Genomic DNA, 72,089 nt, shown 5'->3' on the forward strand with positions numbered 1-72,089 from the left:
TGAGATTGTGTCATGCATATTGTATAATCATACCCACGGATACATGACGTGACATTGGAGTATCTAGGTGACATTAGGGTTTTGGTTGATTTGTGTCTTAAGGTGTTATTCTAGAACGAACACTATGATAGATTGAATGGAAAGAATAGCTTCGTGTTATTTTACTATGGACTCTTGAATAGATCGATCAGAAAGGATAACTTTGAAGTGGTTTCGTACCCTACCACAATCTCTTCGTTTGTTCTCCGCTATTAGTGACTTTGGAGTGATTCTTTGTTACATGTTGAGGGATAGTTATATGATCCAATTATGTTATTATTGTTGAGAGAACTTGCACTAGTGAAAGTATGAACCCTAGGCCTTGTTTCCTAGCATTGCAATACCGTTTACGCTCACTTTTACCACTTGCTACCTTGCTGTTTTTATATTTTCAGATTACAAAAACCTATATCTACCATCCATATTGCACTTGTATCACCATCTCTTTGCCAAACTAGTACACCTATACAATTTACCATTGTATTGGGTGTGTTGGGGACACAAGAGACTCTTTGTTATTTGGTTCTAGGGTTGTTTGAGAGAGACCATCTTCATCCTATGCCTCCCACGGATTGATAAACCTTAGGTCATCCACTTGAGGGAAATTTCCTACTGTCCTACAAACCTCTGCACTTGGAGGCCCAACAACGTCTACAAGAAGAAGGTTGTGTAGTAGACATCAAGCTTTTTTCTGGCGCCGTTGCCGGGGAGGTGAGTGCTTGAAGGTATATCTTTAGATCTTGCAACCGAATCTTTTAATTTCTTGTTTTATCATTAGTTTAGTCTATAAAATAAAACTACAAAAAATGGAATTGAGTTTGTCCCATACTCTTCATCTTTTAAATATCTTTCATGAAAATAAGGATTCCGATAATTGTGCCAAAGTGTTAGAAGAAGAATGCATTAGAATGTTTGGCACTAAATCTTTGTATGATGATCATGATTGCAATGTTGTTAGTATGAATTCTTTGAATATCCATGATGCTAATGATATGCAAAGCCACAAGCTTGGGGAAGCTATGTTTGATGAAGTTGATATTTTTTGTTCCCCAAGTTTGATGAGCAAATTTATTATGATGATAGCATGCCTCCTATTTATGATGATTATTGTGATGACTTGTATTCTATAAATAATAATGATATACATGAAACTTGTCATCATGAATTTAATTTTCAATTGGATTATGCCTCATATGGTAATTATTTTGTTGAGTTTTCTCCCACTATTATCCATGAGAAGAAATTTGCTTATATGGAGAGTAGTAAATTTTCTATGCTTGTAGATCATGAAAATAATGCTTTATGTGATAGTTATATTGTTGAATTCATTCATGATGCTACTGAAAATTATTATGATGGAGGAATATATTCTTGTAGGAGTTGCAATAATATCAAGTTTCCTCTCTATGTGCTTAAAGTTTTAAAGTTATCCTTGTTTTACCTTCCTATGCAAGTTGATTCTTGTTCCCACAAGTTGTTTGCTCACAAAATCCCTATGCATAGGAAGTGGGTTAGACTTAAATGTTCTAGTCATATTATTCATGATGCTCTCTTTATGTTTCAATTCTTATCCTTCATGTGAGCATCATTGAAATCATCATGCCTAGCTAGGGGCGTTAAACGATAGCACTTGTTGGGAGGAAACCCAATTTTTATTTTTGTTCATTGCTTTTTGATCCTGTTTAGTAATAAATAATTCATCTAGCTTCCGTTATGATTTTGTGTTTTTATGTTAGTGTTTGTGCCAAGTAAAGCCTTTAGGACCTTCTTGGGTGATTGTTATTTGATCTTGCTATAAAAAACAGAAATTATGCGCTCACGAGAATAATTTTCAATTTTTACCATAGAGCGATAAAATACCATTTCGAACTGAAGTAGATCAATATACAAATTTCCTAGGACTTCCTAATTTATCAGGAGTTTTGGAGTTATAGAAGTATTCGAAACCTACAGATTAGTACAGACTGTTCTGTTTTTGACAGATTCTGTTTTCTATGTGTTGTTTGCTTATTTTGATGAATCTATGAGTAGTATCGGAGGGTATGAACCATAGATGAGTTGTAATACAGTAGATGTTACACCAATATGAATTTGGAATGAGTTCACAACAGTACCTAAGTGGTGATTTATTTTCTTATACTAACAGAGCTTACGAGTTTTCTGTTAAGTTTTGTGTTGTGAAGTTTTCAAGTTTTGGGTAAAGATTCGATGGACTATGGAATAAGGAGTGACAAAAGCCTAAGCTTGGGGATGCCCAAGGCACCCCAAGATAAATCCAAGGACACCAAAAAGCCTAAGCTTGGGGATGCCCCGTGTCGGTGTACTAGAGTAGGGGTACCCTAGTATCCCGAACTTGTGCACGGGCAATCGCAGCATCCCGCGGCAAGGCTTGCCGAGTGACCGCCAAGATCCTCCGTGGTTCCTTTGGAGCCATTCAAGAACAAAGTTTCCAAGTCAAGAAGACAAGACCCTGGCAAGAGGAGCTTGCCGGGAAGGCTAACAAAAGCATCCCAAGACCCCGACAAGAGGAGCTTGCCGGGAAGGCCACTCAAGGCATTTCAAGGAACTTGCCGCGGTGCACCACGCGTTCCGGCAAGACCCGGTGAGCGACAAGCTCCCGGACGCGACAAGACAACGACCGCGGCAAGGCGCTTGCCGCGGCAAGCCACCTCTCCGCGCCGCGCTCCAGCACATCCACCAACGTGTCGCTCTGGGGCCCTTCCAGGCGTACGTGGCGGAAGGCTGTGCAGCTAGGGACGTGCGGTGGCAAGCGGCGCTGACAAGATCGCCATCGTGGCGAATGGTGGCGTCCCTGGCGGTCCCTTTTCGCACTGTTTAGGCGACACAGACGGGCATTTAAGACCCTTGTCCCCTGCCATCAGGGTTAGGTATGATACTCTGTAGCAGGTAGCTGTGCCTACCACAGCACCTTTCCATTTTTGCCCTTTACCTCCGTTGCCACCTATCGGTAGCCCCTTGAGCATATAAAAGGAGGCCCGTGTGCAACGTAGAGGGGGGTCAGCCAGTTCGAACACTCACACTCGGTCTTGCTAGCTGCTGGTGGGTACTGTAGCACTCCGCGCTCCCGAGCTAGAAATCAATACAAAACCACAAAGCAGGAGTAGGGTTTTACGCATCCGTGCGGCCCAAACCTAGGTAAATCGCTCGCGTGCTTCGCCTCGATTTTCTCTTTGCACGATCTCCGCCCCCGCCGAACCGAAAGGGACCCAGCCCGCTGGTCCCATAGGTGCCCGTGGATCAGTACCCCGGCACCCCGGAAGGCATCCCCTCTTTCGTCTTTGTTCATCGATAACTTTACTTGGAGCTATATTTTTATTCGCCACATGATATGCGTTTTTCTTGGAGCGTCACTTTATTTTATTTTGTTTTCCTTGCTGTTTGAATAAAATACCAACATCGGAATTTATTAAATGTTAGAGAGTCTTCACATGGTTGCATAATTATTCGACTACTCATTGATCTTCACTTATATCTTTTGGAGTAGTTTGTCATTTGCTCTAGTGCTTCGCCTATATCTTTTAGAGCATGGTGGTGGTTTTATTTTATAGAAATAATTGATCTCTCATGCTTCACTTATAATATTTTGAGAGTCCTTTAGAAAAACATGGCATTATAAAAACTTTCATATAAGTGCGTTGAATACTAAGAGAAGTTTGATACTTGATTATTGTTTTGAGATATGAAGATGGTGATATTAGAGTCATGCTAGTTGAGTAGTTGTGAATTTGAGAAATACTTGTGTTGAAGTTTGTGATTCCCGTAGCATGCACGTATGGTGAACCGTTATGTGACGAAGTCGGAGCATGATTTATTTATTGATTGTCTTCCTTATGAGTGGCGGTCGGGGACGAGCGATGGTCTTTTCCTACCAATCTATCCCCCTAGGAGCATGTGCGTAGTACTTTGTTTAGATGACTAATACATTTTTGCAATAAGTATGTGAGTTCTTTATGACTAATGTTGAGTCCATGGATTATGCGCACTCTCACCCTTCCACCATTGCTAGCCTCTCTTGTGCCGCGCAACTTTTGCCGGTAGCATAAACCCACCATATACCTTCCTCAAAACAGCCACCATACCTACCTATCATGGCATTTCCATAGCCATTCCGAGATATATTGCCATGCAACTTTCCACCGTTCCGTTTGTTATGACACGCTTAACCATTTTCATATTGCTTTGCATGATCATGTAGTTGACATCGCATTTGTGGCAAAGCCACCGTTCATAATTCTTTCATACATGTCACTCATGAGTCATTGCACATCCCGGTACACTGCCGGAGGCATTCATATAGAGTCATATTTTGTTCTAAGTATCGAGTTGTAATTCTTGAGTTGTAAGTAAAAAGAAGTGTGATGATCAAGATTATTAGAGCATTGTCCCAGTGAGGAAAGGATGATGGAGACTATGATTCCCCCATAAGTCGGGATGAGACTCCGGACGAAAAAGAAATAAAAAGAAAAGAAAAAAAAAGAGGCCATAAAAAAGAGAAAAGGCCCAAATAAAAAAAAGAGAGAAAAAGAGAGAAGGGACAATGCTAGTATCCTTTTACCACACTTGTGCTTCAAAGTAGCACCTTGATCTTCATGATAGGGAGTCTCCTATGTTGTCACTTTCATATACTAGTGGAAATTTTTCATTATAGAACTTGACTTGTATATTCCAATGATGGGCTTCCCCAAATTTCCCTAGGTCTTCGTGAGCAAGCAAGTTGGATGCACACCCACTTAGTTTCTTTTTGAGCTTTCATACACTTATAGCTCTAGTGCATCCATTGCATGGCAATCCCTACTCACTCACATTGATATCTATTGATGGGCATCTCCATAGCCCATTGATACGCCTAGTTGATGTGAGACTATCTTCCTCCTTTTTGTCTTCTCCACAACCACCATTCTATTCCACATATAGTGATATATCCATGGCTCACGCTCATGTATTGCGTGAAGATTGAAAAGGTTTGAGAACATCAAAAGTATGAAACAATTGCTTGGCTTGTCATCGGGGTTGTGCATGATTTAAATATTTTGTGTGATGAAGATAGAGCATAGCCAGACTATATGATTTTGTAAGGATAGCTTTCTTTGGCCATGTTATTTTGAGAAGACATGATTACTTTGTTAGTATCCTTGAAGTATTACTATTTTTATGTCAATACTAAACTTTTGTCTTGAATCTTATGGATCTGAATATTCTTGCCACAATAAACATTGAGAAATATGTCAGGAAGCATTCCACATCAAAAATTCTTTTTTATCATTTACCTACTTAAGGACGAGCAGGAATTAAGCTTCGGGATGCTGATACGTCTTGAACGTATCTATAATTTTTTTTATTGTTCCATGCTATTATATTATCTGTTTTGGATGTTTATGGGCTTTATGATACACTTTCATGTTATTTTTGGGACTAACCTATTAACCGGAGACCCAGCCCAAATTGTTGTTTTCTTGCCTATTTCAGTGTTTCAAAGAAAAGGAATATCAAACAGAGTCCAAAAGGAATGAGACCTTCGGGAGAGTAATTTTTGGAACGGAAGCAATCCAGGAGACTTGGAGTATACGTCAGAGAAGCTTCGAGGTGGCCATGACGCAGGGAGGCGCGCCTGCCCCCCTGGCGCGCCCCCACCCTCGTGGGCCCCTCGTGGCTCCCCTGACCAACTTCTTTCGCCTATATATGTCCATATACCCTAGAAACATTGGGGAACATCATAGATCGGGAGTTCCGCCGCTAGAAGCCTCTGTAGCCACCGAAAACCAATCTAGACCCATTCTGGCACCCTGCCGGAGAGGGGAATCCCTCTCCAGTAGAAACTTTGGGGCACTCTTTGAAGTTCTTTGTGTTGGTTGAATAGATGAATCTGAGATTGTGTGATGCATATCGTATAATCATATATACCCACGGATACTTGAGGTGACATTAGAGTATCTAGGTGACATGAGGGTTTTGGTTGATTTGTGTCTTAAGGTGTTATTCTAGTACGAACACTATGATAGATTGAACGGAAAGAATAGCTTCGTGTTATTTTACTACAGACTCTTGAATAGATCGATCAGAAAGGATAACTTTGAGGTGGTTTCATACCCTACCATAATCTCTTCATTTGTTCTCCGCTATTAGTGACATTGGAGTGATTCTTTGTTACATGTTGAGGGATAGTTATATGATCCAATTATGTTATTATTTTTGAGAGAACTTGCACTAGTGAAAGTATGAACCCTAGGCCTTGTTTCCTAGCATTGCAATACCGTTTACGCTCACTTTTACCACTTTCTACCTTGCTGTTTTTATATTTTCAGATTACAAAAACCTATATCTACCATCCATATTGCACCTGTATCACCATCTCTTCGCCGAACTAGTGCACCTATACAATTTACCATTGTATTGGGTGTGTTGGGGACAAAAGAGACTCTTTGTTATTTGGTTGCAGGGTTGTTTCAGAGAGACCTTCTTCATCCTATGCCTCCCATGGATTGATAAACCTTAGGTCATCAACTTGAGGGAAATTTGCTACTGTCCTACAAACCTCTGCACTTGGAGGCCCAACAATGTCGACAAGAAGAAGGTTGTGTAGTAGACATCAAATTACAAGATATAGGGGGAGATCTCCCTGATTCTACTCTTCAAATGTGCACTGCTTCAAAAGAAAATTCCTCACTATGCACATCTTTAGGGGGAGTTCTTCTATATCTTGCAATCAACTTCCTCAATATCAGTATTTACACTTCATATGTTTATCCCCATTGAAAACTTAACCTATATTGTCATCAATCACCAAAAAGGGGGAGATTGTAAGTGCATCTAGTGCCCCTTAGTGATTTTTGTGTCTTTAAGACTTATAGGTTAAGGGACTAATGCGTTTGTGAGTGTACACAGGTCTATAAGTCTATGAGGAGTTTGATATTTACAGAGAAACTCGACCCCTAAAAATGAATGTCTACGACTGAAGACTTTGGATTTCTCAAGACATTGAAAGTGAAGAAATTGGTGTGACCGTGAAGACTTGATATTCATACGAGGAATATGAAGCGTGAAGACTTTTGTTTTCATAGTTTCATTTTCTCTTACTTGATTCACAGGAAACACCGTATTGTTAAAGGGGGTCGAGGTAAAACTAAGGAAAAGTTTCCATGTGATGCTCATCTCAAAATTCTACACCTACCAATCCCTTCGAGTGAAGCCATTGGAAATCTCATACATTTTAGTCAATTTCTTCAGTGACAGAGATGAAGTTCTTCTGGTCTCTGAGGAATTTGTTCTGACTGAGGAGTTAGGAATTCGCCAGTGCGGATTGCCTACAAGTGACGAACATGATAGCCCTGAGGAATTTGATAGTCAAATTTCCGACCATTGCTATGCTATGCGCCAGCTGTCCCAAAAATATCTACCCACCTAACGGTCATAATATTGAAGGGCATTTATGTCTTATCATGTCGGGCTGCTCCCTAGGCTATAAATAGCCGCCCCCTACAACCACTAGCTGGTTGGCTGCTCCGCGAGAAACTGACACTTGTCATTAAGAGCATCCCATCCTCTGAGGACTTTGAGCGAAAATCATCAAGTGAGGAAAAACCCAAAACCCCAAACCAAACACCTACAAACCCAAAGTGATTGAGCATCACTAAAGAGATTGTTCCTGTGTGGAACCGACGCTTGTTGCCTTTGAGGACTGTGCATCCTCCAGGAGGTTAGGCGTCATGGTCTAGAGAATCCAAGAGGAAATTGTGGATCGCTGGGTGACCAAGTTTGTGAAGGTTTGGAAGTCACCTGAAGACTTACCACGAGTGATTGGACGAGGTCTGTGTGACCTTAGTTCAAGGAGAATACAGTGAGGACTGTGTGTCCTTAGGTTTAAATACCTAGCCACTCTAACCAGACGTACAACTGTCACAACAGTTGGAACTGGTCTACCAAATCATTGTCTTCACCAAGCTTATTGGTTTTATTTCCTCAAACCTTTCGTTTATTCATTATTGTGTTGTGTACTTGTTCATATCTGTTTGAAGACTTTGACTGAAGACTTTCTCAATTTCCTCAGTTCAATTTCTTCAGTCTGTTTGTCTTCATCCTGTTTTATCCTGTGCTTACGCTTTCTATAGTCTGTGTCTGATTTCATTTCATCATGATATCCATGTTTATGTTATGTCATATATGCATCTGAGTACTTATTCCACTGCAAGTAGTTCTTCGCTCAGGAATTTCCTCACCCTGAAATTCCTCAGTGAAGAATTCATAAAAATCGCCTATTCACCCCCCCCCTCTAGTCGACTTAACGCACTTTCAACATGATGTAGACAAGATCTATTTATGTAGAAATAGACCCCATCTTGTTATCCTTAATGGCAATGATACATACGTGTCGGTTCCCCTTCTATCATTGGGATCAGGCACCGTAAGATCAAACCCATCACAAAGTACATCTTCCCATTGCAAGATAAATAGATCAAGTTGGCCAAACAAAACCCAAATATCGGAGAAGAAATACGAGGCTATAAAAAATCATGCATATAAGAGATCAAACAAGACTCAAATAGCTTTCATGGATAAAAAGATAGATCTAATCATAAACTCAAAGTTCATCTGATCCCAACAAACACACCACAAAAAGGGTTACATCATATGGATCTCCAAGATACCATTGTATTCAGAATCAAACGAGAGAGAGGAAGCCAAGTAGGTACTAACTACGGACCCGAAGGTCTACAAAGAACTACTCACACATCATCGGAGAGGCACCAATGGACATGATGCACCCCTCTGAGATGGTGTCTAGATTGGATATGCTGGTTCTAGACTCTGCGGTGGCTAGAATTGATTTTGGTCGACTCCCCTAGGGTTTCTGGAATATTGGAGTATTTATAGAGCAAAGAGTCGGTTCGAGAGGCACCCGAGGTGGGCAAAACCCACCAGGGCATGCCCTGGTGGGTTGTGCTCCCCTCGGAGCACCCCCCAGGTGCTTCTCCGACCCACTGGATGTCTTCTGGTCCAAAAAAATCGACAAAAAGTTTTGCTGCGTTTGGACTCCGTTTGGTATTGATGTCCTGCGATGTAAAAAACATGCAGAAAACAGTAACTGGCACTTGGCACTATGACAACGGGTTAGTACCAAAAAATGATATAAAATGATTATAAAACATCCAAGAATGATAATACAACAACATGGAACAATAAAAAATTATAGATACGTTGGAGATGTATCAGCATCCCCAAGCTTAATTCCTGCTCGTCTTCGAGTAGGTACATGATAAAAATAGAATTTTTGATGTGGAATGCTACCTAACATGTCATCTCGTATTCTTTTCTTTGTAGCATGGACATTTGGACTTTTATATTATTCAAAGGAATATTCTAGTTTTGACACGAGAGTTAAATACTCAAGCATATCAACAAGCAACCATGTCTTTTAAAATATCAACGGTAAAATAAGCTATCCCTAGCCCATCATGCTCAATCATTGATCCATTCATGGAACACACTCTCATATTAGCTACACCCAATGCTCAAGTACGATCATAGTGCCCCCTAGTTGGTGCTTTGTAAGAGAAGATGGAGACTCAACTTTAAAATAAAAATTTCATAATGTAAAAGAAAGGCCCTTTGCAGAGTGAAGTAGGGATTTGTAGAGGTGCTAGAGCTCAAAGCGAAAATTGAGAGATAAAAACATTTTGAGACACTAGTACGCGTCAGTGTTATACAAACGGTTTTTAACCCCTTTCCGCGACGGCATTTGGAACCATCGCCTAGTGAGTGATGGTGATAGCGGGTCCTTCCCACACGACCTAGAAACTGTCGGGGATATGCCCTCGTGGCACACACGCTCGGCAAAATGAGTTCGTGTGCGACCGGCGAGCGCTCAAATACGAAAATACGTATAGTAGAGCTAAAAATACAATTATACTGGTGAAATTGTTTCCGGACGCAAGTACATCCCACACAGGCAGTCCCCGCTAAACGTTTATGTTCGTATGTACATCCCACACAGTCGCTCCAAGGAAAACGTTTCCATTCATAGGTACATCACACACAATTTTTCCCGTTAAATCGTTCGTGATAGCGTTGCCTTTGCACACGATATTAAAAAATTTATCGTCTGCGTTATTGAATGCATCACACACGGTCCGTAGAAGAAACTGTGTGGCAAAGGCTGTCCATCACACACAGTTTCTATGTGGTAAACGTTTGCGCAAGGTGGCCTAACACAAACAGTTTTCAAGAGAAAGTCGTGTGTGATTGTTCATTGATCCAACACGGTTTATTCCTAGAAACTGTGTGTGTTGCCTGAGGTCATCGCCCATGGTATTTTTTTCAATAATCGTTTGCAATAGCAAAACCCAATTCGCAGGCTAATTGCCCTATTATTAATAATCCATTTATTAATCTAATTGACATTCATATTAAGCACATAATATATTTCATTTCCATATTAAGGAAGCAGAATTTCATAATTGAAATACATCAGAGTACAACATGATATAGCTTCAGCACTCAGCTACCCCATTACACAACTGCACCAGCACCAAGTTTCACATGCAACATGTAGAACCTTTCGAAATTAGCATCATAGACGGTATATAGACAGATGCATCTCATCTGGAAAACTGCTGAAGCGGAAGGCGAATATTGATCCTTCATTCATGTTGAAGGTCTTTGCAACTTTAGGCCAGTGCATGTGGATGATTGACCGTCCATCCTTTGTCCTCTTCAGAAACACTTCAATATTGAACAGTGGGTGTTGTATGAAAACCTTCCTCGCCTCCTGGCCATAGAGGTGGTTTGAGAGGTAATCATCAGTGAAATGCTTTGGAAAGGCCTGAAAACAAGGATGTGCATAAATATCTTCTCTATATTGGAAATGGGGCAAAGGAATAAAAAAGGCAAGGTATAATAGTTAGTACCATCTTGTAGTGAACTGATGTCTTCTTCATTGTGCAGACAAAGATCCTGTTGTTTTTTGTCGCTAACTTCATTATCCTAACAATCTTTCTAAGTTTCTTGACTTGATTGATATTCATGGACAACTCATTTCCCATATGCAAAAAGGGTCGAACAGTGGGTCAAAACCTCTGACAGCAGGACCTACATGTGCAAGACCAAATTGTTAAAAAACATAAATATTAGAATGGTTCCTGCAATTGCACAATAATGTGCTATTAGACAACGGACCATGCACGTGCAGTTAACTAAACACCACAACAAATGAACCAAACGTTAACTGAGCACCACATCGCACAATATAACATACTCCTAATAGAAGATCAGACAGTTAACCAAACCTAGCATGCTTAACAACTTGGAAATATAGCAATTGTATTTGTTTCTCATGTATTTAGTACAACCAAATTCGATTTATTTCTCACATGGTATACGATAACAGAATGCACCCACAACAATTGAACATCGCATTACAGAATTGAATCAAACAGTTAACTAAACACCACAACAAATGAACCAAACGTTAACTGAGCACCGCATTGCATAATATAACATACTCCTAACAGAAGATCGGACAGTTAACCAAACCAAGCATGCTAGAAAACTTCGAAAATTGCACCTTGAAGAATTGAACATCACATTTGCAATTGAACCAAATAGTTAACTGAACACCACATTGCACGACATATAGAACATATACTCTAGAGCAAAAGATTGCATGGTAAAAGTAGATAGCACAATTCACTAGAATTTGTTAAGGAAAGGCAGTAGCTAGCAAACTGAACATGGGTCCTTATAGTGAGCTAATAAGACAAGCTACTCATTGTCGGAGATATCGATGACGATTGGCTCCTTGGACATGGAAGAGGGCGAGGCCTCTACTTCGTGGGTGCCCTCGTCGTATATAGTGGTGAGTTGCCTGAGCCACTCCAGGCACCAACCTGCTGGCTCTCGAGATGAGGTAAGCACGTGCACGCTGAGAAAACACCTCGTACTCTCCGTCAAAGGCACCGATAGTGGCCTCGAGAAAACGCCATGAACTGTCGTTTAAAGCAGCCAACTGCGTCGCGGCATCGGTGTGTGAGGTATCGACGGTGGCCTCGACAGCGAGGTGCTCCTCCAAGATCTGGGGGTCAGCACGAATGGCAGCCATCGCAACCTCATCCGCGCATGCGGCCGTGATTTGCTTCTCCGCTGCCAAATGCTCCTTGAGATCCTGGCTATACTGCGTGCACCATGTCTTAGGGCGGAGCTTATTTTATGGAGGGGTCAGTGATTTGGGTGGAAGGTGTCGTGCTCGCGCCAGTGGTCGAGGCATGTGGGATGTGGAAGGAGGAGGAGGATGGGGGTCGGGTGTGGATTACCTTCCTGGATAGGCGAGGCCGAGCAGCGTGAAGTAGGGTCACCGGTGAGGAGGTGGCGCTGCAAGCAAGGAGTGAAGGTTTCAACTTGGAAAGGAAGGCGGAAATAGGGGAAATGTGGCTTTTGGTAAGGGGGAGGGGGCGGGGAGGTAGATATTTCTGCGGAAGCCAAAAATTTGGAATCGCTTCAGCGAAAAAACTGGCGCGCAAAGTGTCATCAGACACAGTCTCTTATTGAGAACCGTGTACGATATGCGAACATCCAAAATGATTCAGATAGCTTAACCCGTGTGTGATGAGTTTGAACGTCAAAATTTTTGGTTCGAATTTCCATGGTTACAGTGGCCATCCACGTCATTGCATAATTTGGGTACACAAAGGAGACTATTGCACACCCACACTTCTTAATCGAGCAAGTTCAGCAATTAAACAGAGCTAGCTGACCTAAACATTACTCGAACAAATTAAAGACCGGTGCTCTTAATTAAACAAAATAAAGAGTACTACTACGGCTAGTGCTTGTCGATCTCCGCCGCCGCCTCCATGTCCAGCTCACGCCTGACGGTCTCCTGGGGAAGGAGCTCCATGGCATCCATCGCACCATACTCGGCAAGCATCTCGCCATCGCGTCCGCCATATCTTTGGAAAAGGCTGCAACAAGCTAGGTGTGGGCGGCCGTGATCTGGGCTTGGACGGGCTCCGTCGTCGCAAGGTATGCGGCAGAGGAACGGATGGCTGCTTGAATGCTCTCAGCGATTAATAGCTCTTCGGTCATGGTTTGCCGACCGTTTGTCGGAGAAGCTTCATTCGATTTGTGAGGTGACTGCCATGAGCTGGGCGTGGGCAGCCTCGACCTGGTCGTGGGCGGCCTCCATCAGGGCTAAGGCCGCCGCTGCGGAACGGACAGCTGTTGTGTCGCTCCGGCCAGTTGCTATCCCCGAGGCAGATGTTGCTACCGCCACCTGAGAAGCAACGGCGGCCGTTTGGGCTGCCTTTGCCGCCTGGTCGCAGATTGCGGCCATGCTCATGCACCTTGTTAGCACGCGCATGGCGGCTGCGGCCGTGCTCTCACCGGAGTGGGCCACCAAAGTTTCCCTCATGACGCGGGTCCACGTGCCCATCTTTCACCAGTGACGATTGAACAGTGAAATGATATTTGGGGAGCGAGCTAGTGTGCTTGAGACGCCGGCTGTGGACTCTAGTCGCGTAAGCCATAGGCGTACTATACAACGATAGTGCTCCAGGATATTTTGTGTTGCATCTCACACGGTTGGTGATAATAAACTGTGTGTGATCTACTTGATTTTTCATATTGATTTTAATTACATAATGGGGTCACAGCGACAATGGACGGTGTTTGAATTTCTAGACCTTTTATTTGCAGTGAACATGCAACTATATGTGTGTCGTAAAAGAATTGGAATTAACTGAGTTTTTAATGCATTTATGTGCATAATTAAAATTTGACCTACATGAACATGCTCTAATGCATATAAATTGGTTGAAAATTCAAATATGTGTCCTTGGTTGCATGCTTAGGTCCCATGCAAGAAATGGGAATGAATGTCAAACACCCTACCACGGTTACTCGGCCGCAAACATTGAGATACCTGGTTTTTAAATTATAGTAAATCCAAAGCTCGTCTGAAATTCATGAAACTTGGCATGCTATCATGGAGCGGCATCAACATGTCGTGGTAAATTTTTTGTCCCATTTGGGGCGGGTTTGGGGATATGCTTCTCACAAACCAAAGCTTCTCACAACAATCCTGATGGTTTCGGTAGGGAACGTTCCACCACTACAAAAAAATACACTTCCGTGATGATACGTGTTTGTCACAGTAGGTCATGTTTTTTGTCATGCATGTACATCCATGACAAATTTATGACAGAATCAAGATAGGCATACATGTGCTGTCGTAGAAGTGTTCCATGACATTACCAAAATTATCATCACGGAAGTGTCCACTTCCATGACGATAAATCGCGCGTCACAGAAGTGCTTTCGTCAAGGGTGACCGACACGTGGCATCCACCGTAACGGAATGCTGTTAAGCTATCGGGTCGGGTTTTGGATCCGATAACCCATTAACAGCCCAGACCAATGGGGATTTTCCACATGTAAAATCATCATTGGCTAGAGGAAACACGTGTCGGCTCATCATTGGGACAGATGCCATCCACTCATTGGACAAGAGGCGCCTATGGTAGGTCGACACGTGGCACGGCCCAACAGTGGCCCATTCTAGTGAAAAAGGCCGGCCCAGTAAAAATTAGCAGGCCGGCCCATATAAGGCCTACTTGTGTCAGGTCCATTTAAGCCCACGGCCCATACAAGATGTGCCAATTCAGCCCGTTAAAGATTTGACACCATTGCAGCCCATCGTCAGTTCGACCCTGTTAACATCCCGCTATATATTTGGGCTCAATATCGGCCCGATGAGATTTCGGCCTGTTAACGACCCATTTAATGGACGGGCCAATTTTCAGGATGTACATCTTTCGGCCTTTTAGCGACCCATTTAAATGTTGGGCTAATTTCCGGCCTGGTGTGTCTTTCAGCCTGTTGACGGCCCATAAATCTGATGGGCCATTTGTAGTCGGACCTGAGTTTCGGCCTTTTAGCGGCCCATTTAAGTGTTGGGCCAATTTCTGGCCCGGTGTCACTTTCAGCCTGTTGACGGCCCATAAATCAGTTGGGCCAATTGTAGTCGGACCTGAGTTTTGGCCTTTTAGCGACCCATTTAAGTGTTGGGCCAATTCCCGGCCCTGTCTGCCTTTCAGCCTGTTAACGGACCATAAATGAGTTGGGCCATTTGTAGTCGGACCTTAGTTTTGGCCTCTTAACGGCCCATGCCCTTCATGGTCCAATACCAGCCCGGTTTCTCTTTCCGCCTGCTAAAGGCCCACAACACAGTTGGGCCATTTACAATACGACCTGACTTTCGGCCTCTTAGCGGCCCATGCTCTTCATGGTCCAATACAAGCCCGCTGTCTCTTTCGGCCTGCTAAAGGCCTACAGTACAGTTGGGCCATATGTAGCCCAAACTTAGTAACGGCTTGTTAACGGCCCGTGAAATAAATTGGGGCCACCTGTTGCCCGCTTCGATGTCGGCCTGTTAATGACCCGGGAGGTAAGAGGGCCGACCATTAACTTTCGGCCTAGTAACGGCCCATTAACTTAATGGGCCCACTAAAGTTCGTTCATGTATTTAGGCCAAATTAGATAATTTGAGCCCATTACGACGAGCAAAGGTATGGCATACAGGGAATAACGTTGCACATCCAGAATATATTACAGGAAATTACATCCACTGGGCAATCAAAGATTGATGCCAGTGCAAATAAATGAGCAGAACCTAACCATCTACAATGTCACAATCTGCAACCTCAGCACAGATGACGCCCATAAGCATGTGGGCAAGTTCTTGCTGCTTTGCCACACTGTCTCTGAAAAAATTGATCAGTTGTTGTGTCGCACCACTCTGCACCTCTGATTCATCCACCATTTCCATCATTGCTTCAGCCATTAATTGGTTCACAAACATACATTTATTCCGTTGCATTCGAGACAGAGGATACTGAACAGATTCAGATGGCGATTTTGGAAGGCTTGTATTATTGATAGTGGAGAGTGTCTTGACCACTGCATCATAACATAAATTAGGATGGGAACCAAACAGATTAATCATGAGTTATTGCCATATTACCTGACCTAGATTTACTGGAAAGAAACAATGGGGTTGCCTTGCTATTTTCAGAGTTTGTCTTCTTATCTTCAGCAGCGTACACAAAATTAACACACTAGCATTGCTATCATTGGCCAAGTCAGATAATAGGAAAGCAACATTGACACAACGAACGTTTGGGCCACTAGCCTACACCAAATTAACACAACATGGCACAGCTATCATCAGCCAGGTAAGGTAATACAAAAGCAACATTGACACAATGAATGAATGTGCAACCAGAGAAGCACTACAATTCAGTAATGTGCGTGATATGAGATACCACATTCATGCAGCTTAGTACGCAAAACTACCAGGCAGTTTTCCTTACAAAAATCAACATTGGCGCCTTTAACATTTTGCTACAACTAATTTTAGATCAGATGAAGGTTAGATTCACGCCGATTAACAAAATACATGCTGATGTAAAAATATAGTGATATACAGCAGGTACTTACATCAGCACTGGAGCACAGAGAATTCCCGCAAGATATTTTCCTCGAATACGATCCCAATGGAGGAAGTCTTGTATTGTTTAACATTAAGAAACATGTAGAAAATATGATCAGAATGCTATAAAATTTCATGATGTGAGGATATGCACACGCTTCTTAGAATGGAGTTGACATTCTTTTGCTGGACTGGAGCGGACTAGTTCTTTGGCCACTCGAATCTGCTTATTATCAGTGGGAGTTGGGTTTCTCTGTGCTGGAGTAGTATCTATGAAAAATGGAGTTGGTTTATTATCTCCTGGTGTTTGGATCTTTTGCAAAGACCTGGTTTGTAACCCTTCAGATTCTAACATAGCCGTCTTCCCCTTGCATGCCTTATATAGAAGAATGGTCATTCGGTTATAAAACATGCTACAACAGAGATGGAATAGGTACTGAAGAATAGAAAGGCATGACATATTAACATGTATTCACTCCATCCGGAAATAAATGGATGGGTCTAGGCGTATTTCAGTTCTAGATACATCCAGTTTTATCCATTTCTGCGACATTTAATCCGGACGGAGGGAGTATGATGTAAGAGCTAGGGATACGACAGGACAACACAGTACAAAAACACTGAAAACCCCACTGCAGAACCAAAGTATTCAAACCCACTGATATGAGATAGTACACTCATGCAGTTCAGGATGCAAAACTACCAGGCAGTTTTCCTTGCAAAAATCAACATTGTGGCCTTTAATCATACATTTTGCTACAACTAAATTTAGATCAGATAAAGGTTGGATTCACGCCGATTAACAAAATACATGTTGATGTAAAAATATAGTGATATACAACAGGTACTTACATCTACATTGGAGCACAGAGAATTCCTGCAAGAATCTTTCCTCATAAACGATACCATTGCAGAAAATCTTCTATCTGTTAAGCTTATTTTCTAAAAGAGAGATGGGTAAGAAACATGTAGAAAATATGATCAGCATGCTATCAAATTTCATGATGCAAGGATACGCACACGCTTCTTAGAATTGAGTTGACATATTTTTGCTGGACTGGAGCGGACTAGTTCTTTGGCCACTGGAATCTGCTTATTATCAGTAGGAGTTGGGTTTCTCTGTGCTAGAGCAGTATCTATAAAAACTGGAGTTGGTTTATTATCTCGTAGCGTTTGGATCTTTTGCAAAGGCCTTGTTTGTAACCCTTCAGATTCTAACATAGTCGTCTTCCCCTTGCATGCCTTGTATAGAAGAATGGTGCTTTAATTATAAAACATGCGGAAGCAGAGAGATGGAATAGGTACTGAAGAATAGAAAGGCATGACATATTGACATGTATTCCCTCCATCCAGAAAAAAATGGATGGGTCTAGGCGTATTTCAGTTCTAGATACATCCTTTTTTATCCATTTCGGCAACATGTAATCCGGGCGGAGGGAGTATGGTGTAAGAGCTAGGGATACGACAGGACAACACAGCAAAAAAACACTAGTTGAATGTAAAACTGTATGCTAGCGGAATACGTACAGAAATAACTAAGGCAACATACACGTGTATGATTGGGAAAATAAGATGGCATTGCAACAGAGCACTAGAACAACACTTCAATGTAAAAAAACATGGTATGGTAGACAGATGAAGTACATACTGATGAATAGCAATGCATAAGATATTCAGAAGCATGATGTCCAAATTAAGCAGATGGCATTGCGATAGAGTAGAATGACAGTACTTGAATTTGAAAACATGTTATCATGAATGGAATAGGTACTAAAAAACAGGAAGGCCTGACATATTTACATGCATGATCACACTAGTAGAAAACGGGCCATTAGCACCGGTTCGTAAGGCCCTTTAGTGCCGGTTTCGGAACTGGCACTAACATTTCGGCACTAAAGGCCCCCCCCCTTTAGTACCGGTTCAACACGAACCGGTGCTAAAGGGCAACCACGTGGCACGAGCCAGCTCCGGGGGCCGGGAGCCCTTTAGTACCGGTTGGTAACACCAACCGGTACTAAAATGTTTGGGGGATTTTTGGTTTTATGATTTCTTTTTCATTTAATTTTGTGTTTTCCATTTTAATTCTTTTTCGTTTGCTGGTATTTTACGGTACTATACATTGTACACGTTATGCATATATATATATAAATAGAATTTCTAGTAGAACCAATCATATATATATATATATATCATCAATGTCTCACAAACCACCATATTAATTTACACATACACACATGTATAGCTATATACAATTTCTCCTACATATGCATGTTGCCTTCGGAGCCAGTGGCATTAGCCTAATTGGTGCCTTCGGAGCACGATGACAATTGGAAGTGGTTCATGGGGGCGGTAGCGGGTAATAGTATTCTCCCTTCGGATTTATGACCTGGTCGAGCAAAAATCCCGCTATTTCCTCTTGAAGTGCTTCTACGCGCTCCGTTTCTAGGAGCTTGTCCCGCACCTCTTTGAACTGTTAAGAAGGAGATCAATATGCATGTGTATTATTTGTGTGACTAGATATCGATAATGGTGTAAAAATTGTGAATAGTGTTCTGACAAGCGTACCCATTCCTGTCTTTGAGATCTGTTCCTTTCGGACGCCATCATGCGAATGTTCTCGCAAACGCAGTATGCACACAGATTAGTCCCCTGCGCCTGCTTCAGGGCCTTTATTACGAGAATGGAATTTAATTTGATCAGATAATAATTAATCAAGCATGATAATTAAAGAGATGGCAGCTAGCTAGCTAGCTAGTACTACTTAATTACTTACCTTGGATCGAAACCATTTCAGCTGTGGTTTCCATTCGCCTTCTGTGACGCTGATGAACCTTGCCCAAGCCCTGCCCGTCGACAAAGAAAATGAATAAAGGGGTTATTAAATAGTTCATATCATGAAATGATGAACTAAATAGGCCGAGATATATAGTTAATAATGATTGAAATTACCTGTTGACTATCCCATACAAGATGTTGTAGTCACTATTTGCTTTGAGTAGCGAGTCCAGTATTTCAACTGTTCCGGCGTCAACTTTAATGATACACAAGATCCAGTGAAATCTGCATGCACACACGTTTGCATGTCTTAATTAAGCGGGCATATGTAAGCAAAAACATGTAGCTAGCTAGTAGGCAAAAACAGAGAATTTGTAGTACAAGAAAGTGTGACTCACTCGAAGTTGTAAGGAAGTAGTATATCTTCATTGTATTTGAGGCCCTTCAAGAACTCTAGCATGCTGTCCTCTACGTGCTTTTCATAATACTTGCTCATTTTCCATGTGTATTGATTAATGGTGTTTGGGTCAATGAACCCAATGCCATAGCGTCCACCTTTTCTCATTTCATACATCTTCATCCTGCATAATACCACAGAAAAGAATATAGTGAGGATAATTACAGGTAATGATTGATCAAAAGGATCACTACAGCTAGCTTGAGACTTCAATTAATTACAGAAAGAAATCACTTACAGACAATAGCAACTGACGATAGATTTGTCGAGTGCGTCTTGATTGTATAACTGAAACAGTTCAGAATACTCAACGGCCAAAGCTTTCTCATGGTAGTAATGATCCTTCTTGACATACACCATGAGGGACTCTCGATCGGATCTCTTGGTAATGTCCATGTACCATTGATGCAATTCATACATTCTCGTTGGGAGCTTCTTGACATCTTCTGGCTTGACCAAAGGTTGGCCCCGGACATATTTCCGTTTTATTTCCTCCTCTGTAATCACAGGCATGTCCTCGATCTCGAGGAGTTGTCCAACAGTGATCTTGAGTTCTTCAGCCTGCATTATATGCTCCTGGGTTATTACCACATCGCCCACCTCGGGAACGTAAACTGTTTGGCCACAATAATATTGGGCGCGCGTACTGTCACGTGTTGTCGGCACAACAAGCGGGGGGGTCGATTGCGCCGCCTGTTCTCCCAGCTGGGCAACGGTTTTCCCGCATTTTTCAACAGCTGCTTGTTGTTTGCTCGAGCTCGAGCTCGCCTCCTTCTGTAGACATTGTCGATGTAACTTCCTGATGTGGCGCTCATAGTCTGTGTCAACAGGCTTAGGAGCTGGTGGGTGAGCCATACGAATGAAGTGGTCAACTACTTCCACAGGCACTTTCTCCCTTGGCGGCGGTGGCGGTTTCGGTCCAAAATGGGCGTCGACTTCTGCCCGCACTATGGCATTGCTTTGCTCCTCGGTCCTGTCGTAAGACCTCACAGGAAGAGGAGTAGTGAGGTTTGGACCATATTTATATCGCTTGCCTCCGCCTGTACTTCCTGTACTATGACCTCGACTGGTACCGCTACGCACCATAGCCGCGGGGTGTCTCTTCTGCGATTGCTGAGGCGGCGGAGACGGCTGATGGGGCTGAGTTGGACGAGGAGGAGTGGCCTGAAGCTGTGCCGGTCTTGGAGGAGGAGTGGCTTGACACTTTGCCGGACTTGGAGGAGGAGGAGTGGCCTCACGCGTTGGTGGACTTGGAGGAGCGGGAGTCTGCTGACTCGGTGGCGGACTTCGACGAGGAGTCGGGTGACGCGGTGTCGGTGGCCTTCGAAAAATGATGCAATCCTTTCTCCATAGGATGATACGATGTTTGGCATCTCCGAGTGTGTGCTCCTCATCACCTCCAGGAATGTCAAGCTCTAGCCCCGAATATTGGTCCACCACCTCATCAACCAAGACACGAGCATAGCCCGCTGGAATCGGGTTGCAATGGAAGGTTGCCTCGGGGGAATTTGAAAAAGCAACGGCGTCCGCCACCTTCATGGATATGTTCTTCATTTTGAAGTGTAGCTTGCAGTTAGTGTTCTCCATGATGTCATCCATGGGGTATCTATCCAGCACTACTGCATCGCCCGGGGCGGAACCCACGCTGCTTCTCGGCATGGATGGGGTGGTGGTATCCAATGCTGGATCATCCGCTAGCTGCTGCAGCTGCTGAGACCCCCTTTGCTGGCTAAGTGAGTCGATCTGCTCCTGCTGCCGCTGGAATTTAGCTGCCAATTCCGCTTGACTTGCTTCTAGGCCTTGAAGGCGTTCATAGTCGAGCTTCCTTTGCTCCTCCTCCATCTTCCTCTTCTTCTCCTCCGCAATCTTCTTTCTCGCACGGGTTCTGTAGTCGGCGTTCCAGTCCGAAAACCCCTCATACCACGGAATAGCGCCCTTGCCTCGTGTTCTTCCCGGGTGTTCAGGATTTCCCAGGGCACGCGTAAGCTCGTCGTTCTCTCTGTTGGGATGGAACACCCCCGATCGAGCCTCTTCTATTGCAACAAGTAGCGCATCGTCGGCTCCGTTCAGACATGCCTTCGTCGAAACATTGCCTGTCTTCGGGTCCAACTCCCCCCATGCGCATAGAACCAAGTCCTGAACCTGGGGGGCTAGCTCTTACTAACCGGAGTGACGCCTGCATCCTCCATCTCTTTCTCAGACTTATCCCACTTAGGCATTGCCACCGCGTAGCCACCTGGCCCCAGCTTATGGAACTTATCCTTTTTTTCGGCATTGGCCTTGTTTATTCTCGACCGTTCCTTAGCTAATTCTGAATCCTTGAATTTCACGAAATCATCCCAATGAGCACTTTGATTCTCTAGTATCCCCTCGAATACTGGAGTCTTCCTTCCTCCCTTGACGTACTTCTCCCACATCATTCTCTTGTGGTTCTTGAATGCAACCGCCATCTTCCTAAAAGCAGCGTCCTTGACTTTCCGCACGTCTGCTTCTGTGAAATTATCTGGTAAGGTGAAATGTTCCATGAGAGTATCCCAAAGCAGATTTTTTTGCTTCTCGTCGACAAAAGTAACATCTGGACGTGGATTAGCTGGCTTTCTCCATTCTTGAAGGGAGATCGGGAGTTGGTCCTTCACAATAACTCCGCACTGACGAACGAACTTGTCCGCAATCTTCTTAGGCACTAATGGTTCGCCATTAGGTCTGATTGCCTCGATATTGTACTTTACACCCTCCTTCAACTTTTTGTTCGGGCCTCGTTTCGTCCTTTTTCCTGAATATTTGCTCGATCCGGATGGCTGAAAGAAGAAAGATCGATTCGTTAATATATCTTCAACTCATTTAAAACATGCGATGATCACCAGATTCCTGCTTATATAAATATATATACCTCGCCGGTGTTTGTTGTTTCAGGATCAACATGTTCTTCATCGTAGTTCATGACTTCATCTTCTCGGTCGTCGCGATCGAATATCATATCACCCTCTCCGGTGTTGTTTAGATATTCGGAGCCGTCAAAATCTTGTTCATTCTGATCATCATCTGGCCCGCGTATGATATCGAGCATGGTCTGTTCTCTATCTCTGTCGGTATTCTCTGCCATAGCTTTTATTTAGCTATGACAAAAGAAATATAAAACAATTTAGTATAATCTCGAATAATAGATATAATCTCGAATACATCGTCTCGAATAATAGATATAATATTGAATACATCACTAGCTAGCTAGCTAGCAAGCTAATAAAGATCGAATAGTACAGAGTAATCTAGGCCACTCGCGGTTCCTGAGGTGCGGGCGGTGGACACCCAAAGAGAAGGAACCATCACTGGATCATAGCTTGGGTGATCTCCCTAAAGAACCTGCCAGGTATTGGAGAACCTGACGTCCATAGCAGCCATGTAGCGATGGACGTGCTCGTCCTCCTCCCTAACACGACGATGTACCACCTCCGGCAGGGCCGGCTCCCTCCGCACCGAAAGTGGCCCACGTGAATGCCACCAAAGGAGATGAGGGTCGACGACGGGACCCGGGGCCGGGTTCCTCACCAAGCATCGCGCCCCTGAAGGTAGCACCTCCCAGTGCCAGCCCGGCGGAGCCCAGTCCCGGACATGGGTCCTCTGAAGCAGGACGTCGCGGACGTGTCGACGGCGAGGATGCGGGCCGGGCATCGTCGACAACAAAATACTATATGCCACAAAAGTAAAGTAACATTTTTTAAATGATGGATTGTGATGATTTCATATATGCAAATTCTAAATTTTATAACTAAAAATATAAGAAACTAAAAAAACATCGATCATCGTCTAACAATTTGAAATTAATCTAATTCATCTAGCTAGCTAAAACTAACATTTCCAAAATTTCTAACATTTCTATATAACTAACATTTCTATAACATTTGACATTATATATATTATAACTAACATTTCTACATACTATTTGACATTAATCTAATCTAATTAATTAATTCATCTAAAACTTTGGATGAAAAACAGAAAAACAGAAAAAACTAAAAGCTAAAAACAGAAAAATTGTGTGTGTGTGCGCGTCTAGTGTGTGTGTAGTGTGTGTGTGTGTGTGTGTGCATGTAGTGTGTGTGTGCGCGCGCGCGTGTGCGTGCGCACGGTCGGCACCAGCGTCGGCGCCGGTGTGCGCTACGATCGATTGGAGGGAGGAGAGGGGCCAGGGGAGGGGCTCACAGCGCGCGAGGGAAAGGTCGAGGCGACGGCGACGACGAGGGCGAGGTCGATCCAAAGGCGACGGCGACGGCGAAGCGAGGGGATCGGCGACCGGGACGGCGACGGGGGTGCCGCGGAGTCAACGGGGACGACGCGACGAGGACGGGGGCGTCGCGGAGTCGACGGGGACGGCGCGACGGGGGCGGCGATGGCGCGACGGGGGAGGCGGCAGAGAGAAGTGGGAGATGAGAAACTGAAAATTTTCGAAGTGCTTCTTATATAGGGGACACCTTTAGTACCGGTTGGAGCCACCAACCGGTACTAAAGGCCTGTTTTGGCCAGGCCAAGCGGGGGGGAGCACCCCCCTTTAGTACCGGTTCCTGGCTCCAACCGGTACTAAAGGGGGGTCCTTTAGTACCGGTTGGAGCCAGGAACCGGTACTAAAGGGGGGTGCGCTGCCAGGCGAGGGGCGTAGAAGTTTAGTCCCACCTCGCTAGCCGAAGGGCGCTCACACCTGCTTATAAGCCCCGCCGCCGCTGCTGTCTCGAGCTCCTCTCTAATGCAGGCCTTCTGGGCCTACCTCTGCTACTCTGCCCTGTGGGGCCTATTGGGCTTGCGGGCCTGCATCCTGGCCCAACAACAGGTTGGGTTTCTAGTCGTATGCAGGCCGCTGTGGCCCGGTAGGTGGGCTTTTTTCATTTAGTTTTTTCTTTTCTGCTTTATTTATTTTGTTTTATTTATTTTTAGTTGTTTTTTGCTGTATTTAGAGTTTCTTTGTGAATATTTTTGATAGTTTTTAGAAACTTTCAGTTAGTGCCGGTAGTTTTTAAATTTGAATAGTTTAAATTTTGAATTATTTGAAATTTGTGTGAATCACTAGTTTGTGAATAACTTAACTTTAAAAATACATTTTCCAGTGATTCTTTTTTATTATGTTTAATATTAGTGTGTTTTATCATTATATTCAATTTGGTAATGCTTAAGTTATTTAAAAATGAAATGCCTTTGTAACGGATGAGTTTTTGTCTGAAACCCTGATACTTCGAAACATATTGTCCATTTTGTACACGAAGTGTATCCAGTTTTTGCGGTAACCCTCTCTACTTTTTTGCACATGCTATGTGGGTGAAATTATGATACCATGCCAACTTTCATCCTTTTCTGAGTTCATTTGAAATGCTTTTCAATTTCAGGGTCATTTAGTTGAAAAAATCAATAAATGCATGAAAGAATTTGCTTGCACATAAAATTTCTTCGCGTTTCAAATGCCAAAACACATAACTAGCTACCCTAACTATTACAGAGATTCCCTCCTGGGTGTGAAACACAGAAGAAAGTGATGATAGCTAAGCCGATCACATCCCAGATCTTTGGGTGTGAAACTTTTTCTTCGCGTGTGTCCCTTTGCGTCGTAGCCATGGAAAATCTTCATCATTTAACGGGATGCTCGGGTCAATATTCACTGTGAATGGAGCAATTTCATCAAACTTTTCATAATCTTCTGACTTGTCTGTCTTGTCATCCACTCCCACGATGTTTCTCTTCCCAGAAAGAACTATGTGTCGCTTTGACTCATCGTACGATGCATTCGCTTCCTTATCTTTTCTTTTTCTTGGCTTGGTAGACATGTCCTTCACATAGAAAACCTGTGCCACATCATTGGCTAGGACGAATGGTTCGTCTGCATACGCAAGATTGTTGAGATCCACTGTTGTCATTCCGTACTGCGGGTCTTCCGTTACCCCGCCTCGTGTCATATTGACCCATTTGCACCGAAACAAAGGGACCTTCAAACCACGTCGATAGTCAAGTTCCCATATGTCCTGTATATAACCATAATATGTTTCCTTTCCCGTCTTGGTTTCTGCATCAAAGCGGACACCACTGTTTTGGTTGGTGCTCTTCTTATCTTGGGCGATCGTGTAAAATGTATTACCATTTATCTCGTACCCTTTGAAAGTCATTATATTCGAAGATGGTAACTGGGACAACAAGTACAGGTCATCTTCAATAGAGGTGTCATGCATGGTAAGTGCTTGCAACCAGCTGGCGAAACTCCTGGTTTGTTCACGTGTAATCCAGTCATCAGACCGCTCCGGGTGTTTGGAGCATAGAAAATTCTTGTGTTCATCCATATACGGAGCCACCAAGGCGGAATTCTGTAGAACTGTGTAGTCTGCTTCAGTGAGAGAATGTCCGTCCATACATATTATTTGTTCCCCTCCTAGCGTGCCTTTTCCATCAAGTCTGCCCTTATGCCGCGATTCAGGAACACCAATCGGCTTAAGGTCAGGAATAAAGTCAATACAAAACTCAATGACCTCCTCATTTTCATGGCCCTTGGAGATGCTTCCTTCTGGCCTAGCACGGTTATGAACATATTTCTTTAAGACTCCCATGAACCTCTCAAAGGGGAACATATTGTGTAGAAATACAGGACCCAGAACGTTAATCTCTTCGCATAGGTGAACTAGGACGTGCGTCATGATGTTGAAGAAGGATGGTGGGAACACCAACTCGAAACTGACAAGACATTGCACCAAATTATTCTGTAACCTTGGTATGATTTCTAGATCGATTACCTTCTGAGAGATTGCATTGAGAAATGCACATAGCTTCACAATGGCTAATCAAACGTTTTCCGGTAGAAGCCCCCTCAATGCAACCGGAAGCAGTTGCGTCATAATCACGTGGCAGTCATGAGACTTTAGGTTCTGGAACTTTTTCTCTGCCATGTTTATTATTCCCTTTATATTCGACGAGAAGCCAGACGGTACCTTAATACTGAGCAGGCATTCAAAGAAGATTTCCTTCTCTTCTTTGGTAAGAGCGTAGCTTGCATGACCCTGATGTATGCCGTCTTTTCCGTGCATACGTTGCTGGTCCTCCCATGCCTCAGGTGTATCTTTTGTCTTCCCATACACGCCCAAGAAGCCAAGCAGGGTCACACAAAGAGTCTTCATCACGTGCATCACGTCGATTGCGGAGCGGACCTCGAGGTCTTTCCAATAGGGCAGGTCCCAAAATATAGATTTCTTCTTCCACATGGGTGCACGTCCGTCAGCGTCATTCGGAACAGGTTGTCCACCAGGACCCTTTCCAAAGACCACCTTCAAATCCTTGGCCATATCATGTACATCAGCACCAGTACGGTGGCGAGGCTTCGTCCGGTGATCTGCCTCACCTTTGAAATGCTTGCCTTTCTTTCTTACGGGATGCCTGCTCGGAAGAAATTGACGATGTCCCAGGTACACATTCTTCTTACAATTAGCCAAATATATACTATCGGTATCGTCCAAACAGTGTGTGCATGAGCGGTATCCCTTGTTTGTCTGTCCTGAAAGGTTACTGAGAGCAGGCCAATCATTGATGGTCACGAACAACAACGCCTTTAGGTCAAATTCTTCCCCCATGTGCTCATCCCACGCACGTACACCTGTTCCATTCCACAGTTGTAAGAGTTCTTCAACTAATGGCCTTAGGTACACATCAATGTCGTTGCCGGGTTGCTTAGGGCCTTGGATGAGCACTGGCATCATAATGAACTTCCGCTTCATGCACAACCAAGGAGGAAGGTTATACAAACATAGAGTCACAGGCCGGGTGCTATGGTTGCTGCTCTGCTCCCCAAAAGGATTAATGCCATCTGCGCTTAGACCAAACCATACGCTCCTTGTGTCATCTGCAAACTCCTTCCCATACTTTCTTTCGATTTTTCTCCACTGCGACCCGTCAGCGGGTACTCTCAACTTTCCGTCTTTCTTATGGTCTTCTCTGTGCCATCGCATCGCCTTGGCATGCTCTTTGTTTTGGAACAAACGTTTCAACCATGGTATTATAGGAGCATACCACATCACCTTGGCAGGAATCTTCTTCCTGGGGCGCCGGCCCTCGACATCACCAGGGTCATCGCGGCAGATCTTATAGCGCAATGCACCACATACCGGGCAAGCGTTCAAATCCTCGTACTCACCGCGGTAGAGGATGCAATCATTAGGGCATGCATGTATCTTCTACACCTCTAACCCTAGAGGGCAGACAACCTTCTTTGCTTCGTACGTACTCTCGGGAAATTCGTTGTCCTCTGGAAGCATATCCTTTATCATTACCAGCAACTTTCCAAATCCCTTGTCAGATACACCATTCTCTGCCTTCCATTGCAGCAATTCCAGTGTGGTGCCCAGCTTTTTCTTGTCACCTACGCAATCCGGGTACAACAATTTTTTGTGATCCTCTAACATGCGCTGCAACTTCTTCTTCTCCAAATCACCTGCGCAGTTTCTCTTTGCATCGGCAATGGCCCGACCTAGATCATCAACGGGCTCATCTGATGCCTCTTCTTCAGCTTCTTCCCGCATTGCCGTCTCAGCTTCTTCCCGCATTACCGGCTCAGCTTCTTCCCCCATTGTTGTATCATCGTATTCAGGGAACCCATGGCCAGGATAGATGTCGTCGTCCTCTTCTTCTTCATTGTCTTCCATCATAACCCCTCTTTCTCCGTGCTTGGTCCAAACATTATAATGGGGCATGAAACCGGTCTTAAACAGGTGGACGTGAATGGTTCTTGACGTAGAGTAATTGTGACCATTCTTACAGCAAGCACATGGACAAGGCATAAAACCACCCGCCCGCTTGTTTGCCTCAGCCGCAAGCAGAAAAGTACGCACGCCCTCAACGAACTGGGGAGAGCATCGGTCATCGTACATCCATTGCCGGCTCATCTTCATTACACAACACCGAATAGACCAAATTAATACAAGTTCATACATAAAGTTCATACAACACTTAAATGCAACAAACAAATAACTATCTAGCTAAAGCATTTAAATGCAACAACAAATACGATCAAGATCGCAACTAAGGTAACAATGGATCCAACAGCATAATGATACCAAGCCTCACTATCGATGGCATATTTTCTAATCTTTCTAATCTTCAAGCGCATTTTCTCCATCTTGATCTTGTGATCATCGACGACATCGGCAACATGCAACTCCAATTCCATCTTCTCCCCCTCAATTGTTTTCAATTTTTCTTTCAAGTACTCGTTTTCTCTTTCAACTAAATTTAACCTCTCGGCAATAGGGTCGGTTGGAATTTTAGGTTCAGATACCTCCTAGAAAAAATTTCTATGTCAACTTGATGGGCATAATTTGTCATAAACACGAAATGCAACTAGTTTTAAAAGAGAATATACATACCACATCCGAATCATAACAAGGACTAGGGCCGACGGGGATGAATATCATAACCATGGCACTATATGTATAACAAACAATGTATGGGTAAGATAATTATACGAGTAACTATATATCCAAATCACAAACATCAATTTTTATATAAAATTTCATGAACAAGAGGCTCACCACAAGGTGGTGCCGGCGACGGGACGGTGCGGGCGATCGACGGTGGCTACGATGGAGATTTAGAAGGCACTAAGTAAAACACACCTACATATGCAAACTAAGTGTTATTTTTGACCTCAAATTGCATATAAATCAAATACTAGCACATATATATATCCTCCCAAATTACTAAACTCACAAATTAATCACTATATAAACCAATGCAAGAGCTAATCTAGCAATGAGAGATGAAAGGACAAAGTTGCTAACCTTTGTGATCATTTGAATGGATGAGGGCCTTCAAATCTTGACAAATTTTGGGCAAATTTTGTGATGAACTCGAGAGGAAGAAGGGAAGAACAGAGGAGAGGGCCGGAGAGGGTAAAGGGGGAAGAACAGAGTGCTGGTGGACGAAGGGTTTATATAGGACGACCTTTAGTACCGGTTCGTGGCACGAACCGGTACTAAAGGTGCTGGAGGGGCCCCACTCTGGCAACATCCTGCCACCACTCTCATTAGTACCGGTTCGTGGCACGAACCGGTGCTAAAGGTTCGCCACGAACCGGTACTAATGAAAGCGGCCCGGCTAGCCGTTGGAACCGGCACTAATGTATACATCAGTGCCGGCTCAAATACAAACCGGCACTAATGTGCTTCACGATTGACCCTTTTTCTACTAGTGTCAGCATGCTAAGCACATGGCATTGCAACAGAGTAGATACACTCCAGGACATTATATGCATGTTGTACCCATATCACAGGCCAAGTTAGAGCAAGGACCTTGTGGGGTGAAGAGGATTCATCATCTTTCTGCAAGTCTTCTGAAGAACTGCCTTTACATGTTCCATCATATTGGGTATCATTGACATCAAGTTTATTGGCCTTTACATTGCTCTGTGAGGTTCTTGTGGATATATCAGTGTGTGCAATTTATATCTGACATGCATGGAAGACAACTAGTATTTAGATTTATGTAATGAGTGCCTGTAGGAGACGACATAAATAGTAGGACTGGGGTTAACTAGCAGCAACAGGTCTCATAAACTAAAGGGAGAACACAGATGAAAGATACAGAATATGTACCGTTTGTACTCAAGATTAACTAGATGGCACATAAAAGTATTAAAGAACAACATAGGAAATACTAGAAGTGGTATAATACTATAATCACCAGCCTGTGGGATAGCATTGGCTGATGGATGATAACTATGGAACAGTGTTACCTAAAGAACAAGTATCTTAGCTGAACTATGGAACAACGTTAACTCCTGAACAAGACCCGTAAGAGATCAGCATGAATATACAGTGAAATGTGATGATCTATTTTCCATGCTTAGATGAATAACAAAGCCATAAATGTTGCACACAAGTAAGATGAGGGTACAACCTATCTAGCTGCCATCCATAGGAGTGAGCATCATGTGCTGACTTGTCGATGGCCCTGCAGTTGTTGTGGATGTGCATGTCGGGCATGCGCATTCGATGCATGGAACTGTTGAGTGGGGACTATAGCTCCCTTCTGGTGTATGCTTCCATTGCTGGAGCAGCTGCGGTGAGTCGGAAGACGGTGTGTCTGAAGATGCAGATAACGCATAATGTTAAGAACGACATATCTCTTTGATCTGAAGAAATACACTAAGAGATCAACAGCAAGGTACGAGAGTGGTCACACGTCTGTTGACTGAAGACTAAGTTAGGGTCACACGATTTTATTTTATTTTATTTTGGTACTGTCCGATCTATGCCGGATGGATGGCCGTCTTGTGCCTCCTGGCTGACACTGTTCGGAATCTTCCCCGAAGAGCCAGCGACCAACGGTAGAGCAGCCTACCTCCGCCATCCGTGGCCCCGTCCAAAACCCCGCTCCCCGCCCCACCGCACTGCCGTGGTTGCGCCGCCCCCGGGCCAATCCACAAAGACCCCCCGTCATCCAGATCCAGCGGCGGCAGTACCTTCAACCCACCCAACTCTAAAAGATAGCCATCTAAGCGCTGCTTCTGCGGCGAACTTGCGGCCCCGCACCCTTACGTTAGACACCAGCCAACCAGTAGCCTAGGAGCTCCGCCGCCTCGAGGGGTGCTGCTTCCCATTGCAAATCGATTGGCCCAGAATAAAAATTCAGACAACTGACGCCTAAATAAAGTGATTTGAGATGAGGGTGCGACCTATCTGGCGGCATGGTGAGGCAGGTCCAGCTGCCGAGTTGGTGAGGCCGGCGCGGTTGCGGTGGCGACCGGCGGCAGGGAAAGAGCGATGTCGTGACGGTCGATAGCTACGCCGAAGCAGCGCCAGGACTCCCGACGGATCCGAAGTTGGAGCCGCTCTGGCGCCGTGAACAACGGCGGGGGTGAATCGGCTCCGATACGGTTCACGCGGCCGTTGTCGAGGCAGCACCAGCATCACGGAGTAAGAGGCACATGGCCCAGTGCATGACGGCAAATGGACAGCGTCTCTGGCATTAGGGAGGAGGGCGGCTGTGAAATTGGTGCGGTGGGGGCGCCATGGAGGTGGGGCTGAGGTTTCGCCGCTCGGGAGCAGGGAGCTTCCCGGGGAGAAGGTGATTTGGCGCCCACAAGGTATGAATGGGGGCGGGCGGGGTAAATTGGGAGGGGAGTGGAACCATGTCTTACGGACGCATTTGTCTGAAATGTGAGGGGGAGTTACAGTTCTACCCTTGCCTATAGGCTTCTCGGCTTGGGTCTGTGTACTGAGGGTCGGGGATAGTAGAGTAACTTTGCTTCTCTGGGCGGGAGCGATTTCAGGCGAGGAGGGCGTGTTTTGAACTATAGTGGGCGCGAGCGATTTCGGGCGAGGAGAGCGTGTTTTGAAATAGTGGGCGCGAGCTATTTCGGGTGAGGAGAGCATGTTTTGCCGACCATGGTTTATGAATTATTCGGCACATGTCGTTTCGGCCGAGGAGAAGGCGCGCTTGGATGAAGTTACGAACCTACCCTCGATGTACAACGGGCCAATTGATGCGTGTCCCACATAGGACGGTAATTTCGCGTCTCCCATTTATTTGCTCAGGCGAATTCCACCGAGCAGAGAGGATGTTTAACGGTTCATTCAAATTTTGGGAGAACGAGCATCCATGTCTACCTTACCAAGTCGATTCGGATCAAATTTTGAAATATTAGGTTGCCACTTCTTTTTTAGATGGAGAGATGATGCTCGGGAGTAATGTGTTTTTACATGCTCGTTGCTAGCAATTTACTTTATGACAAATAGTTTACCCACTCAAAAACGCGAATCAAACCCAAAATGAAATATCTCGATTCAATGAAATAGCTCATTCAGTAGGTCAAAATAGTGAACTAAATCCAAAATTGGACACCTCAATCGAGTAGCATGTTGCACAATATTATAGTACTCCATGAACATGTTGAAAGTCAAATTAATGAACTTGTTTGATATACGCATATATCCGTTCATGTGTGTATTGCAGACAACATGTTCTCCAATTTAAATATTTGAATGCGAGTTTATATCGAAACATGGTTTATATCCGTCTTTGATGCATAAAACGCGACCTCCACCTCTCTTGGACTCCTGTTCTCTCTCTCTCTCTCTCTCTCTCTCTCTCTCTCTCGCCGACAATCTTCAATTCTGTCGCACACATCCGACACAAAAACCTTGTTCATCCCTCTCCCTTTCTCTCCATCTCTGTGTGTGTGTGTGTGGGGGGGGGTCTTTCTAGTTCGCATGCATATATACACCATCTATAGGTCTCTCTCGCACACTATGTATGATACTCTAGCTAGTCCAAGCTAGATATCTTGGGTGCACTCATCGTACGCACACAGATTCCTTAGATCTTTGCCTTTAACTCTCTCACGCACCACTATGTCGTCTCGGAGCTCTTCCCCCCTTTCTCAAACTCTCCATCCACCTGGGTCACACATACACATGCATATCTCACTCGCACTCGATAGGCCTATCTAAAACTCTATCTCTCGCCCTCGTTCTCTCTCCATCTCACACGCGCACACACACAATCTCATGCCCAGCTAGACAAGTATGATGGTCTCTCACTCAATGTAGGCACACGCAGTCCCCCCTATATGTATATGACTAGCTAATCTTAGTCTCCATCACAAAGATGTGCATGGTCTATCTCGATTTCTCTCGGGGCATCTTTCTATCGCGCACGCACTCCCTCGATCTCCCACCCATAAGTCCCCTCATGATCTCGACGGGATCTCTCTATCACAAACACACCCTCTCTCCCTCCCCATGCGTCCATGCCATCCATGTGTCCCTCTCGACCTTTGTTCCTTGTTGGCCACACCTCTATTGGACATGTGCTACATGGGTGTCTCTCTCTGTTGCAAACAATCACACACTAGCTATCTTCGTGTATCTCCTCGCCTCGCTTTTCCATCTCGGAGATGCATGCATGATATGTTCGCATAAGAAACGAAAAAACACACACTCTCTCTCTAATTTATCGTTTGTTGTCACTTTCTCTTTCACACACATACTCTTTTTGCACACTTACTCATTCTCCTTCACACGCACTTGATCTGTCTCGACTGAGGCACTCTCCTCGGTCCATAGCATATAGATTTATTGAAAAGTCAAACATCACAAAGTTTGACCATGTACGTGGAGAAAAAGAATTACATCTAGTACGACAAACATATACCATTAGATTCACCATGAGGTGTAGTTTTGTATGATGTATCTTTGGTATTGTAGATATAAATAACATTTGCGTAAACCTGATCAAAGTTTCCAAAGTTTGACTTCTAAAAAATTTACATGCACTGCATTATCGAGCGGATGGAATATCTCTTTCCCCCTCTCAGCTATCTGACGCACCACTCAGCCTTATCGGGGCTCCTCAATCTCTCTCAAACTTTATTGGTCAGTTTGGTTCATGACCTGACCCTCATGCCTTGATGGCCGGTACTGCCTGGTGTGGACGTGAGATGTAAAATATTTCTGCCTGGCCAGGCTTGTGTGGTGCTGAAGCGTTTGGTTCATGCCTGGGCCAGGCAACACATCAACGTCCCATTAATCAATCCATGCATCAATTATTTAATGCTAATATCCATCCATGTTGCTGTTAGCCTCGTGCCCACACGACCAGGCACGACCAGGCGTTTGAAATCGGTCACCTGGGCCAGGCTACTTGCAGTGTCTGGAGTTCAGCCAGGCTAATTAAAGTGCAAGGGAACCCAGGCCAGGCGGGCTTTCTTTTTCACAGGGTAGCAACCAAACAAGCGTGCATGAAATCCAGCCACAACCCCAGGCCAGGTAAAAGATGCTCAGGACACAAGCCAAACTGGCCTTATATCTCCCTGGTTCACACATACACATGTCTCGCTCACGCTATACATATAGACCCATCCAACACTCTCCGCCCTTGTTCTCTCTCCATGTGACACGCACCCCCCTAAGTACCATAATCCCTCAATCCATCATAGGCGCAAGCACTCCCCCCTCCTAATTATGATTATCTCTTACTAGCCAACATGAACACTCATATTGTCTCCTTCCATCCATACGTCTATCTCGATATCTCTCGGGGCATCTTCTATCACGCACACACCTTGTCACTCGATCTCCCACCCATGTAGTCCCATCATGATCTCCAGGGGATCTCTCTATGACAAACATACACTCTCTCCTCCCCATGTCGGCATTTTCTCCGTACGTCTCTCTCGACCTCTCTCCCTTGTTTGCCAGACCCCTCTTGGCCACGTGCTAGGCGTCTTGCTCTCTCGGTTCCAAACAACCACACACTATCTCCTCACCTTGCCTCCGTTGTCGAAGATGCATGTGTGATATGTTTGCATAAGACACACACGCTTTTTCTCTACTTTTATCGTGTGTTGTCCATGTCTCTTTCACACACGCACACACACTTTTTTCACTCTCTCTCTCTCTCTCTCGCTTGTTAGGGACTCTGTCACGTCCATAAGCATATGGATGTTTTGAAAAGTCAAACCTCAAAAACGTTTGACCATGTATATGTGGAGAAAGACATTTACATCTGGAATGATCATTATATTCATCACAACATGTACTTACTTCATCTATCATTTATCTTTGGTATTGTAGATATAAGTAATTTCTTTATAAACTTGGTCAAAGTTTCAAAAGTTTGACTTAAAAAAATGTTGGAACTACATTATCGAACGGAGGGAGTAGCTCTTTCTCTCTCTCTGCTATCTCTCACGGGCCTCCCCTCTCACTCGAACTCTCTATACTGACGGATTATACGCTCATTGTGTCAGCGTATAGCTCCGTATATTGTTTAGTTGACCGGTCAACCAATCCACATGCTGCCTTGTCAGCTCGTGTTCTGTATCTTCGTGTGCTGGCCCATGTGGCAGTGGGTGAAAATAAGTAAACTAGAGGCCCATCTGACATGCGGTGAAGTAAACAAAGTTGAAACCACTCGGGGTAGCAACCCGCACGCTAGTAAATTGAGGGCGCATTGAGGACAAACTTTTTGCGCGCAAAGGACGCACTCGCGCACAATTCACCACTACGCGGCGGCATGCACAGAAGGACGCACTCGCGCACACCCAGCACACAACACACACCAGCACACGTGTACACCGGCCTCACCTCTGGTTGAGATGGATGGCGAGGCAGCCAACAAGCGGAGGCGGCTCGAGCCAAAACCGCATCCGGCGAGCCTGGACTTCATCAGCAGCCTCCCCGACGACACGCTACTCGTCATCATTGGCCTCCTCCCCACCAAATCTGTCATGCGAACCGCCCTGCTCTCCCGGCGGTGGCGCCCCCTCTGGCGCTGTGTCCCCCTCAACCTCACCGTCGACAGCTGCCTCTGCGACGGGGATTGCAAACGCATGCACTACAAAAAAATACACTTCCGTGATGATACGTGTTTCTCACAGTAGGTCGCTTTTTTTGTCATGCATGTACATCCATGACAAATTTATGATAGAATCAAGATAGTCATACCTGTGCTGTCGTAGAAGTGTTCCATGACATTACCAAAATTATCATCACGGAAGTGTCCACTTCCATGACGATAAATCACGCGTCACAGAAGTGCTTTCGTCAAGGGTGACTGACACGTGGCATCCACCGTAACGGAACGTCGTTAAGCTATAGGGTCGGGTTTTGGATCCGATAACCCATTAACAGCCCCGACCAATGGGGATTTTCCACGTGTAAAATCATCATTGGCTGGAGGAAACACGTGTCGGCTCATCGTTGGGATAGATATCAACCACTCATTGGACGGAAGGCGCCTATGATACGTCGACACGTCGCACGGCCCAACAGAGGCCCATTCCTGTGAAAAGGCCGGCCCGTTTGACTTGGTCAAAAGCTGGCAGGCCGGCCCATGGAAAGCCTGTTAACGGCCTGTTCGAATATAGCCCATTGACAGCCTGCTAACCCAAGGCCCGTTACGCCCTACCCGAATTAGGCCCAGTAGCATCATCTAGGCCATCCAATATGATTCCAGCCTGTTTTCACTTCTGGCCCATGTATGGCCCATGACGTCTTTCGGCCCATATGAGGCCCTATGTAACTCTTGGCCTACTAACGGCCCGTGGTGAAACTGGCCCGTAATGAACAGTGTATCACTTTACACCCATTAATGGCCCGTGGTGAAACTGGCCCGTAATGAACAGTGTATCACTTTATACCCATTAACGGCCCGTTATTCCGTTGGGCCGTTTCCAGCCCATGTTATCTTTCGGCCTTCTCAAAGCCCATTTATTCTTGGGCTCATTTCCAGCATTCGTTTACTTACGGCCCGTTACTGTCATTTTCGGCTTGTGGGCCAAATTCAGCCCGTGTTTACAGTCGGCCCGTTTGTGGTCCGTTAATACATTGGGCCGTTTTCATAGCATCATCAAATACGGCCTATTAACAATGGCCCATTATGGTCGGCCCATGAACGAACGATTCCAACTATAGCCCGTTTACGGCCATAATGTGGCCTGTTATTGGCCCATGTTTGGCCATCGATCATACTGCACGTATAAGGCCCATTGATGATACGGCCCGTAGAAGGCCCATTGTTTCTACGGCCCCTAGAAGGCCCACTGTTTCTACGGCCCGTAGGAGGCCCAGTGTCACTACAGTAAATATTAGCCCATGGTTATTGTGGCCTAGTTTAAAAAAATAGGTTATTGCAGCCACTAGCAAACCGCGGAAAAAGAACTGCAATGACTAGAAGCAAACAAATAAACAAGACAACAAGGAAATAAATAAGCAAGCAACTTACGCTAGGCTATCACGGCTATCACACATATTACATCCACTGGGCATCAAAGTTCGCCACCAATGCAAATAAACGCGCCGACAAAAGAATATACAAAACTGAGAGCACTTCAAAAGGCACTAGGCCTGGCCAGGTCGCACCCCCCAAACAGCTGAAGAAGCTGAGTAGACCTCAGTTGTGTCAATGATAGATGCATCAACACTAGATTTAAGGCATGATGGTGCGCACGGCAGTCCTCTGACATCTTCATTGCATCTTTGACTTCAAGTCGGAGCTGAGCTGAAGCAAGCCTTTCCGCTTTAAGTCGAGACTGAAGAAGTCGAACTGATTGAGGCAGCGACTGCACAGAGGTTGTCTCACACCTGCTGGTGAGTAGCTTCAACTCACTGTCTTCATCAAGACAGGACCTTGGGGTCATCTCGCTGTCCTCAAGATGGTTTGGCTCACTATCTTCCCTAAAGTTCTGTCTGGCGTAAGAGATACGAGTCTAAAGAGAAACAAGGGGACACGTAATAGGTTTCACAATTATATAAGCAAATAAATGGATCTGTTCTGCATAAGGAACATGTTTTTACAACTACAATTTGAAACTGGTAGTTGTTGCACACATCCAATCAGATGTAAATAGCAAAGCAAACAACAGTGGAGGAAATGATGCCTACCCAAATCTATACTAGAACAAAGTTTGAAGGATTGAGAAGGATGAACTTACATTACATGTTAACACGGGCTGGACAAAGCCCTTCTCCATGTTGATGGAAGGATAATTCAATAAATTCCCCAAAGAAAATTCTTTATAAGCGTTGCCATTATTCTACATTTTGCAAAGAGTAAATATAGATCAAATAGTATTGGAAGAAATAGAGGATAATGAAGCTCAGGTGCAGACTGATGATACATAATCAAATAGCAATTAATTAAGTACAACGTTACAAGGCAAAAGGGAGAGAGGTACTGGCAAGAGCAATGCAGAGCCCATTATTGTTTTGGGATCGTATGATCCTTTGAGCAAGGAGATTCATCTGAAATTAGTTTTCATACAAGAGAGAAGGTAAGGCACAAGCAGAAATTTAGGAGTTCAAATTTTGAATTGATATCATAGACAGTACCTGACGCTGGGCTCCCAGCAGTTCTAATAGGGGTTTGGCCACTGGAGTAGGGGTAAAGTGTGGTCCAGTTGGGCCTGTGTTTTCTGTGGCTACTGATCTATCTGATTTAACAGGTATCACTACCTTTTCCAAATACCTAGTTTGTACTCCTTGATGACCTGCACTCACCCTCTTCCTTTTGGACACCTATTACGAAAGAACAACATTTGACTGGGAAAACATAGTGTGACGACACATGGAATAGGTACATAAAATGGATAGGTATGGCATATACTCATATATGATGCTTAAACTAAGCAGATGGTGTAACAAAGTAGAAGTAATGCAAGAGGTCAGAAGCAAAATATGTGTGACCAATACAACTTTGCAAAGTTAGAGCAAGCACCTTGATGGGTGAATAAGATAGGCCATCCTCCACCATGCCAAGTTTGTTAGGCAGTGGATCATTCCGCAATATTCCTCTCATGCGCCCATTGTCATATTCATTTTGATAATGTTCAATATCTGACATGCATGAAAACATAAAAACAAGTGAGATTTTCTTTGTAATGCAGACGTGATTCTAATCCAATATTGCCTCCCTATAAACCCCTTTGTGCTATCTCTACAATTCTTTTAAAACATGCCATGCATGCTCTAATTTGTTGTGTGCATTAATATAATGTGGCCTACTACTCAAAATATGAGAGCTCCAGAAGTGATGACACTTCGCAGATGATAGCTTCAACATATAGTAAAGAAGAACAAGTCGACCTGACCTGACAGATTCAAAATATACTAAGGGAGAACAACTCGACCTGACCAGTCGACCGCAAGAGAAGAGTATCATCTTAAAGAAGAGCAAAAGAGCAAGTAGATTGAAGATATTACAAGTCTTTTAATACAATGTCGGTTGGCCACCCATGATGAACCAGAGCGCATAGAGAAATACTATTATTTCTGGTCTCTCCATATGTGGCTCACATGCATTTCGAAACTAAAGTAGGAACATTTAGCTAACCAATTAAACATCTCTCAGTTTTACTAATATCAGCAATAATATCATATATGAATTTGTACAACTAAGCTTGTTTAGCTCGATGGGTGGAGCAGTGCTATTACGACAAGAACCACGTAGGCTGATTGTGGTCATCATAAAATTGGGAAAACATAAGCATGATGAGTACAGTGTTGACCATGGCAGTGTGATGGCAGATCTAAAGCTGCAAACCACGCAAAGGGTAGTTAGCAACCGATGTTTTGTTTGAAATAACAACTAAGATTTGGTATGGACAAGAAAGTACAGTCAACAAGTGACAAAGAAATGCAATTATGATGTCTCTCTATATGTCGCGACATGCATTTGGAAACTCAAGTGGGACCTTTAGCTAACCAATTAAATGTGTCGGTTAACTAATATCAGTATCATATCACAATCATATTTGAACAACTAAGCTTTCGAATTCTGAGTGTTGTGTTGTTTAGCTTGAAGGGTGGAGTAATGCTAGTATGACAGAAAGCACCTACCTAGATCATAGTAGAGTAGATAAAAGGGGAAAACCCTAAGCATCAAGGGAAAAATCAGGAAAGTGGAACTAGCTGGACCAGTGGGTGGCGCACATGCTTTTCGAAACGAATATAGGAACATTAGGTGACCAATTAAACGTTCTTTGTTTTAGTGATATGAGCATCATATCAGATTCGTATTTCAAAACGTAAGCTTTGGGTTGAGGTCTTGAGGAGCAGTGCTAGCACGACATGAAGCACCTACGATGATGGTAGTGAATATAAAGGGGGGAAACCATAAGCTTTACGAGTATAGTGCCCGTGCCATGGCGGATCTAAAGGTGCAAACCGGACAAACCTACTTCGCAACCAATGTTTGCTTTCAACTAGCCACTACGATTTGGTACGGACAAGAAAAGTATAGTAAACAAATTACGATCTATTTTCCGGGTGAGATCAATAACTTAAGCACATATGGAAGTGTACCACCTCTCTTGCGACGCCGTGTAGGCCTATGCTGATACATTGAGGGTGCTGCGGGTGCGATGGCTGTCGGCGGCGGGGAAAAAGACTTTAGACGGCAGACGGCCGGGTCAGGGGATATATCCTGTTGCCGTGGACGAGGCGGTCGTAGGGGCGGCAATGACAAGGTGGACGACGGCGCCGATGAAGTGAGAGGAGGCGATGAAAGGATGCTGGTCCAACGCCGTGGACGAGAGACGTCCATTTCTTGCAGTGGACGACGGGGTAGGGGTAGCGGCTCCGGCAAGGTGGAGGATGGGGTGGCGGATGGAGGAGGCTGGCCGCAGTGCGGAGGTTGTCGTGCCGCCGACGGTGTATGAATGGGGAAATGGAGGGGAGGGGGGATCTCAAACTTTGGGACGTGCTTCTCTGAAATGGGGGAAAGTTACGAACTTATCCCCCGTTTAAAATTTCGGATATCGCGTCGGTTGGGGATAGGACGGTAATCTCGCATCTCCCAAATATTAGCCGGTAACTATTTCGGGCGAGGAGAGGGTGTTTTGCCGCCCACGGTTGGCGCCCACGGTGTATGAACGGGGCTGACAGGTAGGGCGGTTGTGTCACGTCTGATGGAAGTTACACATCTGCCCTTATTTAAAATATAAGCCTACATCGATTTCGGACGAGGAGAGTTTGTTTTGCCGCCCACCATGTATGAATGGGGAAATGGAGGAAGAGACACATGTCTTTCAGACGAGCTTGAATCAAATGTGTTTTGCCGCCCACATTTGGCGCCCACCGTGTCTGAATAGGCTCAGAGGCCGTCGTGTCACGTCTGATTGAAGTTACTAGTCTACCCCTATCGACAGCAGTGTAAATCCTGTCGATAAGGATGCCAAGTGTCAGGGGTAGACAGTACTTTCCATCTCGCAAACACTTGCTTCGAGCAGCCCACAAATTATTGTGGGTGTTTAGCCGCTTCGTTCAAAACTTGGGAGAATTAGCATTCACGTTTGCCCTGGGACCTGGCAAACTAAATTCAAATCCAATTTGTATTCGATTACGAATATCCACAAATAATTATACGTTTTGTTATTTATTTCTTCAAGACCACAACAAAGATTTATTCCACCTTTATATATGATTATGATTTAGAAATGCCGTGATCTTCGAATTCAGTAGGTTGGATACACTCTGAGTCAAACAGTTATTTCATCCAATACAATATGCTCACACGACAATACTCCCTCCGATTCTTTTTACAGTAGCAAAATGTTGTAGTTTATTCTGCACCATCTATTTAGGTAAAATTAATTTTAATCGCATGCACTGGTCCGAATTGATCATCAATGGTTCATCTAAACTAATGAAAGAAGGGTGTGTGCATACATGACAATACTCCCTCCGGTTCTTTTTACTTTGTGTATAACTTTTTCTCAGTTTTCTCGTATTAGTCTGCGCGTTGCCGATTCCTAGCGCTGGTTTCCTTTTGTGCCCCGCCCCATCCGCCTCTGCCCTAATTAATTGGCAAATTAGTCCAGAAAAATTAAACCAGTGCCCTCCTTGGTATGCGGGTCAAGAGTTATGGGCAGAGTAAATAGAATCAGAGGGAGTATATTTGCTTCCCTCTATTTTTATTCTTGTTCGAGGTGCCAGCCCCAAAAGAACAAATATTTTGCTTGATGGGGTTGGCAGCTCCATAATTAATAGAAGCATAAAATTAGTCATGCAACTTGGGAAGATCAAGAACACACAAACAAGTAATGAATAGAGGCTCGAAGCAGTGATGTAATAGCTAGCATCAGAAAATGTAGGGTAAAACAAACAAAAAGCAGCGAAACCACATGCTAGTTTGCTGATGTGTAATTAAGCATAGAGAACATTAAGTAGTCTGATGGAACCAACAGGTGGCATTAGAACAAAACTAAAGCATATTAACTATATGTGCACTGGTATGTAATTTAGCACATGTAACATGTTCACTGCCAGAAGTATGGCCCTACAGGTGCAAGCAGAATAACGCGTCTCATGAAAAACTGAATGATGCCCTGAAGAAATTCAAAGGTGCGGTGCTTATGCTAGGAAAGTGAACGTAGGCGCCGACCGTTGGATAATAGTACCTGATTCTCGGCGGCGTATGGGTATTGTTGTCATACTTGATAGCTAAGGATCGTCGATGGTGCTCGTGTTGTGGTTGAGTTTGGGCCGGCTGTCACCGTCGCTGAAGCGGCTCCGGTGCTACGGTTGTGGCGCCTGTCGACATACAACAAAGCTCATATGTGGTAAGTGAACAGTTGCATGATAAAGAGAAAAACCGAAGGAGTACAAATCGAAATAATCTGATGAGGCTGCGGCGTCGGTAAAGCAGGGCCGGTGGAGTTGAATATGGCGTCTGTGGAGCGGGTCTGGTGCAGTGGACGAAGACTTCGGCGGGCGCGTTGTACAGTGCTTTCAGTGAGGCGGATCTGTTGCAGCGGACGAGGGCTTGTATGAAGGGCCAGCGAAGGGGCGGACGAGGGAGTCAGTGAAGGGCCTACACTGTGGTGGACGAGGGCGCCGGTTAAGCAGATCCTGTGCGGTGGACCATGATGGCGGTCAAGGAGATCTAGAGCGATGGACAAGCCAGTCGCTGAAGCGGCTCCGGTGAACTGGTGAGTTGGCAGTTGGGGGTTCCAAGGTGCGGAAGGTAGATCCAGCGGGGTGTGAGGTCCACCGCTGCGGCGGAGGACTAGATTCGGCGGCTTGCCTTGGTTGGGGGGTCGGGGAGGGGAAGGGGAGGGGCTCTGGGGAAGAATGTTGGGGGCAAAGAGGGGAAAACAATGGAGTTACCAAAGCAGCCCTTTTCCGTTCATGTGGCAGGGGTAAAACAGGAATATCGCAGGGCTAAACTTTCGGGCGCGTGATATTTCGATGTGAGCGGGAAGTTTGAAAGCTTTTGGCACCTAAAATTATAAGTATTCTGCTCTCGTACGGCCGACTATGATATCATGGCTGACAATTTGTTTGTTTTGCACGCAAAAAAAATGTGCATGTTCTGAAAATCAATGTCTCCAACTCGAAACTTAGATTGTCCATTCAATTCAAATATGGATTATTGAGCTACTACAAGCAAATACCATCATACGGCCCAATTCAAATGAAATTCCAAATGTGTTTATCCTAAATATGATGACAAAAGCAAAAATGTGTATGTGTATGAATAAAGTGGATGATTATAAAGTTTGAACATGCTCGTATGTGTATATCTCTAGGTTTGATATATGAATTTGAAATCACGAAATCCCGGCTTAAAAAATGTACCTCCGTTTAAATGAATTACAAAAGCTAATGATGGAGTCGAATTCCAAAATTCCAATCTTAGGTTTGTAATTCTGGTACATCAAGGTATATCACGCATGTTCAAAAGTATCATTATCTCATAGTACAAACTGTGAAACAAATTGATCAACCATGAGTGCACAATATCTCAATTACGCTAAAGTCCCTCAAATATAGACACCTCACTCTTTATCTGAAGTCAACCCCCCCCACCACACACACACACACACAAAGAAGTCGTTCTCTCCCCCAAACACCAACACACGAGCACATTAACACCCCTCTCTCTTGTAAAGTCCGGACCCCAACATAGGTCTCTATCACTTTGTCTCTCGGGCATGCACACATCTCTTCCCTCACTCTCTAGATCTCCCGCTATCTGTCTTACCCAAGCACACGCACTATGTAGAGTGTATATTTCCCATACACACAAAACGTCGCCCCCAAACGTCTATCTCCCTAGTTATGTGGTTCTCGCGCACTCACCTCACACACCACCCCCACTGCAAACAAGCACACTTTGTCTCCTTGTGCACCACTCTCCTCTTTCTATCTCTCCCGCATGCGGACCCGCCCCAGCTCCTTCCCTGTATACATATATGTCGTGACTCTTTGCATAGCTCCGTAATGTATAATCGTTCTCGATTTCGCACATTGTTCTCTACACCATATATTCTAGCTCTCTCATGAAGTCCCTATCACACACACGACGACTCGCTTCTGTTGCGTCTCCGTTCATAGGCCAATTTCGGACAACGTCAACATTGTCTCCTTATCTATACACCATTTATGGACACAAACGACCCCTCTCGCCCCCTCTCTTCCTCTCTCTCTCTCCGGCGCTAGCTCTCTCTTTCTCTCGCTCTCACACCCCTCTCCCCCACACACACTCAATGTCTCTTCCAAATAGTCTGCTCCCCCGCCCGCACCCGTGCTATCTCGCTACTACACATGTCACCCCACCCCCTTCCCTTATACTAGGTTTACATCATCAGTGGTCTCTCTACTCCACATACACTCGCTCCCTCTCACACACAAACGCGTGCACAAACACACACAGACACGCACAAACACCCATTTACCTGGATCCTCATCTCTCCTCATGTCTGCATGTGTATCTCACACACTCACTCTCTAATTATGTATATGTGTCTCCACGTTACACAACACAAAGCCCCATGTACATGTATCTCTCTATCCTCCACACACATAGACACAAAGAATCTGTTATCATTGCCTCAGTCTCTAACATATCACACACGCACACTTTCTCTCTCTTGCAAACACGCTCAACAAGGGTTTCCCCGTGAATAACTTACCGTCTATTCATGAACAGTCGTGGCAATACGGCGAACACGAGACGTGAAAAATAATAAATCTACACGTGCTTAGACCACCTAGTATGACTACTAGGACTAGAGCAAGCCAAAAAGCGCGCCGCCGTCACCCCCTCCTTGTCGGCGACGGGAAAATCTTCGTTTTACACAGTCGAGAAGTCATTGTGCTAAGGGCCCACATGCCGAGGCGTTGAATAGAATGTAGATGCTAGTTTACGGAAGCAAGTATCGATAATACGTTTGTATCTCCATACTTATATTTCTTCTCTTATAAAAAAACCAAGTTGGTGATGATGGTACGTGTGCCATCTTGCAATATAGACCGTCCGATCTATATCTGACGGATGGAAATTAAACTAAAAGATACCCGCACCCCTCTCCACATTTGCAGACAAGGCCTTCCCTCGTTCATCCTTATCTCCAACAAACCTCATTGTTGAGCAATTAAGAAAGGAAGCCTCTCGAACAAACTGGCCTAGTGGCCGCTGCCGGCGTCGTCAATCCCCGTGCCTCCGCTCAGTTCGACCACCAACCGCCACCACACCCCACTCCTCTTCACCTTATCTCATATTTCTCAAGATATCATTAGTTTTTACACATGGGATTACTCCCTTAAGGGTCAATCACAACAAGTGTTTTATAAAAAAATGCATCTTGATGTTCCGTGCAATGCACGGATCTTGCTATTACTCCTACACAAGACTAAATTGGTGATGCTGGTGTGTCTGGCATCCGTCGTTTCTGACCATTAGATCTACATCTAATGATTGTGAGGTAAGTTGTTGCCTTTTCTCACCAACATCCCACTTGTCTACCAATTTGCAGAAAAACTCATAATTAGTATCTTAAAACCAACCACATCCCTCCCTGACCTCACCAAAACAGCCCAAGGAATATATTCTAATTGAAACATAATATATCTCTAGTGACATATGTATATCAAAATTAGAGTGTTTTGTACCAAGTTTGTGAATAAGTATTATTCTAATTATGATTCATTGCAACGGACATGAACATTGCTAGTATTTCCAACCATGCATTTCTTTTCCTAGTATTCCATAGTTTCGAGTTTTCCGTCAAGATATTAGTCACTCATGGTTGATATTTACTTTCAATCATGTACTCATATGCACTATGTAACTAGCCTTGCTTATTGGCTTCCAAAGCTTAACTTTCACTCCTACTTACAATATGTAGAGTATTTAACAAAAAACTACCACTTTCAACCAGCCCCAGGAGGAATCTATTGTACAAAAAATAGCAAAAACATACCCAAAATTTCTTAATCCACGCCAAAAACTACCTGGTACTCCTACCGATTAGGTTCGTTTAAACCCATTTATGACAGGGTTGGCCCACATGTCCGTGCTGACGAGGCAGCTTAAACCAACACATTTTGTTTGACCATTGACACGAGGGACCCACATCTGACCTTCTATCCTGTTATTCCCCCTCAAATCATTATTTTTCCTGAACAATACTTCAAACAGTACTGATGCGTGTTCGTCGGTGGCGCCAGTGATGAGCGAGTTGGTCGCCGCTCCGCCGGACAGGCCGGACGCTGCGCTGGCCTCCGCATGGGTTGGCAGGCTGGCCCGAGCATGACTCACGAGCAAGCAAGCCGCCGCGCTGGCCTTCACTCGAGCCATATGGCTGGCCTTAGCGCGGCGAGCGCGAGCAAGCCGCCGCGCTGCCTTGCCAATCTAGCTAGCAAACCTTGCAGACAAGCAGTTGGACGGAGCTATCTTGGCTAGCTAGCGGCCGCGAGCGCCGGACGGAGCTGGCATCCGGGCTGCCGCAACATGGGCTCCGCACCGCTGGCGGTTTTGACCTCGCCTTCTGCCGGTGGCGGTAGCTGCGTCCCATGGCCGAGGATGACTAGGTGGACGGGCCGGAGGTAGGAGGTCACTCGAGGATTTTTGTTGGTAAGAGCATGTACAATGGTTGATAAGGTAGTCTTATCTTATGTCTGCCACATATGCAAGTGGTAGTAGTTTCTTGGCATTTTAGTGGTTTCTTGCATTATTAGAGCAAGTACAATAGAGCTGAGTCAGCGGGCTATAAGAAATAAACTACTACTACATGTTGGCTATAAGATGGGATGTAGATGACATGGCACTGGCTTATAGCCAGCAGCTGGCTATACTATTAACCATGCTCTTAGGGGTTTCTTGTAAGGAACAATGTACGTACTACTAGCGACAAAAGGCGATTCTAGGTTGCGTTGTACTCCAACAAGTACAACTAGTGGTCATGGGAGTGTATACCTCATTTTGTGGGTTCGATCCCGGCCGAACGCACGGCGGCCTTTTAAAAAAATAGTACTACTACACTTCGTTGCGAGCCAATATTTTACACGGGTAGTTTGAGATTTGAAGTCAAACGGACGTGCGGCCCCACAATCTGGGTGCACTGGACAGCCTAGCCACGTGAACGGGTTTTCCTTCCCAGCATCCCGTGGCTCGCGTGCTCGCCCTAGCCGCACCTCGATTGTAGCTTCCAGCTAGTAGCATATTTAAACTAGTGCCTCCCAATTAAGCCCGAGTAGCCGGAAAAGCCTGGCGGGGAATTGGGAACTATGCAATATGGCTCTGTACGTAAAGTGCTCTACTACTACTCTGTAGCTTGTGGCGTTGCATGCATGGACTTCACTCCATTATCGGCTCTACTATAAAAGAAATTCCTCTTGCCGTGTTTTTTTTGAAATGGAGGCAAAAGCTTTGCTTCATCTCATTCATAAAGAAGGAACTACTAACAAAGTTCGACGAGATCCATGACACCTCCACAAATGGAAGCGAAAAGCCTAGTCTCGCTGTATCAAATAACTCAAATGTTCTGCCCCCGCAGTACCCGTCGCTGATAAACAGGCTGCTAGTGTGTGCATGAGAGGAGCGGCTGAGTAGGCCAGCTACGTGAGAGGAGCGGCTGAATAGAGCACCGAGAGTACCCACTAGGCCACTACGCAGGTGTACTTCCCCTGCATTGATAGTACAACGATGGTTCTAGAGAACAATAGTACCCTCCACTTCCAACTGTAGCTCCTTGGCCCTGAGATTCAAGAGTTCAAAACTGGTGCACTATACTAGACTAGACTAGAAGTATAGTACATCGCACTACTAGTTGAGAAAAGTAGTACTAGCACTGCTACAGTACAAGTACGTACTCCTCCGTCACATAATGTAAGGCGTTTTTTGACACTAGTTGGCGTGTACAAAAAATGGTAAAAACATACCCAAAATTTCTTAATCCACGCCAAAAACTACTACCTAGTGCCAAAAATTTCTTACTAGTGCTATTATTTACAGTATAATGCAATCCCATAACGTTCCATAATCCCTTTCTTTCAAAAAAATCACTTCTGGAGAGAAGATTGCTATCTCCACGCGAGCTTCTCATAGGCCAGCACCACCGCATGCGGTCATGTGAGAGAGAGGGAGACATCCATGCAGCATGCGGAGAGAGGAGAACGCGAGCGGACAGCCAATGGGCTGCATGGGGCATTTATAGCTGCTAACTCCTCCCATCCATGCGCCAGGGGTATTTCCATCCAGAAAGCATGCAGCGAGCCCCTGCCTTGGTATTCGGGTCTGCTCTTATGCGCAGAGTAAAAAAGAATCGGAGGGAGTACTAGTAGTAAATAATAGCCTCACCCCTTCGCTGAGGAACGATCTATAGTTGGAAGGGACGAGGCCCTGCGGTTACTACGCTCTTATCTCCTCCTCGCCAGTTCCCCTCCCCCCGAAGAGAAGGCAGTTCGTCGCTACTCCCATGGATTCGCCAGTCAGTTCTCCTCCTCGTCGGGGCTGGGAGACCTTGGACGACGATCCTGTGGGAGAAATCACATGCCGCTCCGACGTCCTCATCGCCCCAAGACTCGGTGCTTCCTGCACCAACTTTTTCAAGACGCTGCTTAAACAGGCCATGCTTGTTGGTCTTCCATGCATACTCGAGGAGAAGGTTCTTCTATGGGACAATCCTTCGAACAGTCCACTGCTCCCTGGCCAGGGTTGCACGTTGACTCCGCTAGAGTTGCCGACGTTGAGAGGTAGTCGGATTTTGTCCGATGAGCAGGTCAGTAATGGAGTTTGATCATGTAGTACATAGTTATACTATTTCCATCCCGTAATTTCTCCGCTGCCCACCGTCTTATATATAGGTCTGGGTCGGTGCCAACAAAGATTGGCTTGCATACCTCCAGCCGGATACCACCATCATTTTGCACAACATCCACAGCAGTGCGGCCGTTCCGTAGACCCCTTCTCCACCATTGGGATCGGCCTTCCGGACTGGCTGGGCAAGAATACGTATGATGATGCCTACATGAGATTGAAGAAGATAGCAATTGCGGACCTGCCGACAAAGCGACGCGGCTACGACGATTACTATCTCATCGCGGTGTTCGACATAAGGATTGCCATCAATGCAGGAGGCAGTAACGGCAGAGGCTGGCGCATGTTGGCGGCGGCAGATTTGTACCCCTACACGTTCGAAGACACCGTGCGCCATCTAGGTCGCATCTTCGCGGTGACAAGCCAAGGGACTTGTTTCATCTGGTTGACATCCTATGGTACGGGAGATTACAAACGGAATGCACAAACCATCATTTGCATCCCTAACGGTACTCCATTATTTTGCAGGGACCAGTCATCCCCCGATTAAAATAAGATCACCGATCCTGGATGTGCATTTGCATCCGCGATTTGGTCTAACCTGGAACCTTGTAGCTGACTTTGGCATATTGGGATCAACTATCTTAGCAGTCGTTACCCATGGTACCACTGATGTGCAACATGGTCACATAATCTACCACGATCGGACCGTCACCATCTACCCAGGTATTCCCTTTTTTAACCCTCTCTCCTTCTCTTTCATTGTTGTACTAATAGTATACTTTGTAGTACTAGTAGGAGTACTTTTTACCTTGGAGGACGCGTATAGCTAGCTAGTCCCTTGAAGACTTGAACCCACTAGCTGCCACCATTTTTGTTTTTCCATGTCTTACTATCTCATCCATGTAGCCAAGAGTGGCTATATATAATAACCGGTTATTTTACTTCCTCTATACCAGAGTAGTACTATTTGCTGCACAGTATTACTGACCGCCACATTTGAGCACAACATTATTATGCATGGACCTTGACTATGTATGTCACCATGTGTCCGGATCTGGGATGCCGCGTGTACCAGATGAACGGCGCCGAGTTCGACCCCCGTGATGCTATGTGGGTGCCGAGGAACACTCTTGGAGAGTACTCGCTTTTCATCAGGGACAGCTACCCCATTGTGAAGCGGATGCCACCTTCCGTGCATGACACAGAAGGCCTGCCGTTCATGAAGCATGGTTGTGTCTTCAGTGCGCACTGCCGGATGAACGACATGCTGGGACACACTATCCCTGATTTATGCCGCTTCAGCTTGGATGAGTCTCCATGGTGTGGAATCGGACTAGAAAGCTGCGGCAATGATTCCCTTTCCCACCGCTATGGATCGTGCCATCCATGAAGAACACCTGGGACTGGAACCTGGAGGAGGACATGTAGCCCATCTATAACGTGTATGTGGAGTACGGTAATTGTGGACGGTAGCGCTGTGAATATATGTAGACTAGTCGTGCACAAATTTATCACATGAGTTGGAGATGAACTTGTGTGGCATACTGGCATTTGTCCTTTAGAATTTATTACTAGTAAATGTGTTATGTGTACGTGCAACTTGTGTGGTTGTTGCATGGGCTCCAACATGCTCTTTGAGAAAAAAAGGTGGCACAGCTTTGGATATACGTGACGTGGCGGCATCATACAGTAGCATCGTTCTCTATAGTTGTACTAGTACACTCCTACTAGGACGACAACTCCTATAAAACCTTGCGCTTGGCTCTTTGCCTCTTCGGGAGGTTCAACAGTTCGTACTCGTGTGAACCTTGCACTTGGCTCTTCGCCTCTTCGGAAGGTCCAACAATGATGATACTACAGTACAATATGCTTCTAGCAATCTGACACCGATTGAACTGCTGCACGTCCACCGCGAGGGCGAGGGCGAGCGAGAGGGAGAGGGAGAGGGAGAGGGCGCTATAGTCAAAACCCTCTCCTCGTCCTGTGAACCACCGCACGCGTGGGCGAGGGAGAGGCGTAGTAAGCAAGCTTCTCCTCGTTTGGCGAGTTGACAGGACACATCAAAGCAGTACTAGTACTAGTAGTAGTAGTTCATACTGCGTCCTTTCCGATTAATATGGCTTAATTTGAAACGATAAAATACACTGGCGGTCAACGTATGTAACAGTACGCTCTTTACGGTCACTATATATAGTTTTGCGGCGATTATGGGATCACTAGCTCATCGTAGAGCACCGTATTGCACCCTACTGACCGGCCACATAGTCGACGTGGCACTTTGTTGACTGGTTAAATTGTCACCTGGTTTCTGGGTCCCACATGTCAGTTGGCAGAGCAAAGAAATCAGTTAAACAAAACTTTACGCAGGCGCGACACGAGTCCAACCCTTGCGCGCGAACCGCCTTGGTTGTGTATGTGAGTGCATGAACGTGTCCTCCCTCGGTCTTCCAACAAAGAGTGTACTACATGATGTACATCTACACTTCCAATGTGTTTAGCCTTTAATCTAAATCGATATTGATTAACTAATGCACCAACTTGTGCTGTAGGTATAGGCTACATGTCTATCCTTAATTACAGCATGCAACGGCCTTCATTTAATCTTCTTATCTCAATGGTTGCATGCACATATAAGTCTGCTACTTTTTGGCATTAATTATGCCCTGGTAAATGTGTAAATCTCTAAATATACAGTCTTTCACAGACGTACGGAGTAGGTTGAGCACTTGAGCGTGAGCGTGTGTGTTGCATCGTGTGCTGTGTGCCGCATGGGTGCGTGAGTGTTGCGTGCGTCCATGTGCACGTGTGAGTGTTGCATGTTGCATGCATGCATGGGGCTTACTCCCTCCCATTGACATGTCCATTTGGCTATAGATTTCAACAAGTGACTAGGTACGGAGCAAAATGAGTGAAGTGAGCGTAGAGTCATAGGGATACTGTAGAAAGGAAGTCCTCGCGGTCCATTTATTCCCCATCTCGGTTAGAGAGAACTATTCAACTAGTCTTCGCAGTGAAGTGACAGTACACACTGTAGCAGATGGGACACGTAATTAATAAGCTGAACCAGCATGTTGATGTTACTAAATCAGTCGGTTATGTTTGGTAGTCTCAAGTCATTGAAAGCATGCACAGCCCACATATCTTATTGGTTGATATGCCACAAAACAAAAAATGAGAAGGGAGTTAATGTACGGTGCCTAAGTGCTTTGGGATTATTTGGTTTTCGTAAGGTGACTTACACACCTAGACAGAGGGAGTAGTAGAATTGAGATTGAATGCACTTTCTTCCCCGTCTTCCACTCTTCTTCCTCCTCTCTTCTTCTTCCTCCTCTCTTCCCCATCGTCAGCCGCACACCATTTACCCCCGCTCACTGCTCGCCCGCCCGCGCCATCTTCCTTGGTAGCTCGCGCGTACCATATCCCCCCACTCACTGCTCGGCCACACGAGGAGAAGCTTCTTCGCTCACCCGCCCGAATCCACTTCCCCGCTGGCTCGCAGGCCCCGAAAACCCCAATGGCAGAACCGACTGACACGCAGAGCCGTGATTGGAATTCCCTCCCCGATGTTCTCTTTGAGCAGATCTGTAGTCATATGGACCTACTCAGCACTGTCCGTCTGGCCGCATGCTTGGTGTCTTTGTACCGTCTACTCGTCTACAACCGGCCGACTCTTTTCAAGACACCCTGCTTGCTGATGCCCGATCCTCGCAGGTGGCCCAGACACCGACTTGACGATCCTACGGAGGTTGCCGTGGTGCCCCTCGACATGCTACCACTACCCGTCCACCTATCCTTCATGTGCGGCCACTACTGGGCGGGCATGAAGGCCAACTGGATCGTCCTCATCCACCACACCGGTAGTCCATGGCGTCTCGTGGATATCTACACCCAGCGAGAGACCACACTTCCATCGTTGGATACCGCCGTCATCGAGCCTCGTGGCCCGCCAGACAGTCCTGCCTACTACGCACGAGACACGTCAAGCTTTTGGCTCGACATCTGTTTGCAGAAAGTTGTAATCTGCGAAGTGCCCACACCATCAGAAGACTACATGGATTACAAGCTCATTGCCTTGTTCAACAAGGGATTAGTCTATCTGGAATACGGTCGCCATACATGGTTATGGCTCATCATCACTCCCGTTGAGGAAACATTTCTGTCCGATGCTATAGTGCATGATGGCATCGTTTACGCGGTCGACGCACAGATTGGCTACCTATATTGATGGAATCTATCGTCGTGTAATTGTTCTATCTCATCTCATCTTTACCTTATGAATACGACTGCCTATTCATTTGTTACAAATTTAGAATGCATAGCATGTCTGTAACCACATCATTGCTATATGTTCCTCTCATTTCCCAGATTTTTATGACCACACATGTTATTGTTAGAGTTGATATGAGAACAATTGGCATCTAATGATTGTTAGAATACATATTATGAGCATAACATCATGATTGCTATATGTTACTCTCGTTTACAAGATTTTTATAACAACACATGTTATTGCTTAGAGTTGATATGAGAACAGTAGTAGTAAGTGCTATGGTAGAATATGAGTAGGCGCTGTCATAGCTATTTTCCTCTCATTGTTACATGATGTTTCAACCATGACATATTGCTAGAATATGAAAGCCATTGACTTATTTTTTTAACTTGGGGTATGATTATGACCACGGCATTGCAATTCTCTGTCTATGATATGTGTCACTGTTATAATAATCTTAATTCCACACATACTCTGAACATGATTGTTTATTTTTATCCTTTTGGTCTCCAGTTTGAATTGTTGCAGCAGACGCAAATGCGTTGGCCTTCATGATTCCAGGACCTGGAATCATACCAGCCGATGGGTGGTGTTTTATCGCTCGTTCAGCTGACGGCGGTCATTTCATGCTCATTCGCACGTACCAAATTGACCAAACCATTACATCAAACCACATGCAGTACAATGCGTGGGGCGTTTGTGACATTGATGGCTATGGCTGCTTTGTGTTCGAGAAAGATCCTATCTCCGTTGGGCCAGGCGTATTCAACTGGAGGCGGGTTTACAGCCTCGGCAACCACTCCTTGTTCCTCGGGCTCAATTATCCGATCATCCAACCAATCATCGATCATATCACCGGCGATGATTACTGTGCTATGCAACTTCCATTCACGAGGGGGCTGTGTTTACACATCATACCATGGGTTTCATGAATCACCATATCCAGAGATTCGTCGACACAGCTTGTTGCCAGATAATCTTCAGTGTGTGAAAGGCATCAAGCTTCCATGCGATGGATGGCTTTTGCAAACCCGACATGTGGCGATGTGGTTCATGCCAACAACAAATATGCACAACTTGATTCGTGCTGATATCTAGACTAAGCCATGTATTCTGCTGCTGTGGCATGACCCTCTTTTGTTGGATATTATGTATTGTTGTTAGTTTGAAGCACTCCTCTGGTTTGAAGGATAGAAACCTTCCTAGGATCAAGTGCATCCTAACTCACCTGCGTAGGATGTACTGGCGTTGAGATTAATAAAATCGTGGACGATATCGATCCGTATTGGCTAACCGACCTTTCCTCTAATATAAGCGCGCTTTCTGAAGCAGTGCATAATGATGATGGAGATGCTGTGCAGAAGCCATATATATATATATATATATATATATATATATATATATATATATATATATATATATATATGTTAGGCTTCAAGTGCGTACTTGTTAGTTAAACCTATGTATAAATCTTGACACTAAATACGACTAGTAAGTAGTACAGTAGCAGTACTAGTATACGTCGGTCAAATTATTCATCATGTCCACACATTGAATTGACGTGACAACACGCTGCGCGTGAGGTGACACAAGAATCCCGGCGGCGTGTTCAGGTATTCTAGACTTCAGATTTGGAGTACCACTTATCTGTCGAAATATTTCATCATTCACTTAAAACAGTCGATTGATCATACATTGAGTACCATATAACTGGAGTTACCGATGCAAGTCGAAGAAGGATTGGCCCGTGCTGCCGGCTAGCGTCAAGTTTGATCCCACGGATTAGGAGCTGATCGAGCACCTTGAGGCCAAAGTGAGTGCTGACAGCACGAGATTTCAGTCTCTCATAGATTTGTTCATACCAACCATCGATAGCGAGCACGGCATATGTTACACCCAACCTGAGAAACTTCCAGGTAAGACACCGATCGGCCGTCTACTTGCACAAACATATTCCTTTGTTTATAGCTCTATTTTTCTTTTTAGACGCAGACCTGGTGAAGCAATTACAATTTGACAGTTAATAAAAAGTGAAACAAGTGACTATAACATGCCAAAAATGTTATGAAAATGCCAACTAGGTACACTAAAACCTGTATTCCACAATACTGCAGGTATCACACTGAGTGGCCTAAGGAAGCATTTCTTCCAGCGCAATTCCAGGGTGTTCAAAAGGGGCGCGTGGACGCGTCGGAAGATACAGTCGGAGTGCGACATGCACGTGATGTGGCACAAGACCGGCAATACCTTGCCGGTGATGGTCAACGGCCGGCAGACGGGCAGCAAAAAAGGTTCTGGTGCTGCACACCAACAAGAACTTCGACCAGTAGAGGACCAACTAGGTGATGCACCAGTACCACCTTGGGGACCTGGAGCAAGAGAAGGAGAGGGAGGTGGTCCTCTGCAAGATTTTCTACCAGACGAACACTAGGGCCAGGAGTAAAAACATTATAAGTTAGTTTGATATTGGTAGTTGTACTACCTTGTCGTCCGCAAGTTGGTATTGTTGTTAACGATCTTTTGGTATGAACTTGCATTTGCTTCCAACCATCATGCCGAGGGTCGACGTGGATATAAAACTGAATCATTTGTTTCGAAACGAATTTTTAGGCACCTGATTTTTATTTGATGGGTAGCATAAGCACCCTCCGTTCGAATTCCCAGTTCTCCGATTTTTTCGAAACAAGTGCATCCACTTATTATCACGATAAAAAAATATCCGTGCTGCATCCCAGTTATCAGTCTGTACTTGCAGAATTCTCTCGTTTATTGAGCACGTATATTGTTTTTTCAGGTCGAGCAAGTTTCAACTAGGCTGTAGATTGCCCAGGGTTGTTTTGTTTTTAACAGGCCCAGCCCATGATGACAACGGGGCACAAAGATCCAGCAGGTATCTACTGGCCTCTGGCCCGCCAGCGTTAGTTATATTTTTTCTTACAACATCCGTAGGTAGTTTTTTTACTGAATCAAACACACAGCCTAGTTCTATTTTCTTCTTGAAACGCATGTCCTACATCCGTTTTCTAATCTCTACCTATAGTTTTACTAGTTCATATACACGTATCATTATATTGAAAACACATAAAATTCCCTTTTCATATTTACATCCTTATTTTTGTTGTTCTTTCCCACCCAGCGCTGATTTTTTACCACTAATTTTCCCTTAAACCAACTAAATTGTCTCACGTCTTATTTGCTTACAAAAACAAAATGATTTTTTTGGCAAATCAATAAGTTCTTAAAAAAATGTTTATCATTTCGGGATTACAATAGGTCGGACTCCACCGAAATATGCAAAATAAGGTTGGACTTTTTTGACTGTGGTCCTGGGCAGAAAAGCAGAAAATGGGCTGTAATAAATTACTTAAGAATTAGCAAATGGGCTGCAAATTATAAAAAAATAGCAAATGGGCTTTATGTTGTCTGCCACAGATTTGGAGGCTGACTTGTGGGCCTACTAAGTTCATGCTTACACAAGGTTTCTCAAAAAAGAAACTTAGTCAACAATCGACTCTACCAGCGTCAGACCGTTAGATGTCAATCTAATGGCAATCATGCTTCTTCAGTCTCTGATCTTCCTGCCCCAGCCGCCCAAACCAGCGTCGTCAGAACCGCCTGCTCCCGCCTCCCGTGGCCGGCAGTGCTGCCGGGAAGGCCTCACGGCCCCATCATACTCGCATCCCTGGCCTGTCTATCCCTCTACTCACCCACACCTCCTGTTATTTTCCGGCGACGGCAGCCAAACCAATCAACCCTTGTACTCTCCACAGCGTGGGCAGCCACTGCCGTATCTTCCCCGGCTCCATGTCGTTCCCTTCGTAGGCCTTGCCGTCGTCCACCGCCCTCGTGCTCTCGGCGCGGCGTGGTCAATGATGTCCATCCAACGGCCGTAGTGCTTCTTCAACCTCTGGTCTTCTTGCCCCAGCCACCCAAAGCAGCGCCGGTCGTGCCGCATGCTCCTGACTCCCGTGGCCGGCTGTGCTGCCGCGGAGGCCTCACCGTCCCCATACAACTCCCACCTATGGTCAGGCCATCCCTCCACTCACCCACTCCCCCTGTTATTCTGCAGTGATGGCAGCCTCACATCGCAGCCGAACTAGTGAACCCTCGTACTCCTCTCTGCGTGGGCATCCACTGCCGCGTCTTCCCCGGCTCCGCGTCGTCCCCTTCCTAGGCCTTGCCGTCGTCCACTGCCGTGGTGCTCTCGGTGCGGCGTGGTCAATGTGGTCAACGACCGACTCCCATCGGAAGAGTACTGTACGTGGAGAGGCTGACAGCTGGGTCCACGACAGCTGCAAGGAAGTGCCTCCTTATTACACGCAAAATAATTATTCCTCCACCTAACAGCAGGGACCCACCGAACGGGCCACCAGTATTTCGCGGAAAAAACGTTTCCCCCCTGACTGCTGGGACCCACCGGACGGGCCACCGTATTTCGTGAAAAAAAGGTTTGCCCCTGACTGCTGGGACCCACCGGATGGACCACAGTATTTCGTGAAAAAATACGTCCCCCCCCCGTTATCAGCTCGGACCCACCAGAAGTGCCTCCTTATTACGCACAGAAAAATGAATACTCCCCCTGCTAGCTGGGAACCAACCTAGTGGGAGGCTGACTTGTGGGCCTACTAAGTTGATGAGGATGGAGGGCTTTGTCAACTTAGTCAATATGAATGATTCTAGCTCCAGTGACCGTACGATGTCCATCCAACGGCTCTAGTGCTTCTTCAACCTCTGGTCTTCTTGCTCCAGCCGCCCAAAGTTGCGCCGGTCGTGCCGCGTGCTCCTGCCTCTCATGGCCGGCTGTGATGCCGCGGAGGCCTCACCGCCCCCTACTACTCCCACCGCTGGCCCATGCTATCCCTCTACTCACCCACACCCCCTGTTATTCTGCGGCGACGGCAGCCTCACGCCGCAGCCGAACCAGTGAACCCTCGTACTCCTCTCCGCGTGGGCATCCACTGTCGCGTCTTCCCCGGCTCCGCATCGTCCCCTTCCTAGGCCTCGCCGTCGTCCACCGCCTTGGTGCTCTCGGCGCGGCGTGGTTAATGTGGTCAACGACTGACTTCCATCGGAAGAGTACTGTACGTGGAGAGGCTGACAGTTGGGTCCACGGCCACAGCCCGGTTTTTTGTGATTTGCCAAGTATGTCGCTTTGTCAGGCCTATTGGGCTGCAAATCTTTCAATACGAGGAGAGCTTCATTCGGCTGGTCGAGAAAATGGCCCATCAGTAATGAGAAATGGGTTGTACATTTTTAGAACACATCAAACCGGCAATTAGTTTAAAATATCTTTTTTTTCATTTTGAGATTTTAAATTACATAAATTTTTATGAGTGGAGAATTAGTTGGATTTTATATTGATATACATTTATTTTTAAAATCAGTTTGAATGTGGGTCAAATTTCGGGATTAAAAACAGTTCGGACCGCACCAAAATATGCAAAATTTCGTTAATTTTTTAACCGTGGCCACAATATGGGCTGTAATGCTAACAAAAAGAATATGGGCTCCAAAAAACCTTAAGAATTAGCAAATGGGCTGTAAATTATTAGAAATAATGGCAGATGGGTTGTATGTTGTTTTCCACAGATTTGAGGCTTTCCTAAAAAAGGTTGACGCACAAGCACTGACTGTTGGATGTCCATCCAACGGCCGTCATGCTTCTTCAATCTCTGCTCTTCCTGCTCCAGCCGCTCAAACAAGCGCCAGCGGGACTGCCTGCTCCCTCCTCCTCGTGGCCGGCTGTGCTGCCGCGCAGGCCTCACCGCCCAACCGTACTCCCATCGCTGGCCTAGCCGTCCCTCTACTCACCCACACCTGCTGTTATTCTCCGGCGACGGCGGACGAACCAGTAAACCCTCGTACAGTCGTACTCCCCTCCGCGTGGGAAACAACTGCCGAGTCTTCCCTGCCTCCGTGTCGTCCCCTTCCTAGGCATCATCGTCGTCCACCGCCCTGGTGCTCTCAGCGCGGCGTGGTCAACATGATCAACGACCGACATGCATCTGAAGTGGACTGTACGTGGAGAGGCCGACAGCTGGGCCCACGGCCGCATGCAAGGAAATGTCTCCTTATTACGCGCAAAATAATGATTCCTCCCCTGACATCAGGGACCCATCGAAAGGGCCTCTGTATTTCGTGAAAAAAATGTTACCGCTGCTGACAGCTCGGACCCACCAGCTATATCTTCGCACGCAAGGAAGTGCCTCCTTATTACGCTCAAAAAATGAATACCCCCCTGCTAGCTAGGACCCAGTATAGTGGCAGGCTGACTTGTGGGCCTACTAAGTTGACAGGGATGGAGCGCTTTGTCAACTTAGTCAATATGCACGATTCTAGCTCAAGTGACTATACGATGTCCATCCAACGGTCGTAGTGCTTCTTCAACCTCTGGTCTTCTTGCTCTAGCCGCCCAAACCAGCGCCGGTCATGCCTCATGCTCCTGCCTCCCGTGGCCGGCTGCGAAGCGGCGGAGGCCTCATCGCCCCCTACTACTCCCACCGCTGGCCAGGCCATCCCTCTACTCACCCACACCCCCTGTTATTCTGCGGCGACGGTAGCCTCACACCGCAGCGAACCAGTGAACCCTCGTACTCCTCTACGCGTGGGTATCCACTGCCACGTCTTCCCCGGCTCCACGTCGTCCCCTTCCTAGGCCTCGCCGTTGTCCACCGCCCTGGTGCTCTCGGCGCGGCATGGTCAACGTGGTCAAGGAACGGCTTCCATCGGACGTGGACTGTACGTGGAGAGGCTGACAACTAGGTCCACGGCCGCAGCAAGGAAGTGCCTCCTTATTACGTGCAAAATAATTATTCATCCACCTGACAGCGGGACCCACCGGACGGGCCACCGTATTTCGCAAAAAAAACGATTCCCCCTGACTGCTGGGACCCACCAGCTACATCTTCGTAGGCAAGGAAGTGCCTGACAGTCGGGACCCACCTGGTCGAAGCGTAAGTAGCGTTGTCATTCTGGTCGCGAACGTGTCGTAGTAGAGGCACGCATGTGTCGTAGTAGAGGCGCGCACGTATCGTAGTAGAGGCACGCACATGTCGTAGTAGAGGCGCGCATGTAGCATTTACACGTATGTACAGCGGCCAGGGTGCAAGAAAGAAAATACGGCCATGTATGTGTACATACGGGCGGGGTCTCGAATGCCTACTCGCGCATATGTACAGCCAGGGCTCGTGTACATGGCTGGGTCAGAACGGAGAAACAGCATCGTCGTCGTGTTCATGGGGAGGCAACGGAATGCGTCGTGTTTATGGGGAGGCAACGGAATGCGTCGTGTTCATCGGGAGGGCTTGGACGGAACAGGCGATGGAAACGAGGCCTGGCGTACCGCAGAACAGAGGAAACGGCCTTGTGTTCGACCGGCCACGTTCGAAACGGGATCCTGTTCATCGGGAGGGGTCGGGTGTACCGCAAAACGGAGGAAACGGACCTCCTACGATCAAAACGGGGGTCCTGTTGATCGGGAGGGGTGTGGCGTACCGCAAAACGGATGAAACAGACTTGTGTTGGAGCGCTACGGTCGAAACAGGGGTCCTGTTCATCGGGAGGGGTGTGGCGTACCACAAAACGGGACCCCACGGGATACTGTTCATCTCCACCGTCGACCTCCTCCAGCCTCCACGGGCTCCTGTTCATCCATCCTCCAAGGGCTCCTGTTCATCCATCCTCCAAGGGCTCCTGTTCATCCAGCCTCCACCGCGCACTACTCCACTGGCTACTGTTCAACCACCCCTCCACCGTCTACTGTTCATCCAGCCCTCCACACCACGGGGTCCTGTTCAACCACCCCTCCATGGGCACCCCTCCACCGTCTACTGTTCATCCAGCCCTCCACACCACGGGGTCTTGTTCAACCACCCCTCCACCGTCTACTGTTCATCCAGCCCTCCACACCATGGGGTCATGTTCATCCACCCTTCCACGGGAACCCCTCCACCGTCTACGGTTCATCCAGCCCTCCACCACACCACGGGGTCCTGTTCATCCAGAGGCAACGCCACCGCTCATTGTTCATCCAACCCCCCCGCAACGCTCACTGTTCATCCCATCGATCGGCTTCAGTTAGCAGTAGTAGCGAAGGAATCGCTCGATCGGGTTCAGTTAACAACCATCGATCGATCGCTCGGGTTCAGTAACGCGTAGCCTGCAGTGCAATCGCTTGGGTTCAGTTAGAGTTCAACACATCGCTCAGGTTCAGTTAGAGCCAACGCCTCGCACACATGAGTGTACGTGTACGAGAGAAACGCGCATCGCTCGGCCCCCGACCTCCCACAGTAACCGGGAACTCCCCGAAATTTTCCTCCCCCTCGCTTCTACCATGGTTTTTTCCGTCATGGACGGCCCAAAGAATGTCATGTAGCTGCGTCTCCGTCCCGCCCAGGACGAAAAGCCCATTTTTTGTCATAGAAGTAGGAGCCCACCACATCTATGATGATACCGGGTTTTGTCACAATTATCGTCATAGAAGTGTCATATGTATGACAGAAAAAAACTTCGTTCGGCCCAAAATGTCACGGATGTGTCTTTTTTGTAGTGATGGCCGCAGTCTCCAAGATCCTTTCATCGCACCCTGGGCCAGCCAAACGCCTTGACATCCGCATGTTCAGTACCAACTGCAAGGTCCAACCCAAGTTCGACGAGTGGTTCTTATCCCCCGCCCTAGATCAGCTCAAGGAGCTCAGCTTTGAAGCTGGACGATGTCGCTCTCTGCCGCCGTCCGTGCTCCGCCTCACGCCAACGCTGCGCCGCGCCAGCTTCAGCTCCTGCTATCTTCCCCAGATTAATGCCGCGCCCACTCTTCTTCTCCCTCAACTCAAGCAGCTCGACCTCTTTGACGTTGCCATCTCGAAGAAGGCTATGGAGCACCTGCTCCGCAGCTGTACTGCGCTCGAGTACCTTCGTCTTGAGCAGATCCACGGGTTCATTAGCCTCCACATCGCCTAGACGAATCTCCGATGGATTTATGTGTCTTGCTGGCCCTGCAACAAGACATCAATTGGGAAGAGATGACTCCAGCTGTTCCACGTTATGGTCATTGAGAATGCGCCTTTCCTTGAGAGATTGCTTGTATCGGATCTAGAACGTCCAACAAAAATCAGGGTCATTGACGCGCCGAAATTGACAGCGTTGGTGTACTCGTGTGCCAAATTCTCCGAACTCTTTATTGGATCCGTAATCGTTCAGGTACAGCACTCATCATCTTCTCCGTCTTCTTGAAATTCACATTTTTAAATTTCTTCTTGATGTATTTACGACCGTCTTCCAGAAAATGATTCCCACAAGCTTGAAGCAGTCCATGTGCACAGTGAAGATCTTAGCACTAAAATCTATCAGCCCCAATCTGGATCAAGTTGTTGGATTCCTTACATGCACGGAGAAGCTACTCATCAAGGTGAAACCTCTTTCCTATAAGTAAACGATAATCAATTTTTCGTAATTTTCCCAAATTACGATGACAAGTGTAGTGTTCAAAACTGCATCTACACACTGCACCGAAAGAAATGTTTTTAGTATTTTTTCTCACGTGATCACCTGCATCGTTTTTATGTTGTACTACTATAGTAGCCTAGGCTAGTCATAGTGGAAAGTAACTTAGACTACTCCAGTAACTCTATGGTTACCCTAAGAGCAAGTACTACCTCTGCCCTGGTTTACTCTTCCAATTTTGTAGTATCAAAATTTGACCATAGATTTAACTGACAAAATGTTAATGCATGTCACTAAGAACTATATCGTTGGATTCGTATTTGAACATAATTTCAAATGGTGTAATTTTTAGTGACATGCATTGGCATTTTCTTAGGTAAATCTATGGTCAAAATTTTATACTAGATACGAGGTACTATTACAAAAATGGGCTATGTAGGCCAAAACATGTGCCAAATTCACTTGTGATGCATTTGGCATCAATGCCCCTCCATTTCTCACCTGGTGTCCCAATCTGGATCACCTACTTTGCTCTAGTGCCAAATTAACTCACGCAATGAAAAACACTATGTGGGAGAGAGAGGACTGAGGCAATAAAAACCACTTGTTTGGGAGAGTGAGAGACTGGTGTAGTTGGTTTGATTGATTTGTTTATACATGTGGGCCTGTGTGCACAACGGTGCCAACTCTCTCACATCGCGAGAGCGGTGCCAAAATCTTTTGATTTGACATCGATGCGTGTTATGTGGCATACTTTTGCGAAATATGGCATCGGCCACATAGTAGAAGGCAACAAATGCCCAAGCTCTTCACGTGCTCCTAGTTAAATGAGAGGAAACAGAAAGAGAGAGAGAGAGAGAGTGAAAAAATATCACTAGCCATCCAACCCTATCGTATGAGCGAATGATATTGGTACCTGTTGATGACACGGAAATCTTATGCAGCCAGCTGCTCTAATATGTTCTCTTCTTTTGCAGATAAAAAAAGACCCAAAAGTGAAAAATGTGCTGCACTATAACAATCTCATCGAATACCTTGATCTCCATCTTACAGAAATTGATTTGATCGACTACCGAGGCAGCACATTTGAGATTAAATTGGCCAGGTTCTTTGTTCTGGAGGCAAGTGTGCTCAAGGTAATGAGGTTTGGCGTTCTCTGGCGCAACAATGAATGGCGTGCTGATCACCGCAAGCGTCTAAGCCTAAATGATAAACTCTCCGCAGAAGCTGAATTTGTTTTTGAAACATCAAGTGGCCAGAGACTCAAAAACTTATTTGGCCATTAGTGACTTGTCAGGGCAGTGGATTTTAGGTTGTACGATAATGCTGCATCCACCTAAAGTAACGAAAGTTCTTACGTAAACTTCCTAGTAATTCCCTCTTCGTAGGTGCAGCATTACTCCTAACATTTGTAATATCAGTTTGAAACTTGTAATATTGTCATGTCCTATTCCTGCGTTTTCAAAATACTGCGAATCAAATAGGTCCCGAGTTGGTGATGATGTTGTGTCTCCCATCTTTCACCAATACCCGTCGGATCTAGATCTGACGCATACAAACCAAGCTTCTCCATTTTTGCAAAAAGATGCCCACACTTGTTCCCTATTTACAAACAACTCCTTGTCTCTCACAATCAGCCTCATCTCCTCCCCACCACATCTAGGAGTAGAAGGCCGTGGAAATATCTGGCGCGATGGCCGCTGCCGGAGCCGTCCACCCCCAATCTTAGTGTTCTGTGCAATGCACGGGCATCTACGCACGGGAAATTATGTCGAACAGGGCTAGCTGTAAGCAGGCTAGCTCTACAGCCATGATGATAGTGACTGCAGATGGTGAGGCTGACTATGGTATGCCAAACACGGCGCCTATACTCAGGTGTCATCTCCGGCGCAGGGTCTTGTCACTTAACTGTGAGGAGCAGCACGTAATAATTTGACCAACGGGTAGTATAGTGCTAGCACTCCTACTACTACATTGGTAGTACTACTACTAGTACTAGTAGCACCACCATCTGGATTTAAGAGTACTACCACGTCCATCTGGATTTTAGTATTTGACTAGCAATATCTAGTAATGCATGTCACCAAAAAATGTACTACTCCCTCTGTAAATAAATACATGGTGTTTTATTCCTATCGGCGAGAGAACTTAATGTTTTTTGCTACTGCTAACTAGAGTACTAATAGGATTACATGCAATGAACTAAACACTGCATGTCATGTTTGGTAGTCTCAAGTCATTGAAAGCATGCACGGCCCACATCTCTCATTGGTTGATATGTCACGAAATAAGAAACAAGGAGGGACTTAATGCACCGTGCCTAAGTATTTTGGGATTATTTGGTTTTCGTAAGGTGACTTACACAACATTTTTGTTTACATGCATTAACATTTTATTAGTTAAATCAAAGGTCAAAACTTGGCGCAAAATGCAAAGGGGACCAATAAACCAGTAAACATCAAACTTCTCTCGTTTGGCCCCAACTAGAGGTCCGATGAGATGACTATACTGCACCGGCACGGAGGGGACGCAGCTTCATTGTCTTATGGCAACTGCCTTTGGGTGAATGACACGTGGCCCCAGGGGGTGGCTGGCCCACCTATCATACATCCAAAGGCAGGTGTAGTAGAGGGCCGAGGAGTAGTACGAAATCCTACGCACCTACGCATGCTAACCAAGGGCTGAGTGATCACTCGAATCGCAAGATCAGTTGACTTGAAGCTACGCTAGACCCATGGAGGCGATGAGCGCGAGCATCAGCCGGCTGTGCCAGATGGTCCACGACGCCGGCCTGTGGCCCGACACCGAGGAACGTCTCCAGGTAGTATTGCTTGAGGCCGCCAGGGTGAGGGGCCGCTTGGACGATAGTTTCATCTCCTTGTTCGACGAGGTCCTCGTCGGTTTCCTCGACAAGTTCACCGTCGTCAAGAAGCTTGCGGACGACTTTGACGTAAGCCTCCAGCCGACGCGCCCAGGCTCTGCGATGCCCGCCACCCTCAACGGCCACTATGGTAACAATCTCTTTGACGCACTGGTGGCCCTGCGACTGCCCGCCGTCGCGCCGGAGAATGTCCACCTCGAGATCGCGCTCGCCGCGCAGCGCCTGGCGCAGTAAGACACCATCGACATAATCACCCACGTCTATGCGCAAATCGTCCACAAGGACTACTACATGCAAGAGGAGGACGATAGGACGCTGGCCTTCTTGGAGCGCAGGGCAACCTTGGACGGCACTGTTCAGAAGCACGTTGAGCTCGCTGCCAACGCCGCTGCTCCTCACACGTCGGTTGGTGACCCGGCGCACTAGGGCGTGAGGATGTCGTTGAACGTTGATGGATCCATATGTATTTTTATCTTTCCGTCAAATCCATGTAGTAGTATATGATACTACAGTAATTATCTTACCTTTCGCATCAACTTCATAATTTTCATACGTACTCCATGCATGAACGGCGCCAGAACCAAACTTCTCATTACTCTAGGCAAAATCGTTATTTTCTATCTATCGGTCGCGCCATGGAGTAGAAACAAATTTTACAAGTTACAAGTTCAAAAGGAAAAGCCTGCCGTGTTCGCGACGCACCCCCACACGGTTGGTTTGGCATGCCGCTCAAGCGGGAATGCGTGCGGTGTTGCATTTTCACTTACAAGTGGGACCACAGTTGAGCAAACCGACTATAGGCAAACGCCCACCCCGCCCACCGTGCAATGGCTGAGAAAACAAGAGGGAGAAGAGATGGCTGTAGCATGGACTCCAAGAAAATTGGTGTTGGATGGGACTCATGTGGGTGGCGTGTGCCGTACTGCTAGACGTGAATGCTAGTTATGGCCCATGCCACCCCACTATATCGAGCCTATATCGAGGCACGTAGAACAAATTTCCTGTAGTCCGTGCTCAACCCTCCTCTATCTCTCTTCTCAGCCAGCCAGCGGACGCACAGAGCCCATCGTCTGTTTGCTCACATGTGGCCCCACATGTCAGTAAAAATGCAAGAGGACCCACTCAACCTGCACATCTTTCACCTCAACGTGCTGGTGATGAAAAACAAATCCAATAAAGATCTTCGGTGGCCGCTTTTGGAGTTACTCAAGAGTAGTAAGATTCTATTTGCAGTTTAACCCAAGATGCACATCTCGTGGCTTCAACTACCACTCTATTTTCTTTCATGACACGACCTGGATGCTGGATGTCCCACGTGTCGGCAAAAGGAGGAAGAACCCGACCAAATCTTCGGTTCTGCTCTCGGATTAGACTAGTTGTGCTAACTTAAAATTTTTATTATGTACTCCCTCTGTTCCAAAATACTTGACTTCCATTTGTCCAAAAATGGATGTACCTATATACTAAGACATGTCTAGATACATATATATTTTGACAAATAGAAGGCATGTATTGTGCAACGGAGGGAGTAGAATGGATGCAAGTTTTTGTATTGGGAAGAAGAGTACATCCATATATTGATAGAGTGCAATTTAGTAGATGTTCTATCACTTTTAGCTAGCACGGACGCAAGATCGAGCCTCCGCAGATCAACAATGAATGCATCGAGAAGGCACTAATCCAACTTACAGGAGTAGTGAAATGTATTCTTGTGGTTCTTGTTTTCTTTGGTCTTGCTTTTCTAGTCAAAATTATCATTGGAGTTCATGCAAAACGGAGGTGCGTTTGGGGTCATGTGTTGGAGATGGCCTTACAAGTGGGACCGCAGTTAAGGAAACCGACTATCGGCAAACCCCCACCTCGCCCACCGCGCGATGGCTGAAGTAGAGAAACGACGAGGTTGAAGAGATTGATCTAGCACGAACTCCAAGAAATAATATGGTGTCAGATGGATGTCGTGGTGGTGGCGTGTGTCGTACTCCTGGATGTGAATGCTTGTTCTGGCCCATGCCACCCTACTACTCCTACTACTTACTCCTACTATATAGTATACTAGTATCGAGGATTCGAGGTGCTGGTTACGTACAACGAACACATTAACATATGGCTACAGTAAAAACACCCGCCCGACGCGCGAAGCATGTGAAGCTAGTACAAATAGTGTACTACTATTGTTGATTGGCCTCATCCGATAACTTGTTGCAATGCACGTACAATTATGTATTCGGAAAATATATTTTTGCCTCGTCGCACCACTCACTCAGAGAAGCGACTCGAAAGCCATTCATAAATTTAGTAAGTTTATCACAGGCATATCATTTTATTACATACAACAGGTCATCAACCCACATCGACAACGAGGATACATTATAAATACTAAAGTTTTCACCACACAACAAATAACAAGCCATGAAATGAACTTCAACTCAACCATTCCGCGGTGTTGGAAACGCTTGCTTTGAACCACAAGTGATTCTCTGGGACGGGCCATCCGTTGTCGATCTGGAGACCAACGCAGGACTGATCATCCAGGCTGAAGCGGCCTACTATATCAGTACCAGGGTAGGGAACCACCCAAATGTGCGAGGTATAGACACAGTTGCTTCTCATAAATGTGTCAATAGCAGTTGGATCGCCTTTCACCATCATCGGATAGTTTTGTCCAAGGAAGAGCGAGTTTTCTCCAAGACTATCAATTCTGTGCCAGGGAGAAGGAGTTGGCGCTAGCACACTAGTATCCATCCCGAATACCATGCAACGGGTGTTGGAATAGGTCCGAAGAGTGCGACCATGGGAGACACCTGCTTCCTTACCAGTAACATCATCAGTGGGCTGTATACACACAAGAAGAGGTGATCCATCAGAATTAGTTGCTAGGTGCCACAGATTATATGGGTGATGCTCGTGATCATCACCATCGGCATCTCCCCCTTGGTTATAAAAATTTTCAAGTATAGGTGGTGGGATGTTCACAAGACCTTGGAAACACAAGAAGAAGGTTAATTAGTAAAGGGAAACTTGCTAACCCGCATGCATGTGGATGAAATAATTATAATTATGGTGGAAGACAAACGTACCGAAACTACTAGGATGCCATGCAAAAACAGTGCCACGAGTGGTGGCAGCAAACACAAGTCCCTCGTATTGAATTGCATCACAGTACTCATCCGTGTACAGAAACTGATTTTTGAGCAATATCCATCAAGTGAAACCATCAAGGACGGCAACAAGCTTGTCGAAGATAGCAACAACATCATAGTTGCTGTAATTCCAAGAGTGGTTGGGAACTCGATAAATTGCTATCTTTCGTAGAAGACAGTCACCATGATCGTATTTGAACGTGCATACATTACCGGTGTGCTCAACCTCTGGGCAGTGTGCTGAGAGTTTTGGAAGTGGAACCCGATGATGAGTGTACACATTCACAAGTTCCCACTCGCTGTTGGACCCAATGTAAACAACCCAATCTCCAACTGCGCCCGCCCAAGCCTTGCCCTCAAGCGATGGCATCTTAACATCATACGTATCATTATCAAGCGGCATCAACTTGCACAGGGCGAGGCCTCCGTCGTGCCGTCGCCAGTCATCAGGGTCACGACGAAGAAGATAGGGGAGATCAAACCGCTCCTTGACTCTTGGGTTCCTTGCAATGATGTTATTAGTTGAGTCGAGAATGAGCTTGAACAAACCTGCCATGCTAGCCGAGGTGATGACGTACCACCGATCAATGAGTTCCTCCACCACGTCATCTTTCAGATCGAGGCAAGAATAACGGGGTCGTTTCTGGCCTGTTCCCTCCATGGATAAGACGATCGAACAATGGCAGAAGAAAGGGTGAAGGGTTGAAGGAAAATGGAGGAGGGAGAGGAAGAGCGTGCGACAGTAGTTCCAAATCGAGAGGGAAAGGCGAAGAGTCGGTGGACGGTTCCGAGTTTGCCATGGTTCACGAAGAGGCACCCCGGCCTACACGTCCATTCGTAAATACTCCTACTACTCGCCGTCGTATCACTGATATGTTGGAACGGGACCACATGTCAACAAAACATGGTGTGTAATTTCTCGTGCAAAATGCGATCTGGCCGCGTTTGCCCGAGGTGCCGCATTAGTTATCAACCTTTATTTTTTTAATGGCGTGCTGATCAGTTTTGAAGCACGACTAACTGGTATTGTACGCAGAGAAAATATAAACTACTCTACCACTACCCCACCTCCAGTACTAGTAGTATAAAAAAGATATATAGGCTGGAGCTTCAGCACTTTCTTGCTAAGGGCTGCCCACTTGGTTCTCACACTACCACCCTCTCTCCAGATCTAAAAAAGACGGCCCCTTTCTCCCTCCTCATCGGTGGTCACAGATTCGTTGGGGAAGAAAAGGACGTGTAGCGTTGACGCACTCATCGTCGGCGAGCAAGGTCACGCACTGACGACAAGGCCGTCCTCTCAGACCTAGCGCTCGCGCGGATGGCCTCCGTCCCCAAGCTCGCTGCCGTAGTGTGTGCGGAGGACGACGACCATGAGCGAAGCCACTTCCCGCTGACCCTTAGGTATGCTACCTCTTTTCGAGACATAACCTTGTTCTATTTCCCCATCTGCTATGTCGTTGCATGTGGATCTTTTTCCACTCCACCATCTTCCCAATTTGCTATCCTCTACTCTGCTGGCCACGCAGACAAAACCATAATTTGCACTATTAAAGGAAACCCTACTTCATGCAGACTAATCCATGTCTGGGTTGAATAAGGAAAGGAAGGGAGACTGTATTGTCCAAGAGAGTAGGCATCGAACCCGCATCTAGGTTGAAAGGGGGGAAATCAGTAGCTAAGGAACGAGTCTCGTGTCTCTTGGTTGAAGAAGGGTAGAAAGGCATGACAACGCAATGGAGAATGACCAGGTCGATCGGTTTGTTGTCCTCGCATAGGAAAAAGGTGGCTAAAGAGAACAAAAATGGGACGTAATCCACATATGCTGCCTGGATATTTGTTGCTCTAGGCAACCATACCTCCCTCACCACTCTGCGTCCGTGGAGGTACATCGTACTGGTGCGCCCACTGTCCGAATGGGCCTCCCATGCTCTTATTGCCACTTTTTTGCTGTTAGTATAACGCCAGCAGTCAAGTCAAGCAATGCTACTGCTAAAGTGATGCCACATTTAACTAATGCCACTCTTAGTCTAATGCCACCCATAAATTTAAGCAATGCCATTTAATGTCACTGGATTATTTCAGGGTTAGCTGTTGATTGTGGATGTATTAAAGATTTTTCAGCTAAGGCATTCTAATGTTGTTGCACAGCCAGTATACCAACGATGAAATTTGTTACTACCTTCAGATTTTTAAACTGTTAATGCTTATAGATTACATACCTCACTTTCATGAGATTAGTTAATTTGTTTTGTACAGTGTCACCAAAATGCCAAGGCGCTGATGTCATTTTATTTTGGTTAAACTGCACAGACAATTATGAAGACAAGAGGAAAGGTCAAGAGTGGGCACCTCCTCCTTCGGCTGTTCTCTTGAGGAGGTCTGTATGTTTGTCTCTAATGCCTGTCGACTACATACCTAACATCATGATGTAATGTTAAGTCATTTCCTTTTGTACAGTGTCACTGAATTGTCAAGGCGGTGATGGCATTTTATTTTAGTAGAACTGCACAAAATTTGCTTAAAAGAAGAGGAAAGGTCAGGAATGGCTCACTTTTCCAGAAAAAACTATGTATGCCTTCCTGACATCAGCCGTTGTTGCTTTATTTATTCCTTCAAACAGGTGGTTAGAAACAGTCTTGCTACCTTTTCCCATTAATAAATTGGAATGCTTATATTTGTGAGTCTATGCTTCAACTAGTGCCACTTTTAGAGTAATCACACTTTCAATATCTATGCAAACAGGGATGCTCGATTTTAGTGGAATTGCACAAAAAGTCCAACTGGTTCAACATTAGGAGCATATTTTTTCCCAAACCTTTATATCCAATTGGTGGCACTATGAGCTGTTCATTACGAAGTTACATGGTTTTCTACTATCTTGCTACTCTTTTTGTACTGTCATTAGATAGTAATACTAGTGGTTTGCATGTGAATTTATTGGTAGGGTGGACCTACATTGGAGGTGCAGGACAGGATTCAATGATTGGATGCTCAATTTCGGTTGTATCGATTTCACCTCTTCC

The sequence above is a fragment of the Triticum urartu genome, chromosome 3A (assembly GCF_056163025.1).
Source record: "Triticum urartu cultivar PI428250 chromosome 3A, HENAU_Tu73, whole genome shotgun sequence".
In the NCBI taxonomy this organism is placed as follows: domain Eukaryota; kingdom Viridiplantae; phylum Streptophyta; class Magnoliopsida; order Poales; family Poaceae; genus Triticum; species Triticum urartu.